At 35.3% G+C, this 61,337-nt stretch overlaps 3 protein-coding genes and 1 long non-coding RNA gene across 4 annotated transcripts; 1 reads left to right on the top strand and 3 right to left on the bottom strand.

Annotated features, from left to right (window-relative positions):
- Positions 1 to 6,408: 6,408 nt before the first annotated feature.
- LOC125680360 (uncharacterized) lies at positions 6,409 to 7,791 on the bottom strand. The gene has a single exon (XM_056161438.1). It carries the CDS (start codon positions 7,789 to 7,791, stop codon positions 6,436 to 6,438), a length of 1,356 nt encoding a protein of 451 aa, XP_056017413.1. The 3' UTR covers positions 6,409 to 6,435.
- A 12,188-nt stretch (positions 7,792 to 19,979) lies between these two features.
- LOC130053830 (uncharacterized) lies at positions 19,980 to 20,899 on the top strand. Its single transcript, XR_008802118.1, has 2 exons — positions 19,980 to 20,228; positions 20,348 to 20,899. It is a non-coding gene; the product is annotated as an uncharacterized LOC130053830 (long non-coding RNA).
- A 12,290-nt stretch (positions 20,900 to 33,189) lies between these two features.
- LOC125680400 (chitin-binding domain protein cbd-1-like) lies at positions 33,190 to 38,472 on the bottom strand. Its single transcript, XM_048919964.2, has 4 exons — positions 38,186 to 38,472; positions 36,351 to 36,501; positions 36,085 to 36,230; positions 33,190 to 33,780 (listed from the first exon to the last, which is right to left on the bottom strand). Exons 1-4 carry the CDS (start codon positions 38,226 to 38,228, stop codon positions 33,701 to 33,703), a joined length of 420 nt encoding a protein of 139 aa, XP_048775921.1. The 5' UTR covers positions 38,229 to 38,472; the 3' UTR covers positions 33,190 to 33,700.
- Positions 38,473 to 51,602: 13,130 nt separating this feature from the next.
- LOC125680391 (uncharacterized) lies at positions 51,603 to 58,391 on the bottom strand. The gene is made up of 4 exons (XM_048919951.2): positions 58,187 to 58,391; positions 53,614 to 53,764; positions 52,815 to 52,960; positions 51,603 to 51,781 (listed from the first exon to the last, which is right to left on the bottom strand). The coding sequence occupies exons 1-4, from the start codon at positions 58,245 to 58,247 to the stop codon at positions 51,708 to 51,710; spliced, it is 432 nt and encodes a 143-aa protein (XP_048775908.1). The 5' UTR covers positions 58,248 to 58,391; the 3' UTR covers positions 51,603 to 51,707.
- Between the last annotated feature and the right edge of the window lie 2,946 nt (positions 58,392 to 61,337).

Below are 61,337 nucleotides of genomic sequence, written 5' to 3'. Positions count from 1 at the left end.
AGTTCTACCCTTTTTATTTTTTATAACTACACAGAAATTCGTGTCTGCGTCTGTAAAACATGCCTTCGGTATATCAACTGCATTCTATGTCAGTCGTTTTGCTTCATGTTTGCCTGCTATTATAAATTCGGCCGCCATTTTGAAACTAATGGGGGAGAACTCCTGGAAAGAATGCATATCGGACGGTATTGATCGTATAATTATGGTATATATTTACGTGTGTGTGTGTGTGTGTGTGTGTGTGTGTGTGGTTTTCACGTGATCGATGTAAACCAATCCCGTGGGAATCCGGGTTAGAATAGGTCCTCGGTACCCATTGCTTGTCGTAAAAGGCGACTAAATGGGGTGGTCCTTCGGATGAGACCACACAAACCGGTGTCACAGCACGTGTGGCACGATAAAGATCCCTCCCTGCTCAATGGCCGTAAGTGCCGAACATAAGCCTAAATTTTGCAGCCCTTCACCGGCAGTGATTATGTCTCCATATGAGTGAAATATTCCCGAATGGGGTGTAAAAAAAAGTGTAGGCTGTAGACTACTAGTACTGTAAAATCAATTTAGTTTTTGTTAAATGTTGTGTCAAATACCAGAACGTCTTCACCAGTAGTCGGGACTGGCAGTGAAATCGGAGTACGGAATAATAGTCAATGCTGAGCCGAGTCTTGTTTAGGGAAGGGTGTAATCTAGCAAGAGCGATAGAAGCCCTACTGTTAGCGTACATGTACATTGTACGTCACAGATACTGCGATATTTATAAGTTCATATATAGCCCCCTAAAAATTAACTTTGAGATAGCAAATTATGCTATTTTTGATAAAATGATCATACTTCTTTTGCATCAATATATTGATTTTATTCAAAAGTTAGCCATTTCATGGATAGTATCAGTTGAACCCCCTCCTTTCATGGGTGGAGGATTTCATATTAACAGGTTACACGAGTGCAAACAATAAAGCGTAGAGGTTGAATGTACATTGATCTAAACAGCGGGTAGCAGTGGTGGATTCAAGGGGGCGCAACCCCCCCCCCCCCTAAAATTTTCAAATATAAGGTTAATTGTGGTCTCTTGTTTAGAAAAATGTAAAAGATAAAAGTAGCAATAATTTCTTCCACTCTCTGAGAAAAAAAATGACAAAACCTGCTGATTTATGGAATTGCTTCTATTGGGAGAACTTGCATTTTTTACAAAAACCCTTAAGATTTAAGATTTGCGTCATTTTATTAATTTCAACTTCTTAAAAATGACAGAAAATAGTAAAAATGACTACATAGGAGACATATTTCAAGCCCTATAAAATCTGTAAAATCCAGGAGGTTCCGGGGCCCCCACCAGGGCTTCGCTCTGGACCCACTGGTGGCCTCAAGGCAGCCTCCAACCCCCCTGCCTCATAAAGTTGCGCCCCCTGACCGCAATTCCTGGATCCGCCCCTGTGTAGAATAGGTTATACATAAGTATGCGATATTACATGTACATGTAGGCTAATCAATTTCATTGTTCGTGGTTTTTAAAATATACTCTGGAAACTGACAGCACCCCCTCAAAAGGGAAGAAAAATATCCCAAACTTCCTTGAATATTAAAATATCTCAATCAAAATAGCAGGTGCACAACTTCATTAGTTATATCAGATATACATGAAGTTTAAATTGGTGTTAAAAATATCCTCTGGACAAATGATGTCTACGGACAAACGGGGGTTATAATGAAGTATGCCTTCGTTGCGAGGAAACCTTCAATTGTAATAGAATTAGTTATAAAAAGCCTTTTACCTGGGTTACTTGTCTGCAGAAGCTTCATCAATGTTTTGGGGAATGAATAGAACATTTGATGTAAATTTGCTATTGCATATCTCGTTCTACCAGATGCATGAAGGAAATTCTACAAGCTAAAGAGGCCTAACAGAAATCACGAGCAGGTGCAGGGACAGCTGCACGTATTTCACAAACCATCATGTGACTTGCTATTGTGATGATTCTTCATAACGGCACTTGGACGCAAATATATCAAAACACATGAATTTTATTTCTGTAAAGCTATCCCAAATATCGTTCAGACTGATATTGATTGAGAACATTTATTGAAGAAATGTAAATTAAGAAAGGATTTTCGTGGTTTTGATATTGTAAACTTATTAATATATACATGTACATGTAGTACATATGTAATATGAACCAAGAAATGGAAAAAACGATGCAACACACACTCTATCGATTGAGGGTAAAATTCACTTTATATCTATATGCCCTTTACATATGTCATATTTGTTTTAAAACATTTTTATATTTTGACTATCGTTTCAAATGAAGTTGCTAATACTCGTTAAATAAATAACGAAGAGTGTTTTCGACTATTTAAATGAATATTTCAAAGTACTTTGTACAATAATGGTATCTTGTACATGAAAGGTTAAGATAACGAACAGTGATCAATCTCATAACTCCTTTAAGGAATACAAAATAGAGAGTTGAGCATACATGGACCCCTGGATATACCAGAGTTAGGATCAGGTGGCTAGGAGGAGTAAGTATCCCCTGTCGACCTGTCACACCCACCGTGAGCCCTACATGTATATCTCGATCTGGTGAACAGATTTAAAACTGAGAAGAAGCTCTTGTATATCGAATCAGTTGAGAGATATAACACCATATGCAGGTGATAATGGAATATTGCTAGATAAATTTGGGAAGTTGACGATGGAGAAGCTGAAATCATCCCATTTGTCATAAAGTTGAGTTATTAGTATGCCGTTAACATCTATGCTCAATAAAATATCGAAGTACGAAGCAGATGTGAAAGACTCTATGGTGTCTTTTATTTCAAGTTCTCTGGGATATATTGAATCGACATGTGAATGAAAATGATTTTGATTTTTAATAGATAAAACGTCGATATATCTAAATTTCAAGTTGAAGACTAAAGCAAGAGTTTTTGTACTTCACATTCTATGAATAGGTACTCTGAAGATGCTATTTGAAAGATGTTGGAGTTCCTTACTGACAATATCTGTGTAGTCTTTGGTAATTACATGTAGGACTTCCAACAGTTTGCTGGGAGTTTCCATGGGCACGAATTGTGCTCCTTTATTAGCTGACTTATTTATATATTCTATCGAAGCAGAATTGATTCAACAGCTTCTACATGAGAAAAACTCTTGTTGTGGCCTTCAATTAATTAATCATTCATGAAAAATCAAGGATATTTTCTTGATTGCATGACTCTTAACTGTACTTGTACTATAAACAATTCAATCAACAATCGTTCATTTTACGTACATGTAATCATGTTTTTGGGGGTGGTATGGGTGCACTATGTCCCCATCCCCACTGGCCTCGATCTACTTTACACGAATTTCCTCACACCACCCAAGTGTAAAAGGGGTACCTGGCTATAGACAGTAAAAGATATTGCTAGAATGTTAGTGTTCTAGCTGTAACTGCAGCTTTTACAGTATGTTTCGCAGGAAGCTGAGAAAGTCCTAGATTGATATAAGGTCTGCCGGGGTAATAATGTATTGTAAAGCGCTTTGAGCAGCATACGCTGGAAAAGCGCTATATAAAAACCAATCATCATTATTATATTTCAAGCCCTATAAAATCTGTAAAATCCAGGAACTTCGCCCTGGACCCACTGGTGGCCTCAAGGCAGCCCCCAGACCCCCTGCCTTATAAAGTTGCGCCCCCCTAACCGCAGTTCCTGGATCCGCCCCGGGTAGCTTCAGTTCCATCCAATCATATATGCATACTTGCACCTTTCTTATCATTATCAATTTTCATCACTTAATGATTTCTTTAAAGCTGTATGACCCGATGTTCATGGATTATTTTTGTACATAATTACTTTAAAGCAGATTAATTACTTTATAAAGTTATTAACTTTCCCTTAATTACATGCTTGAAAACATCTGCATGTAAAAGAAAACAGTGCGAATATTATTTAGAAAGTAAATATAGTGGCTACATATATAAATCATCCCATAATAGACGTCTATAAATAGACCCACGCGCGTCAGGAGAATTCCAACATGATGTATTAACTCATACGCAAATGTCTAGTTTTAAGGCTGAAAGAGCGTAAAACAACGAATTACTGAGAGGTATTTAATATTTTTATTAAACTTATGTTATAACAAAATACACAGCTTTACACAGACAAGACCACCGATGATCTGAAAGTTTGAACTGGTCACGTGATTGTCACTTGAAATGGCAGAGTGACGCGGTTATTTGTAAACATCGATTTAAAATCAAATTATTTGGGTTAAAACAGGTGAAATAATTTATGATATGTCGTACAGTCTCATAACTACATACGTGTGATGATTTAATAGTGTTTTTACGAGATGGAAAAAAATATTGTAATTCGGACCATACAGCTTTAATGTTGCTTTTAATCATGAATGTTATATAAAAGAGGCGATTTTTCTGTGAGTAATACGAGACAAACCAGAAAACGATCGTTTAATTATACGATCACATTTATGGTATACATGTACCATGCAGTGCCTCCTCACGGAGCATGATGTTTTACCTTCATACACAATTAAGATTTCTATTGATCATATCGTTAATGGAAAGTAATAGTAATTAATAAACCCGCCATAATCACTATGAAAAAAGCATTCCCTGGTTGTATCGACCTTGCTTCGCTTATCCTGATCCGTAACAGATTGAGGATTACGATATCTACAGGGCTATGAGTTTGGTGAAAAATGAAATTTACATTCTTTTATTCTTGCATTCAGGTCAAAAGTTTGGCTGTCAACATGAAATGAGTTATATCTTTAATGTTTGACATCAAAAATGAAAAATGTGTTGTTGTTTTTAAAATCGTGAACCAGTCCCTTTAATACATGTATCAAAATGGGGGGGAGATTGATTGATTGTACCTTGTTAACGTTTCTCTTGAGAATTTTTCACTCATATCGATGGGGGAGGGGGTATGCAGGACTCCAAATAATTATATGTGTATTTATTTACATTTCCAATGCGTTTGCCTTGAAAATTTTAAGGGAGGTCAAATACATTCTTACAAATTTAGAATATATTTTCTGTTATTTTTAAACTGCATTAGAGCTTGTACACGGTCTTACCGTTTCGTCCATTAGAGGCAACGTGTACATTTGTATGCACCGGTAGTGGTATCTCTGTGGATGCACCGGTAGTGGTATCTCTGTGACGTGGGGGTCGTGAATAGGATCCCCGCTCGATCCTTGACCGCGTCAAATCTAAGACGCATAAATACGCAGTGACCATTTCAGCTAGAATTTGAAGAGTTGCAAGTTTTTCTGATGATGCCTTATAAACCAAGGTTCCGTGTGACGACAGGAGTTGGCACGAAAAGAGCCCTCACTGATACGACCATGAGCGCTAAACACAGACGTCAGCTACAGCTGCTTAAGTACATGTACGTCTCGATATTAGTGAACGATTCTCAAGGAGGACGTACAAATTACATACAAAAAATTGGTATGTTCCTTCCGATGTAATTTAACAACACACATGGTTTTCTTATCCTACCCTATTTTGTCGGGTTCAACCCGATTTTTCGACCCATAATCGGATTACTTTTATGGCCCGGCAGGTCATGCTTTTCACCTACTTTCAATGAACCCAAGATTCAGCCGCTTTCTGGATTGTATCGACGAAAAAAATGTCGATAGCCTTGTACGATAGAGTCAAGTTATCACAGCCGACGGTATCTGTCAGTTGTTTTAACAGGGAGCTGAAGTCCTTATATTCAATACCTTTTCAGATAGGACAAGATCATTATGGAGACCACAGGGGTCAACACCGAGAAAGAGAATCGGAGAATTTTGAAGAACGGCTATCGGCATTTTCTAAAGCCAAGGCTTTTCAGTCCACTCCGCTTCAGAGAGAGAGAGAGAGAGAGAGAGAGAGGGAGAGAGAGAGAGAGAGAGAGAGAGATGTAAGAATATATCACAAAAACGCTTTGTTAAAAAGAATTTATCATGTCTTATTACAAAAGATTGAAAGTAAAATTGACCATCCATTAAATTTCATCATTTTGCTTCGCTTCTTTATTTGATTGTCTGGACACATTTTAAAGAGAAAAAAACCCACATTTGACAAAATGATAAGATCATACCGATGAGATAAAATAATGTTCGAAGACCACTACATAAAAGCAATATATTACATGTATATAGAAAGTAAAGTTAACAAAGGGATACATAACTGTACAACAGACCACTCTATCTAATGAAAGGTGAAGATAACGAACAGTGATGAATCTCATAACTCCTATAAGCAATACAAAATAGAGAGTTGGGCAAACACGGACCCCTGGACACACCAGGGGTGGGATCAGGTGCCTAGAAGGAGTAAGCATTCCCTGTCGACTGGACAGACCCGCCGTTAGCCCCACATTCATATCTATATCTTAAAAAACTGTCGCATGAATTATAGAAAAAAAATGCTATCTCCTAACTTGCAGTCTTATCAAAATATTTTCTAAAAGTCTGAAAAGACACTGTCGAACACGTTTACTAAATAGCAAATACCACATTGGATAGAAACAAGCATTGATGTAAAAGAGAAGATGACACATAACGATTGTGTTGATCCGGGCATCTGTAGACATGAAATCAAGAACTCCTGGGATGCATAGAATCAGTAGGGGAAAAGAGCATACCAAGTATGCAATAAACATTATAAAACTGTTCTTTGTAGCGCTACTTAGGCTTACTCTGTCTCTCCTCAAAGACTGGTTCCGTAATGCGGAGGCATTTTTTATGTTCTGAATTCTCTGCAAGTTAGCAACGGGCGATATGTCTGTAAAAGTACAAATTTTAGACTTTGTTGATTGTGTACTTGTGTTTGAGAGAGTTGGCTTCAATGGTTTCTTTTGAGAATTGTTCTGTTTCAGCTTTGCGGCAAGGATTGGATTTTCAAGTGCAAATATGTCTTCAAATGTGAGAGCGTGTTCACTGCGTTGGTAGTGCACAATGATGTCATCAGATTTACCAGATGATATCGTGTAAGGTTTCACAAAGTCACTATCGCCATTCATCTGCTGTGTTTGATCAAGTGTATCTGGCCCTGCTTCAGACGACATACTTGAATTCCTATTCCAAGGAGAAACGCGGCTCTTCCTGAATGTTCCAGTCAAATTAAGAGATTTACAAATACTGTAATATGAAGAGAAAATAATGAAAAGTCCTGCAACATATGAACCAACGTAAACAATCAAGATCACCAGTTGTTCTGAAGTAAGGCGTTTCCGACTGTCACAAACGCGAAACTCCCTTTGAAAAGGATTTAATGTATCACAAGCCCGATCATTATTTGGCATAAATGACAAACAGAAGACGACAGACAACAGAACTGAAGCTATCCATCCACATAAAATTGAACGTGTAACCATTCTTTTACGCATGCGTAAACATAAAGAAGGTCTTTTGATAGTCGTTTTTCGGTAAATACATATAGACGTAAATGCACATAGATACTGCAGAGAGCAATTGGAGACTATGAACAACTGAAAACCAGTGACAGATTGAACATAGACGAGATCTTCTCTCTTTGTTCCGACACTCACAAGTGAGAGTATCATACAAAGACATAGAATTACGTTATTCATTCCGATATTCAACAAGTGATTATTTGGTGGAGTGCGCAAACTCGGTGCATTTATGATTGTCAACATCAGCAAAATGTTTGTCAGGAGGCTGAAGACTATGTCTATTCCCATAAACACAATACTGAATGTCACGACATGTAGACTCAATGGGATGTAATCTTCCTCTGAACTATTATCAGAACTGTTTAACATCTTTGAAAGTATGTCAAATAATTTCCATTTTCAATCTGAAATAGAAATCACATTTGAATAATTATATGCAAACATCCTATGACATATCGATTTGAATAATCAGCAACCAGAGGAGAATGTGGTTAAGAAAAGAATAACTCGAAACATAGGTAATGAACGATGAAATTATAAGTTAACTATGGTTTTCTTTCATATATCTATTGATCATGTTATCCCAAGAACATATAGGTACGGTGTTGTCACCAGACGCTGTAGACCTGCATCAGTAGTGTCAGGCCATTTATAGTTGTAGTTATCTTATTGGCATTTCATCAAACCTGTATGGCAAATTACTATCAGTTTTCAAGCATGGTCGCAGAGACATTTCCTCGAAATATTCATTACCAAGTAAAAACATACTGGCAGCAATTTTAAAGCAAAGACTTGAAAATCAGTTTCCACAAGAAATGTTATCAAATTGTAATAAATCTTCAATGGGAATTATATACACTGTGTTTACAAATGGATGTTTTAATTGTCAATGTTATCTAAATTCTTCTTTGTCTTTATATAAGATTCGAACTATTGCTAGATTTAGAACTTCTAATCATAAATTACCAATAGAAACTGGTCGATGGAATAATGTTGATAGGGAAAATAGAAAATGTTGGTTATGTAACGTAGACATAGGTGACGAATAATATTACATTATGCATTGTGAAAAGTTTAAAGATGAAAGAAAAATGTGTGTTCCAAACTATTATCGATTAAGACCAAATGTTTTCAAAGTTTACAAATTTTTCTCTACACACAATGATTCGCTGTTAAACAACATATTCATAAACGAGAGGGTCTACAGGGTAACTCTCCTGGTTTAATACATGTATATATAAACACTGTCTTCTCTGCTCTGTTTGCGCATACTCTTTATATAATTGTTCCTCTTTTATATGTTCTCTATGTTGTAATTTTCAACCGAGAGTAATAGAATGCATTCCAATTCATAGCTTAATGAAGGATAGCATTCCCTAAAAGTGATCTGAAATCAGACAGTTGCAAGGAATTTTGGAAATTGCATTTCAGATGTACATGTCAGAACGTGTTTTGGAACTAAGGTTTGTATATATGTGCAAAGTAACAATACTTCAAGACAACCCATAAAGAATTTAGCTTGTAATTGCAAACCACTGTGCTATACAGGAAAATATTAATAACTAGGTATGCCCTGTGTATATGCGTTCTAAGCATATCAAGTTTCTGAACAGGAGGATTATTAGATATACTTTTACGTCAAATCTTTCATCTCTTGTATCAATATAAACTCATCAGAGTGGTGCATTATCCGGTGTTGAAAATAATTAGTTCTTTTTGTAAAAATTTTAGGATAGTAACGGATTGTAACCAAGTAAATCAAAGGTTAGCCACTGCAGAATTCATATTTACGTCAAAACTTCTTGCTGAAATGTTCCTTATTCACGAGCAATTCCTTTTCTGGAATTTACTCAGAGGGTAGCATAGATATTAAAAGTTTTAATAAACAAAGTACTAAATGTTAATCTGATTAGAACCACATCTTTGATCCGCTCCGATATTCTGATGTTGCTAATGCAAAGTATTGGTACTAGCAACATCAGAATATCAGAGCGGATCAAAGATTTGGTTTTTATCAGATTGAATAAAAGACGAAGCAGATCTCGAATATCGTTACAGGTGTTCAATTTCTTGCACTTTGGACAAAATGGTGTTTGCCTTTGAGGTACCCTCTGGCGTATCTATGAAATTTAAGTGGCTTCGAAGCATTCGTATTATGGTAGCATTAAGTTTTCCATACCAGTAAACTATCATCTTTAGATTTCCTTGTAGAAATGGTAAACCAGCAATATACTTCATCACTGGTTTCAATCAGAGAAAGCGCGGGGAACTTTGAGATTTAGATACAAATTCGGGCTGTGAGGTGCGCCGAACATTTCGGTGTCTACGTTAAGTGGTCTTGGGAGAAGCTGTCACAATAGGGGACCAGTTAAGTTGTGATTTAAACCCGGGACAGGAGACATGTTAAAAATGGAATTTAAAAGCAAGTAAGTGTTGATTTCCTTGGGATAGTTTTGTGCATTACTGTTAAATGTTTGAAAACAACTTGTCTATTGCGCAAATCCAGGCACATCTGAGTCTAAAGGTCGGTCGAAGCATAAAACGTCACCGACTCCGGCATTTGTACACGTTTTCCAGAATCAAAACATGAATGCTTGCGAAGAGAAGTCGATGAAGGCTATGCCTCTCGACTTCTCTAAAGAGAAGAGAGCAAATAGAGTTTAACCCTTGTTTGCTTGAGCTACATCCAGCATCTAACTACATACATGTACTGTAAGACAGTTACCCCGCCCCTTCCTTCTCAACCCATGGAGTTTTAGGTGAAAAGGCGTTTTAACTTTTGAAATTTAACATTTATGGAAAAGTAAGTCTTAGAATGATCTTCTCTGGAAACATTTAGAGAAAAATTCGTTTTCATGTCCCAGTTCCACTACTGAGTAAGTGCATCCACATAAGCATCCATTTTCATGGGGGTGGATTTGAACCTCAGGTGATACTTTTTCGGGATTGAAACCCCAGTATGGGACAGTGTAATAAGATTTTCTCTTATAAAACAAAACAAAATACAAGGTCTTCTGAAATGAATTTATCTCTTGATGATACTGTTATTGAATAATGCTTATACTGGGCCTGAGAATCGAATATCGTGCAGGTGCTTTATTAGCTCCACACCAAAACGGGGATGATGATCCAAAACCGGTGATTACTTTCATCAATTAATGATGTAATACTTTAGTTTTCTATGTTCATTTGAACCATTTTGCATGTATAAGATCACGACAAGACCATAAGTTTTGTTGACAGTGAACATCAGTGCCACAAGATCGTAGTCTGTAACAGATCGATGACCTTTATAAAACGTGGATCCGTCGGTCCGATTTAAGGTCATTACGTGACGTTTCTCATTATATAATTTTCGTGACATGCCAGGTACAATTTCTTTGCATCCTATCTTGTTTCTACAAAACAAAACAAAACTTGGGGTATGTTATACTAGCTCCGTTTTAGAGTTAGCATATATTGGATAGTTCTTGGCTGTGGCAAGCATTAAATGTAAAATCAACTTCTATGGTAGCAGTGGACAGTTGCACACTATATGCCCAGTCAACGTTTTAAAATTTTTTAGAAATACCCAATATTTGAAGTGATATTACATGTGTAAAAATGTATAGAATAATTTTAGGATACATGTCAAATGTAGCTGAGTGCATAATAAAAATGTTGATATACAGCATGTAGGTGTCACCGTGTTTCCTAGCGTATAGATGGGTGCAAATACGAAACTAAGACACGTGGTCAGATGCTGAAGAAATTTCGGTGAAAACATGCATGGCCCAGCAAAAGGTCTGTAACTGAGAGGGAAGGTGGATGGCCCCATATGAAAGGTAAATTTTAAGCAGACAGGGTTCTTGATTGTGCACAGTGTCTAAATCCCCCCGCTTGGTACTGTGATAGTGTGGGGGTGGTGCGGAGTAACCCAAATGAGAGAAAAGCAAAGCAAACAAGAAACATTGGTGCACGCACCAAAGTTATGGGCCGAACAAATTTCCAAGAGAGTATCATTGTTTCCATAAACTAAAACTGTCTCGTAAACATATTGATTGGACAAGTGTCCAAATTCGACCCATTAACATACAAAATGAACAGTAATCTGTTACTCCTTAAAGATCTGTGAACTACGTGTATGTCCAGTAGGCAAAGGTTCTCCAGTGAACTTTTTTAAAGAGCAGTCTGAACCTTAACCTTAAACCATTGTGACCTCAGAATAATGTGTTTATATGCTGCTTTACGTCTCATTCTCGAATTTTTCACTCTTATAGAGACGTCACCTTCGGGCGAATTGAGCAGTGAGGGTTCTTTATCGTGCTAACGCCTATCGTGACACAGGACCATGGCTTACAAGCCTCATCTGAATGACCTAAAAATAATAGATATGGGTTATTCTGCTCCTTGGATGTTATAAGTTTGATGAATATTTACAATGTTCATTATTGGAAAATATTGAGCTTTTATCACTTGAATATATTAAGCAAACATTTTCTAATGTGCAAAATAATTCAACCAATGACTGTTGCATGAATACTGCATTAATTTAATTTCACACTTTCCATATTAAAACTGACATTTAATTTGGGTTATCCAAATATCATAACCTTTCGCTATGAAATAAATCAGATTTATTCAAGATTGAAAATTTTATTGGCACAACCTGTGACAATATTTAACAAAATAGTATAATGCAATAATCAAAACATTCTTTAGCACCCTTGGAATTATGCATTTTTCAAAACAAAACAAAAATGACGCCACCTATATAAATAGGTCAGCAGATAAGCGCACGTGACCTGTGTGTTACACAAAAAAAAAAAAAAAAAAAAACAAACAAAAAAACAAAAAACAAATGTTTAAAAAACACCACCGAATTACTTTACATACAAAATGAAAACGTATCATGATAATCAGTAATCCAACTTAAAAAAAAAATACACACTCATCCCGCAGAAACTCATACACTTCTCAAATTCTTATTTCATAGAATGGGCCGGCTCGTGCCGGCCCATAATAAGGGGCACCTGCTCAGAGCATGTGTTGTGTACTAGCAGCAGTATTTATAGATTACATGTAATTTAGGATCATAATTTATTAAGTACACCAATATGAAATACAAGTATTGACATAAAAGGGAAATATGATTTTTCATTAGTCTGTCATAATCTGACTTTGATGTATACCCTACCCACATGTTTCCGAACCAAAAGAACTGTCCCCTGCCACCTATATAATGTAGAAGGTTGTATAAGTGGACATTATTGAGTTTTTGTAGCCACAGGCAATTGCATCGTTTGGGGTCGAATCTACTGTTTAAGAGTACTCTTTAATAGGAAATTCGACCCCAAGTGATGCAATTGCCTGTATTTGTAGCAAAGAAGGGGAGAAAAATCTTTGGATCTTCAGGAAATCGAACGTGCGACCATTGCATTACTATTTATGTGAGTTAACCACTAAGATCTAGGAAATAAAGTAATGTTACTAACAATACCAATCAAAGTACTGAAAGTACTGATGGGAGTTGATTTTATGTAGATTTGCACCAGATGCTTCTGATATGGGGGTTTGGGATTGGAAGATGTTAGTCGTTTTTAATAATAATTATTATTATCATTATGCACACCACGTATGTGTGCGATACATGTACATGTGCTTCTTGATGGCATGCTATTTGTTTAATCTTATAACATAAAGTTTTGATTCTTTTTATCAACTACCCACAGAAATAATACCATTTGATTTTTATGATCGAATTTGGATCTGAACACATGGAAGGGGCTTGATGAAAATTTTTGTTTATATAGAGTCATACCTTTTGAAAAACAAATGTATTGTGAAGCGTTGTCAATTGCAATCTGGCTAAAGTACAGACCTATATTATATTGAAAATATATAAGTATATCAATCTGACTAAAGTACAGACCTATATTATATATAAAAAAATATATAGGTATATTAATCTGACTAAAGTATAGACTTATATTATATTAAAAATATATAGGATGGTATATCAATATGACTAAAGTGCATACCTATATTATATGTAAAATTATACGGTACCCATTTTGATGCACCAGATGCGCATTTCGACAAATAATGTCTCTTCAGTGATGCTCAACCGAAATGTTTGAAATCCGAAATAACAATGAAGTTTTAGAGCTATTATAGGCAAAAACAGTGTGCCAAAAAAGTGGAGTCAAATTCGTTCAAGGATAAGAGCTATGCGTGAGGGAGATAATCCTTAATTTTGAAATGAATTTCTAAATTTTATAACAGCAATTAAATATACATCCGTATTTTCAAGCTAGTAACGAAGTACTTAGCTACTGGGCTGTAGAGACCCTCGGGGACTAACAGTCCACCAGCAGAGGCCTCGACCCAGGGGTCATAATGTAAAACTGATACGGTACCAATTTTGATGCACCAGATGCGCATTTCGACAAATTATGTATCTTCAGTGATGCTCAACCAAAATGTTTGAAATCCGAAATAAAAATGAAGTTGTAGAGCTAGTATAGGCAAAAACAATGTGCCAAAAAATTATATATATAATATAGGTCTGTACTTTAGTCAGATTGTGTCAATTGTGCTTTCATGGTTCTTTCGGATTTCCATGAAAAATTACAAACCAAACCGTGAAACGCTCTGAAGGTTTTCATCATATTTGTCTTTCCACAACCAGCCAGCTTGGCCAGTTATAATGAAATTATTGTCTCTTTGGCCAGGTTAAACGCCTTTACTTGGTCTTCGTCCAGGTGTATGATTTAACGATATTCTTGTACCTTTTTTCATGAAGCAAATTGTTGATGGTATTTGCATGAAAGACCTCGTCTTGGGATAAATTGTTGACTGCGACAATATATTTTCATCTATTTCATTGGTAAAAAGAATCCAATTTGTATTTTAAGATGTGATAAGTGAATGACTTTATAGTAAAACAAAACTTTCAGTAAATGCTACATACAGATATAAAACTTTTTCATATCATTCAACATGATGAACAGAATATCAAAAAATTCATTTTTTTCATTCCCTCTTTTTTTTATTGAGCGTTTTAACTTTTAAAAATAATGTGTTCAACTTTGTGTATAAATAATGAAGATTACGTGAATCGACAGAGAAGTGCATATAGAATGTAAGTTTGATTGATTCTACAGAATTAGTAATGTAAAAGTCTAATTGAATATTAATTAATCAGATATTATGGAAAGTTATTTCACCATTATGACTCTAAGAGGCAACACAATCATTTAAGAACTTGGCCGCGGCCCACAGGGAAATATGTATTGTTTTTAGCTCACCCGAGCCGAAGACTCAAGTGAACTTTTCTTATCAAAATTTGTCCGTTGTCTGTCGTTGGCGGGGGCGTCGTAAACTTTTCACATTTTCATCTTCTTTTCAAGAACCCAAGAACCACTGGGCCAATTATAACCAAACTTGGCCAAAAGCATCCTTGGGTAAATGGCTTTTAAGTTTGTTCAAATAAAGGGCCAAGTCCCTTTCAAAGGGGAGATAATCACAAAAATGCAAAAATAGGGTGGGGTCATTTAAAAATCTTCTTCTCAAGAACCAATGAGCCAGAAGAGCTGAGAATTACATGAAGCTTCCTGACATAGTGAAAATTCAAGTTTGTAAAAATCATGGCCTCCGGAGGTAGGTTGGGGCCACAATACGGACTAAGGTTTTACATGCAAATATATATGGAAAGTCTTCAGATAAAGGCCAAGGTAACTCAGGTGAGCGATGTGGCCCATGGGCCTCTTGTATAAAAAATGGAAAGGTTTTTCACCATGATTATGAATCTAAATGGCAATAAAATAATTTAATCTCTCTATTTAAAAAAGGAAAACTAAATTGACATTTTATTCATTGCATGTACCGATTTTCTAATTTCTATTGTTACACACGAGGTACACGTGTTCTATCTGTCAATCAGCTGACGCTTGCTGCTAAAGAACTCAGTCGTGGTCCACGAGGAAGTGTGTATAAAAACATTTATTAAAACCCCTGAAATTCTATGGCGTGTGGTTTGATTTTCAAACATATGACAAAATTTTCTTGAAAACAACAAAATATTTCGATTTTTCATCAATATTTGATTTGATTCAGCATTAAATGTGACGATTCGCGATATTTTCGGTTCGCATCAATTTGACGCTAACACAAATCAGTTGACGCTACTATTACTGCCGATTGTTTGTTTTCTCGAATGTGGAAATGTGTGCACATGTACTGTATGTATCTTTGGATTTAAAAGGTCCACACAAATGCTATAGAATACGCAGAAACCACAATTTCAAAGACATCGACTTTTTGTAGGCTCACTTTCAGTCCCCGGGGCCCATGTTTTTGACCTGTACTATATATTATGATCGGTGATATTCTGTCCGCGTTTAGGAATTTTTGAATAGCGTGAAATATCACTGTTGACATTAGATTGTATTTCTAGTGATAGTTTGGTCGTTTTTCAACGTACATACTCAGTTGACCGACGGTGGAAAAGTAAATTTTACAGAAACTATGCATTTAAACGTGTAATATGTAGTTTACGAACTATTTGTTGCTAGCGCTGAACATTACATCTGTTTCTAAATAAGTGATCAGGTCCACACCACCTTGAGCCAAGTGACTGCATAGAGGAGTTGATAGAACCAACTCCCACAAATCATACAATAAATCTTCATATCGAGAAGATCTTAGAAATAGTTTGATCTTAGAAGCTCAGAGTAAATCATAATTGAGAATGTTAATGTTTATTTATCAACCGAATGAATAACAGATTTCATAAAAACCCTTTATACGAAGCGTAACAACTCTAACTAGAAACACTAACGAGTAAATTCAGTGTACATTGTATTTACCCCCCCCCCCCCCCCTCCCCACTTACAGTAAGATATACTTCATTTGTGCTTTTAAAATGGTTGGTTTGTCATTTGGAGTTTAATATCCCTTCAAAAACCATCCATGACCAGCTATACCTACATGTACGTTGGGACAGAGAGTTTTATCTCGTGCCAGCGCCAACTCTGACGCGGTCTTACCCGCGACTCTCATTTCTAATACTGAGCACTTGCTGATGGATCAGTCGCTACAATTTTTAACGCCTCGGGTTTGACATTTTTAACGCCTCGGGTATAACATTTTGTAACATCTCGGGTATGGTAGTCTGACTAAAGCCAGCACCTACTAATTCACTTCGTTGTGAATTAGTAGGGATTGGCTTTAGTTAGACTGTCGAGTATGGCATTTTTTAACACCTCGGGTATGACATTTTTTAACATCTCGGGTATGGCATTTTTATTGCCTCGGCTATGGCATTTTTACATTAATATCTCGTCTATGACATTTTTTAGCATCTCGAGTATGGCATATTTTAACGCCTCGGGTATGACATTTTTTAACATTTCGCATATGACTTTTTTTTTAAACGTCTCGGCTGTGGCATTTTTAAAGCCTCAGTTATGGCATTTTTAGCGCCTCGGGTATGGCATTTCTAACGCCTCGACTTTGGCATACCCGATTTTATGACCCACTTCTTGCTCCCTCTGAAAATTAGGGTACTGAGACGATTTTATGACCCACTTTTTGAACCCTCTGATGATTAGGGTACTGTGACTATTATTTATTTGGTTTATTACTGACTATTGTCTCTCCTTCTATCGCCTTCTTATAACAACCCGACAGTCACTATCAATCTTAAAAAGTGTTTTGTCTTTTTAAGGACCGAATTGATGTGTTTGATTTGTATAGAATAGAATAGTATTTATTACCAAATTACGGCCCAAATGGGCATGTAACATATGTAATTGTTGATACAAGTAAAGACAATACACAGTGAAGAGTAATCCTTGGAGTATTACTCTCATTAGTGGTATTTCAAGTTTCATATGTAAGCATTAGTACCCAGTTGATACATTTGTGTTATCCCTAATGCAATATATGATATGCCTGATACATCAACAAAAGGCAGCAAGAGTCGGTGATTAAGGATATAAAACAGAAATCCACTTCAGCCTCATGTAGAATAAGCAGATACATGATATTTACATTAAATATTGAATCGCATGTGTAAGATATATTAAACTGCAACGGACAGCAAGGATAGTATAATATTCTTAATTGTGTTAATTATGTGTAACAAATACATACAATTGAAAACACATTTTAGATGCCATGTCCTCTGCGACAATCACGTTTTGTTTAACATCTCATTCGTGATTTTTTTATTCTGTAGATATGTTACCAGCTCTAGGTAAAAAGCTGGAAATTTTGGCCTATATGTGGCGCTTACGACCGTAGCAATAAGGGTTCCTTACCGGAACCTCCGATCCGAAAGTCCGGTAAACATTTTGTAATAAATCTGATAGTATTGATACCATAGTCATTATTGTCCAATAAATGTGTTTATGAATACATTGTTCATGGTACATGTATCCTTTAATAGTACCACGCATCCACTTTCGCTAAAGGAACGAGGTTAACTAAATCTGTATAATATAGCTGCTGTACTTTTAAATAATCGGGTGTTTTCTGCAAATAATCCTAAGGTGGCGTAAATTCAATTGTCGTTGGATTTTATGGCAAAATTTTAAGGTGTCACCTTAATTTTCTATTTTATGATGTATTTATTAACAAGATTATAAAAAAAAATTAGGAAGATTGCAATGTCATTCTTGTTCAGGTTGTCTGAGTTGTGGTTTTGATTCTCGGGGATCTCCCTATTATAGGGTTGTAAATAAGTTGTCAACTTCTTCAATCGTCATTAATAAATTACAATTTTCAACCAACAATATGTATTATGTTAATTGCTGCTACGAAAAATACAAAGCTGCGGGACTGAGAAACCCGGTTTTTCCGAATAGTATTTTATATTATTATAAAAATGGAGAACATAAAAATAATTAATGTTTCAAAATTCACTACCCATGATGTATTGTATTCAGCAATGAATGGCGAATTGTGAAGGGGTAGAATATGATTATTTATCATTCCACAGAAATATCACAAGTATTGTCACCAATCACATTTTATTAACCAAATAAACTACTATAACCAGAATAGTTCTATTTTAAACTCATACGAGGTATCAAAATATCGATTAGAACTATATAGCTGCAAAAATTTGCTTTTAATAATCTGGCGTTTTGGTTTGGACGTATTTTTATTGTAAAACAAAAATCATGAAAAAGAGATTAAGCACACGTTCTAATAATCTAGAGCCTCTCCCCTATAGACATACGTATATAGTAATAAAATGCATGATGGCGTTAAAATTTATATTTATACTAGTATTCTAGGAAATATTCAATATTAGACAATGATACCTAGCGTATGTTATTAGATATTGGCAGAAGATTGATGCCGAATTTAGATCAAAGATGAAAAAGACTACTTGGTTTAATAAATATGTGAATGACAGAAAAGGATATTAATTTTCCTAATTACTGAGAGAAGCATTAACCCACATTAGAACATGCAATATGATCATAAGTTAATCAATTCTACATACCTTGTTTAATATTGTTTGGAATCTCTATCCTCAATCCAACAAAAATTATCAATGCCATCTTCTACTATTCTACATGTACTTAAAGGATTGTCAATGCAGCGGATTAGCCCGATATTTTGAATTTCTGGAGCAAAACTATATGAACTAAATGCGGACCGAGATTTCGAAAGAAAAAAATCACCTGGATATCTCTTCCTTCAGTCAGTTGAACTTTTTTTTCCACATGACATGTTTTACGTTGTTAACTTAAATTTTTAAAGAATTTTTTAAGCCAAAACTTGTGTACATATCAGTCACGTACATAATGTATAAATGAATGCTGTTTTCTCGATGATGGACTAATTACATCCACCTGATGGACTAATTATATCCATTAGTTCTTCACGTCCAGTCATTCCTTCACTTTCCTCGTCAAGAATATTACGTGTATGGGTATCGAATGATAAGATTATTAAACATATCTCCAATTTCCAATATTATCTCTTCGATGCTAATAATTCCGAAGCAGATGTGGTTTTGTTTGTTGACCGAATTAGATACGTCAAACCAGGGATAAAGAAAACTAAGAGTGCAGTAAAGCATGGTTAGCAAGAACATGAACGTCGTCACTCAATTATCAACTAACGTAGGAAACTAAACTCCAAAACTACATGTACGTAAGGGATACAAGACGAAGATGGTCTATTATGTCAGATACGGGACTGGCACGAGCCGCGTAGCGGCGAGTGATCAGTCCCGTATCTGACACAATAGATCATCGAGTCTTGTATCTTACTTAAAACATTGTTATATCTAAAAACAAATGCATTTAAACGCACCCAAAAAAAACCACGTACAAATAATCATTGGTATAGACAAATATATTTACACCTTTCGTTTCTGATTTGTTTTTAATAATTTTGATATATTAGGAATTCATAAACTTTAATGGCACACAAGGTCAAATCTTGTCCTTAATTCACAAAAAACTGTTAGCTCATCATTTCAATTGTCATAATACGGTACTCCTCAAAACAGGGTTTTGTTCTTCATAGAAAACGATTCGAACGCTTCTATTGTCTGAAGACTGTACTCAACAAAACTGGTTTTCTTTTTTGGGTGAATGAGGCTACGTAAAGGGTGTTCGGAAAGAATCTTTTAGAAAAAACAAAACATTGGTTTCCCACATTCCTTTCTGGGAACCCTGATATGATACTGACACGTAGGCCTATAACTGGTATAAAAACAGAAGCCGCAACCCTCTTTTAGCATTTAGTCCGGGTGCCTTGAAGAAATGGATTCAGATGATTGAAAAGTACATGAGTTTGCGGTAAGATTATTCATTATTTTTACAGATTCTCCTAAATATATTAACAATTTTTTTGCACATTATTTATTTTGCTTGTTTCATTTTTGTTGTATACAATTATTTTTTTTAATCATTTGTAGCCCCAGAAGTGGAAAATGCAATGCATTTTATCTCAGATCAAAAATCGCTCCTAAGGGGAATGTATGGTACGACGTCCCAGTCGGGGTACATCAACTGCAATAGATTGTGGCCAAAATGTTAAAGAGGCAGGATTACAAATCTCTCTTCGGGCTACTGCCGCTACACGCCTATATGCTGCGGGTGTTGATGAGCAACTTATAGCGGGAAAAAGTGGTTACATGTCATCTGTGATTCGCAACTACAAACGCACCTCCGAGGAACAATTACAGTCAGAAACCGCCCAGTGTCCCCGCCGGAGCCGAAGAAAGTGAAGCTCAATGAAAGTGTTTCCTATGGATCAGAAAAGGAAATAAACATCACTGCCGGGGATGTAACAGTGAATTTGCGATTTTAATGTGCATGTGTTTAAATGAATGATTGTGACATGGATTTATAACTGTGGTGCCTGAACGATTTCATACACGGTAAAATCGGATTATACATGAAATACTCATTTCGTATAATTTACTGGAATATTGTATTTGTATAATAAATGTTTTCTCGTACAACGAAGAGTGGTCTTTGTTCCTGGTTTTTACTGTCAGTCCCGTATTTCTCATAATATTGGCCTGCTCTTAATAATACTGGACTGCTCTTAATAATACTGGACTATGTTCAGTACAGTATGAAAAATAAAGTACTGTCAAGACAAAGAACTGACGTCACAACAATGTTTTAAATTGTATGAAACACAACAAAATACATGTAGAGGGTCGTTTCGAGAAGCTCTAGTTTAACGCGCTTCCTCAAGTATACCGGCGGGAAGCGTCGCGGTTCAAACCCTCATGTACATGTATTTTCAGAACTGAAATTCATTTTTTTTTTTAAATATTTTGATTTACGTTTGACCTACGCATGGCGCTTAGAGCCGTAACGGTGAGAGTTCTTTATCCGGATAAAGCCTACCGGGACACGGGACGACCATTTGAAAATGACTCATGACTTTCACTTCTAATACCGGGTGCTCCGAGAAAGAACAGGTAATATCTGTATATAAATGTGGCGCTGGGATCGAGAATGGGACCTTGACCTTTGAATCGAGAGTCAGAACCAATACTCTTCCACAGCCTGTCACTGATAATTTGATATTTAATGTAGACTTCTAAAATCACATTCAAAAGAGAAAAGCTAATAGAATGGTCATTTTATTTTGACAAGTTATGGAATATATAAAGGATAGTATTGTGTACGAGTATGCACAGACACCGACACAAGAAACTTGGTATTGACCCACCTGTTCCGTTAACAATAATTACTAGCGAAAGCATGTTGACTTCTGGGCATTGTCATCAAAAGAGATTTTATGACAATGGAATATTGATAATTGTAGCAGTTCATAATTGGAGTCTACGGGCAATAGATGAATATAAAATGCGGTGCAATTCTTTTCAACTGTTCCATTACTTCATTGAAATCTGATAGACTAAGTGTACACTGTTTGTTTCTATGTGAAAGGGGAAGATAACGAACAGTGATCAATCTCATAACTCCTATAAAGGTGAAAATAGCAAACAGTGAGAACAGTGATCAATCTCATAACTCCTATAAAGGTGAATATAACGAACAGTGATCAATCTCATAACTCCTATAAGCAATACAAAATAAATAGTTGGACAACCATGGACCTCTGGATATACCAGAGGTGGGATCAGGTGCCTACGATCTATATGCATAGAAACATTGGCCTATTATCCGTAGACTGCTCGTGAGACTGAAGCCTGCATTGCGCAACAGGGACATAATACTGACAATATAATTATGTTTTCAATTGATAATTGATTATTTCTTTACGTTTAGGACCCATCAAAGACTTCTTCACATCCTTTTAGTTTACGAAACCACAATAATTTATTGGGGGAAGTTCCGCTAAGTTGTATTAAAAAGCAGTTTTGCAATGTCATGAAACAAAGCACGTCAATGAAAGGCAGCACGTGCTATTTAAATCAGACGACAGGGAATTTTGGAATTTCCAATCACGTGACCGTATTCTATTACCAGTATACCTAAACATCTTGTTGTAAGATACATGTAGCATCATTGCACGTGCATTTGAAATCGAAATTCAATACAAAACACACCACAAAAGGAATGAAGACGATTACATGAATTTTAGTGACCTGGTCATTTTACATTGAAGAACCGAAAGAGACGACGATTTCTGTGTAACGTTTCATTCCTGAAAGTGAGGTGAAAATTGTTTATATATGCTTGCATGTTGTTTTACGTCTTATTCAATTATTATTTTTCATTCATATAAAAACGCCACAAACTGTTCTGAAAAAGAAATGAAAAATTATTTTAAATTTCGGTAAACTTGATATCATCTATTTATCATGAACAAATATGAAAAGTGAAGATAACGAACAGCTATCAATCCCATAAAGAATATATAATTGAGATTAGGGCACACACGGACCCCTGAACACACCAGAGGTGGGATCAGGTGCGTAGGAGGAGTAAGCATCTCCTGTTGACCGGTCTCAGTATCTTTCTGCAAAGTACCTTCCTGAATTTTGACACAAGTAGAACTAGTTCTAATTGTAACGGGGACCGTTACATATGTTCCCCAAACCTCCCCCAATTAAAAAGTGATGTCCTTGTGAATCTATAGGAAAAAATCATTTTATTTTAGCCTTTAATTACATGTAGTACGTTCAATATGGTCATTTCAGTACCAAGAAATGAAAGAAAGCGTTGCACGTGCATACACGCGCACGCGTGTATGATTCCGAATTTTTGTTGATGTCGTTCAACAGGCATTTGTATCATATACCCACAGTATGAATTTCATAACGTTTCCACCAAATATAAGGAAGTTATAGCGATTTTAAAATCGTCCAATCAGAAATCAGCACACGTGCATGCACGTGCTGAGCAGTAATTCTAACCACAGCAATTTGTAAGGAGTACCAAGATACATCTAAACCCCTAATATGAATAGAATTTGATGAAAAACAAAAATGTTATCGTCCTTTAAAAATTGAACATTTAAAAAACGTTGCACGCGCATGCGCGTGTGCGTTGGCATTTTTTGTTACACCAACATATAGATACACATATTGTCTACATATGCTGTGAATATCATCTCATTCGCTTCATAAATAAGATAGTTACAAACGTTTTAGTACTATCCAATCAAAATGAAGCGCACGTGCATGCGCGTGCAAATTGGTAATTTTGACCATGCAAATCAGTTAAGGGTCTCAATATCTACCTATGATATGAATATTAAGTAATTTCAATGAACAACAAAAAAGTTAGACTGATTCCAAAGTTAGTGTACAAATTTTGTAATGCATGTGCACGCGCATGCGTGCGCGTGCAGACAAAATTACTATCATTTTTCATATCTACAAATGATATACTACCATTCTATTTAGGTTTCATATCGATCCCCTTAGCATTCCGATTTTCCAATTTTTGTACCAAAATTGCAATGCACGTGCGCGCGCGTTCATGCATATGCAGACAAAATGACTATCACCATGCACATCTACAAACGCTATACTATCATCCTGGAAAGTTTCATATCGATCCCTTTTGTAGTTTCTGAGAACACTACCGGACAAAAAAGTACCGGAGAAAAAGAATAATAACTAGTTCTAATTGTAACGGGGACCGTTACATATGTTCCCCAAACCTCCCCCAATTAAAAAGCGATGTCCTTGTGAATCTATAGCAAAAAATCATTTTATTTTAGCCTTTAATTACATGTAGTACGTTCAGTATGGTCATTTCAGTACCAAAAAAATGAAAGAAAGCGTTGCACGCGCATACACGCGCACACGTGTATGATTCAGAATTTTTGTTGATGTCGTTCAACAAGCATGTGTATCATATACCCACAGTGTGAATTTCATAACGTTTCCACCAAATATAAGGAAGTTATATCGATTTTAAAATCGTCCAATCAGAATTCAGCACACGTGCATGCACGTGCTGAGCAGCAATTCTAACCACAGCAATTTGTAAGGAGTACCAAGACACATCTAAACCATTAATATGAATAGAATTTGATGAAAAACAAAAACGTTATCGTCCTTTAAAAATTGAACATTTAAAAAACGTTGCACGCGCATGCGCGTGTGCGTTGGCATTTTTTTGTTACACCAATATATAGATACACATATTGTCTACGTATGCTGTGAATATCATCTCATTCGCTTCATAAATAAGATAGTTACAAACGTTTTAGTATTATCCAATCAAAATGAAGTTCACGTGCATGCGCGTGCAAATTGGTAATTTTGACCATGCAAATCAGTTAAGGGTCTCAATATCTATCTATGATATGAATTTCAAGCCATTTCAATGAACAACAAAAAAGTTAGACTGATTCCAAAGTTAGCGTACAAATTTTGTAATGCGCGTGCACGCGCATACGTGCACGTGCTGACAAAATAAATATTATTTTTCATATGTACAAATGATATACTATCATCCTATTTAGGTTTTATATCGCTTCCTTCAATATTCTGATTTTGCATTTTTTGTACCAAAATTGCAATGCACGTGCGCGCGCGTGCATGCACGTGCAGACAAAATGACTATCACTATGCACATCTACAAACGCTATACTATCATCCTGGAAAGTTTCATATCGATCCCTTTTGTAGTTTCTGAGAACACTACCGGACAAAAAAGTACCGGAGAAAAAGAATAATAATAATAATAATAATAATAAGAAACAGAGTAAAAACAATATGTTCCCAAACTTTGTTTGGGGAACATAACTAGTTTTAATTGTAACGGGGACCGTTACAGATGTTCCCCAAACCTCCCCCAATTAAAAAGTGATGTCCTTGTGAATCTATAGGAAAAAATCATTTTATTTTAGCCTTTAATTACATAAGTACGTTCAATATGGTCATTTCAGTACCAAGAAATGAAAGAAAGCGTTGCACGTGCATACACGCGCACGCGTGTATGATTCCGAATTTTTGTTGATGTCGTTCAACAGGCATTTGTATCATATACCCACAGAATGAATTTCATAACGTTTCCACCAAATATAAGGAAGTTATAGCGATTTTAAAATCGTCCAATCAGAAATCAGGACACGTGCATGCACGTGCTGAGCAGTAATTCTAACCACAGCAATTTGTAAGGAGTACCAAGATACATCTAAACCCCTAATATGAATAGAATTTGATGAAAAACAAAAACGTTATCGTGCTTTAAAAATTGAACATTTAAAAAACGTTGCACGCGCATGCGCGTGTGCGTTGAAATTTTTTGTTACACCAACATATAGATACACATATTGTCTACGTATGCTGTGAATATCATCTCATTCACTTCATAAATAAGATAGTTACAAACGTTTTAGCATTATCCAATCAAAATGAAGCGCACGTGCATGCGCGTGCAAATTGGTAATTTTGACCATGTAAATCAGTTAAGGGTCTCAATATCTACCTATGATATGAATTTCAAGCCATTTCAATGAACAACAAAAAAGTTAGACTGATTCCAAAGTTAGCGTACAAATTTTGTAATGCGCGTGCACGCGCATGCGTGCGCGTACAGAAAAAAGAACTATTATTTTTCATATCTACAAATGATATCCTACCATCCTAATTAGGTTTCATATCGCTTCCTTCAATATTCTGATTTTCCATTTTTTGTACCAAAATTGCAATGCACGTGCGCGCGCGTGCATGCACGTGCAAACAAAATGACTATCACTATGCACATCTACAAACGCTATACTATCATCCTGGAAAGTTTCATATCGATCCCTTTTGTAGTTTCTGAGAACACTACCGGACAAAAAAGTACCGGAGAAAAAGAATAATAATAATAATAATAAGAAACAGAGTAAAAACAATATGTTCCCAAACTTTGTTTGGGGAACATAATAATAACATATCGACAGCAATTTTCCGAATTTCGCTGTCGGTGACTTTGACCTAGCAACGAATAGAAAACCAAATCTTTATAGTAAGTATTTGTCCTGCAATTCTGACAAAAAATGAATGAAAAATAGTTTGAATGTATTATAAGAAATTTTGAATGTCCCTTTCAGTGATCGTAACATTCGTTTGTAAACTTCAAAATCAATCAGAACCAAGCCCTTCATAATGAAGGAGTGTTCTAGCCCTTTATAAAAAAAAAGTATTCTAGTCTTTTATAATGAAACAGTATTATAACCCTTTATAATGAAGTATTATAGCTAGTTAAACAAAATATTTGTGGAAGACTTATTAATGATTATGATTTTCCCTTCGAGATATAAGACATTGGTCACCCCTGCAAGTTTGACGAATTAGGGTTAAAGCTACATCATATGCATGGCTTACTCCTTGGACATTTGATTGAACCAACAAATTCATACAAACCAACTGGGAAGGGACATGTACATGTGCGATATTTATGAGAGGAATTAACAAGTTTCTCTCGTGTCCCCTGCCACTGTGTTTGCGAAGAGATCAGTTCAGCGTGATTAGTGAATTATCATAAGTTCAAATTACTTTGTCGTGTTTGTCAAAATAAATATATATACATGTATAAAGAAACATTATGTAGTACTACATAGCAATGTACGCCCTCTACCGGTCCCTAGTCAAGACATGCGTGTTGTCTCTTTGAAATTTCAGTGGTATCGATTTTTGCACATTATTTCATTTTCAAAACTCGTCAACGATCATCTGAAAACAAAAGATGTCCTTATCGTAGCATCAATCAACTCTTCATTTGTATATCCTATTGCTGTTAGGAACAACCTCGCCTCTAGTATTTTGTACAATGAAGCATGTAAACAATGGTTTTCAATATTCACAACTGGTTTTTTTTATCCGCATTGCTATCGCTATGTGAAGTCTAGATGAGTATTAAAATCGGAAAATTATCAGTGGGATATTTTTGGACGATCTGGCGAATATTATTTTTTTTAAACTAGAAAGTATCATAATGTCGATCTCTTGTAAATAGATTCGGTGAATCAGACGACATTGATTGCAAATTGGTACATTTGTATACCTTAAATGTAGACCTTACCGAATAAAACAAATACAGAGAAATAGACAGAGTCCAAGAAATAATTCAGTCATCTATGAGACTAAGTTTTACAATATTTGTAAGAATAATTAAAAAATCAAAACAAAGTTATTTTCTTCCGGAATATCAGATTTTATAAAAAAAAATTACGGTAGAAAAGATTTTAATGATGAATAAATTGTTGTTTACATTCCTTGTATCGTAATATTATCTGAAAGTTAACAATCATGGCCATGCAAGTAGGCGTTGGCTCTGAGCGTCATGTTAGTGGCACTTCGCCTAAAGCTGGCGACGTTCCTACATGAATGAAAAATTCTCAAATGGGACGGAAAATAACACCCATCCCCCTAAAAAAACCAACCCGAAACATACATGCATTGTAGCATTCTACATCTCTGGGATATCAATTCGGAACAAAGATACAGTAACTGACAAAGTGTAAAACAGTTGTCATTTACAAAAATGTCACCAAATTTTTGCGGTAATTGACATACATGTACGTATCTTTTAACCTTATTTTGTATAGACAATAATTATTTCAGTACAAGAGGTTATTTATTTGAAATTCTAATTCATGTTTCACAAACAACACGTTCACTACCAATAAATAACAAATGGATTAATTTCTTTTGTTCGTTAAAAAAAACCTCATGAATATATGTTGGGTTTTTTATCTGGATGAACATAGAATTAGATTTAAGAGCTCACCTAATGGGTTTCTTATTAGCAAAGGGTTGACACATCCATGCGGTTCCACGACAAAGACTACATGCCAAAGTATGTCATCTCAATATGATCTCAGGTACGCGAAGAATCGATATCTAGGATTAAATAAAAACCATTACGTATGTCCCCTCGCACCAAAACATGTAACTGAAGATTAATCCGAAATTACTCACAACAGAAAAATCGTTTTTATTTCTGAGATCTGGAAAGGTATGCATGTTTGCTTTATACCTGAAAATTCTGCTGCCATGGATTCAAAAGGAAGCGAGAAAAAAAATCAATAACCTTTCTGAGTCCTTTGGCGATCGAGATAAAATTGATCTGATACCAGAGTGACTCTGAAGTGACACCCGTTAGTCATTTGGGACCAGTGAAGTAGGGTCCATTATGGTATATATTGTTGGCTAGGGTATATATGTTCTATCATCACGCCATAAAATCTGTCACTACCTATATTGAGGACAAAACTCGGTGAATGATGCAACATATTGGCGAATTGTACTACAAACAGATGAAGTTACCACTTTAAAGAAATTACAAGATACACATGCCGAGTGATGATGAAGCCTAAAGGCGGTTGATGGGGAAGAGAGTTAGTTGTGTACATTTATTAAAAATGTGGAGTAATCGTTAGAAGACAGAATATACATCATGATTAAACATATATAATGTTAAAATCTTGAAAGGTTTTGAATATATATTTGTAGTTTCCATGGTCACTGTGTAATATGTTCCTGTGTAATTACACGCGGTGCTATATTGTAATCACATGTACTTGCGCTGTTTTCTCCTTTATTATATTGTAATCACATGTACTTGCGCTGTTTTCTCCTTTATTATATTGTAATCACATGTACTTGCGCTGTTTTCTCCTTTATTATATTGTAATCACATGTACTTGCGCTGTTTTCTCCTTTATTATATTGTAATCACATGTACTTGCGCTGTTTTCTCCTTTATTATATTGTAATCACATGTACTTGCGCTGTTTTCTCCTTTATTATATTGTAATCACATGTACTTGCGCTGTTTTCTCCTTTATTATATTGTAATCACATGTACTTGCGCTGTTTTCTCCTTTATTATATTGTAATCACATGTACTTGCGCTGTTTTCTCCTTTATTCAGAGGTGTCATACTCTAGTTACCGTTCATAGTAGCCTAGTAGAAGATTAAAGAGACAAGAGGACAAAATACTTATAGAAATTACATACATACATGTATGACGCGCCGTAAAGGCATTTCCTATGAGACAATTTCTTTTTGTAATGTATAATTCCTGACATTTTTCTCCCTCTAAAATATCGTACATGTACATGCATTTATATACATATTTCAAAATATCATCAAAAGGAATATTTTCACCTTTTTTCTACAAAGTTCGAATATGTATCTCCTAACTAAAAGGAGAATCAAATTAATAGCCATGTTTTCCATTTCTGGAAAACCAAATATAACAATTTCAAATCAAATTCCATTGTTTTACCATATATTTGGGAATAATGGACGAAACTTCGCTGTTTTCTACTTGTATCTGTGAAACGTAAAATATTTTGTAAAGCATTATGGAACATATATAGATCAGTCGGAATGTGACTCTAAACAATATTCCATCTTCACATTTTGGCTTACACCCCTTTTTAAGGAATTGAGGGTTTCACCCCTTAAATTAAATACCTTATATACATGTATGTTGAAAACTGAAACATTTTTAACGTTGTTGAACAAAATTTGTAGATAGTCAGAAAACGTATTTGACCACATCTACTATATAGTAGTTTTAGGGTTCAGTTCCTTAAATAAAGGGCCGTGAGGGGTCAAAAGTATTTTCTGAATATTTCAAACACTGAAAATAATTTGTTCAGCAATATCGAAGCAAGATTGTTTGTTGTAACGTTGTGTTACTGCTGACATCAGCAACATTATCATTGATTACGTACATGTACGTTACGTAGTGAGAGATAAACCGGGAATAATGCAAGAAATTTTACTGCTTTATAACTTTGAAACCAAACATATTTTGTAAAGCATTATAGAACATACTTACATACAACCTAGCATTGGGTCAAATGCTGTCTGACGTGTTTCATACCAATTGTTAGGCCGTTCTTGGAACACTGATTTTGACTCCGGATAACTCCGTGTACCTGATCAGTATATAGAGCTCACGGCGGGTGTGACCGGTCAACAGGGGGTGCTTACTCCTCCTAGGCACATGATCCCACCTCTGGTGTGTCCAGGGGTCCGTGTTTGCCCAACTATCTATTTTGTATTGCTTATAGGGGTTATGAGATTGATCACTGTTCGTTATCTTCACCTTTTATAAATGTAAATTGGTCAGATTGTGACTCTAAACAATATGCCATCTTTAAATTTTGACTTACGGGACGTGTCAAGGAATTAAGGAACCGCTACTTGGAGATTGTCACCTATCAATTAGAACATCCACATCGGCCCAATACGCGATGAAGTATTAATGGGAAAGGATTTGTTGACAAAGCGATCCATCGGTTGATGAAAGGGAACTGGTGATAGGAATGGGGCACATCTCCATCAATATCATAAATGTAGCATAATTTGACATATACAGCGATCCCATTCACATCCCATTAATGTAACATTGGTTGAGGGTCGTCTTAGCTAACCTGTTTCCTCTACATCACTAGAGAATGCTGCTCATACAACTGACGAACATACTGAGAACATTCCTGTACGAATGCTTAACCTAATACCCCAGAGGTTGAAATTGATAGCTGTCTCATACAAGCCGAAACAGAACATTTGTCCAAGTAAGAGACTCAGCAGTGTCACTAGGCAAAACATCAACAATCTGATGGTTACCGATCATCTGATCAAATTAGTCAAGGTAAAAATCTAAAGGATACTCAGAACAGAAAGCTGGGGCGATATAGAATTTACTGTTAAATACTTCTTTCTTTCTTGAACGTCGCAGCTTCACTGACCACAGAACACCGTTACATTAGCTGCACCAATGAATACAGGTCAAATTTTGTAAATTTAGCATCCCATCTCTCTCTGCAAAAGAATTGGGACAGTGGTCCTCACATGTCGCTTCAGATCTGCCCCAACATCTTTGCCCCCACATAAAATATACTGTAAATATTTTTATCACGCCTCAGACAAAATTGTTGAAATCTAATTGGTCAGATCTTGGTCACATGACGTCGTGAAAAAACCCCATACCGTATCATGCGAGAAAAACCCGTATTGAGCAAGTAATCTATTGTCGGGTTCGACTTGCAGCCGTGACAAAATTGGCGAAGCGATAAGTTGTATGATATAGACCACCACATATACAGTTAGAGGTCTTCTACGTGATAAATGCGTTACACAGTTAGTTAGTGACCTGATATGGAAAAATATATGGTGTGAAAAGAAAACCCGTTTTTCGCTCGTCCGATACGGGTTTTCTTTTCACACCATGCATTTTTCCATATCAGGTCACTAACTAACTATGTAACTAATAATACATGTACTATCTTTACTGGAAGTATTGAGGGCTATTAAAACTTCGAAATCAAGTGACTGAAGTGTGTAAATTCAGAATAAAGCGGTGTTCGCACAGTAACACGAAATTCTCCAATTTTCATTATTTCTCCATTCGCCATTGGGTTATATTTATGAGTGTGCATATACATGTATCTGTGAAACTTGCCAGCATAGCATTTACATGATATTATCTAAAGAAAAACAATTATTTATAACTAAAATGCATATAGCATAACACTGATTATAACAGTTGTCTTTCTTTGTCTATAGAAATTCAATGACAACAGAAGAAACAATAAAACATTAATGAACTAAATAGAACTTATGTACATGTAAATAATGCCATAAGCGTCATGAAAGAAGAATTAAATTTAAATTCTTTTAGGTTGGTTGGTTGTATATTGTTTAACGTCCCGCTCGGGAATTTTTCACTCATATCGAGACGTCGCAATTCCCGGTGAAGGGCTGCAAAACATATGCTCGGCGCTTACGGCCTTTGAGCAGGGATGGGATCTTTATCGTGCCACACCTGCTGTGACACGGGTCTCGAATTTTTCGGTCTCATCCGAAGAACCGCCCCAATTAGTTGCCTCTTACGACAAGCAAGGGGTATAGAGGACCTATTCTAACCCAGATCCCCACGGGATTTGATTTGATTTAAAATTTTGAATAAGAATAACAACCTGAATAGTGAAATATTCAGCAAAGCTTTCCACATTTTCTGAAATATTTACGCCAATAATGTTCGCATTATAAAAGATACGGGGGAATCATGATTTATCTTTTAGTGTTGCTAAGTGATTATGATTTAAACAAATCCGAGTTATTACCAGCACAATACATAACCTACTAATTTTCAGACAATCTTGAGAATTTGTTTTAGACTTTCATCGTCTTCTTTTGGAGGGGACTTGTCCCTTCGATTGAAAATATTGAAATATTTCTTGGTAGAAGTTTTTCTGTGCTTTATAGAAGTTAATAGACGATAAACATCTTTCAGCTAAAATGAGTTAACAAGAAGAATTAACAAGGTGGATTTGGAGTAGGCGTGGTGGATATGATATACGTTGAGTTCAGTGAACTCGAAATAAAATAAAATACACCTCAGAGTCTTCCACATCTGTTTTACATTTAGATATTTTATTGAACATAGATGTTATCGGTAAACTAACAACTCAGCTTCATCACATATTGATGACTTCAGCTTTTCCATTGTCAACTTCCCATATTGATGTAGCAATATTCCATTATAATTTGCATATGGTGCTTATGTCTCTCAACTCATTCGATACACAAGAGCTTGTTCTGCGTATGATCAATTTTTAAGTGGAGATAGGCTACTGACAAATAAATTGATGTTACAGGGGGTTCAACAGTCTCGTTTAAAGTAAGCATTTCGCAAATCATATCAAAGTTGCCGTTATAGCGATCTCATTTACCAATACAACCTGTCATTGGGTCAGATGTTGTGTGACGTTTTTCATACCAATTTGTTAGGCCATTCTTTACACACTGATTTTGACTACGGATTACTCCGTTTACTTTATTAAGATGTAGGGTTCACGACGGGTGTGACCAGTAGATGCTTTCTCTCCCTAGGCACCTGATCCCACCTCTGGTGTGTCTAGATGTCTGTGTTTGCCCTACTCTTAATTTTGTACTCTTTATAAAAAGGTGAAGATTACGAACAGGGATCAATATCATAACTCATATAAGCAGTACAAAATAGAGAGTTGGGCAAACACGGACCCCTGGATACACCAGAGGTGGAGAAGTTATGAGATTGATCACTGTTCATTACCTTGAGTATGATGGTAAATTTGATGATCAAGTATATTGCTATATCAAAAGCAACAAAAAAAAAAAAAAAGGAAGATACATATTTTATTGACAATAATTTATCATGTATATATTATTAATAGTTTTATTAAATTAATAAATATTTTACATAATTAAAAACACGAAAGAGAAGTTGAAATGAGAACGAAGTCCAACCATTCCTATAAGCAGCCTGCCCATTAGCTGACGCGAATAATATATAAACCAATGTCGTGAAGAAAAGAATCCTACAGCTTGAATCATGGTGATTTTGATCCACAAGGAGGCTTAACGCTTTCGGGCCAATCACATGTTTGTAAGTCCTCGTTGAAGACCAAGTCTGCATTAGAACAATGGAATATATAGATAAATAAATTAACTGTGTGCATATAATTTAATCATTACATGATATTCATATTGTACAATGATTGAATATTGCAAATAAAGCATTATTTGCAGCATGATTGATTGATTGTATCTTGCTTAACGTCTCGCTGGAGAATTTTTCACTCATATGAAGACGTCACCAAGACCGGTGAAGGGCTTCAAATATAGGCCTATGCTCGGCGCTTACGGCCATTGAGCAGTGAGGGTTCTTTAGTGTGCCTTGCAGCATGGCGTTATTCTGTTTTACTACCCCTTACCAAATAGTAACTTACAAAAATGTTTGACACCATTTTCAAAATCTATCATTTACATCACTTAGCATGAACGTTTTAAAAAATAGATATTCTTGTAATTATAGTAAATGATACTGATGTATGTGCTAAATCTGATAAAAGCAAAATTGACAGGTATTGTGGAACCATCATTGTTCGTGGGGATCAGTGTTCCTCGGTAAGAGGACTTTACTGATTCAAAGGAGGGGGCGTAGTGTCGTGGGTAACTTCAACTCTAAAACTAATATTCGCCATCTGGAAAATTAGCTCAGAAAACTGACGCAATCACTGACATGTGCGGTCGGAATAGAACGCTTCTTATATATTACATTTTCCGGGAATAGATAAATCATATTGTCTATATGAAATAAGCAAATAACGTTGTATACAGATACCAAATTTGATCGGGATAAAAAAAATTCTAGCTTCAAAAGGATGATATGGATTTGCTCGAGGAATCGACCCACTGCGAGATTCAGAATTCCGGAAAAAAATTTATTTTGAGGTCACCTTTTTGTCTATATGGACTTAAATATCTTCAAATTATAAAGTTTCTGAATTTCACTAACAACAGGGTTATAGTTTTTTTTTAATGAGATGATCTATTGTTTTCTTATTTTGTGGTAAATTTTGACAGTACTTTCCCTTCAAAGAGCATGATTTCATGGACAAATTAAACATTTTCAGATTTGTTGTGAATTGCCGATTCATTATCACAGTGAAATGTTCATGGGCACCACTACCGTGAGGGTGAAAATGTCGAAAAAAGCCACCACCACCACCACCCCTGGTAGGTCAAAATGTCGAAAAAAGCCCCCCCCCCCCCCCCAGTCCCCGAAAATTATTGTTGTAACGTATGTTCCAAATTTAACACTAAAAGTATCGTGTCTCCAGTGGCGCAATAGGTAGCGCGGAAGTGTTTTAACTGACGTAGGACCTTTTTGCGTGTGCGGGCCCCATCGTCGGTGATAGGTTTTTAATAAAAATTATTATTATTATTTTTCGTTTTATTAACAGTAATTATTATACTTAACGACAATTGTTTTCCATTATCAAATTAAAGATTAGTACAAAAACATATATATAATCAATAAATGAAACGAGAAATCTAATAACAGATTCACTCAGATGAAACGGGTTTCTATTCATTGTAGAGCACGAGGCCAAGTATCATTTTAACTGTGTTTTTCGACACAGACGGCACGTTTTGATAACGATGCCATACAAGATTTGTTGTGCTTTGTTGTCGAAAAACTCCACCTGCAAAAGGTTCGTGTGATGGTGGGGTTCTTCAAAAGAGGATAAATTATGTCATTGGGAAAAGGTGTGGGGTAGGTGATTTTACATGTATCTGCGATAAATGCAGGAAAAAACTATTCCGAGATAGGGGGGGGGGGGGGTAATGAACCAATAGATGGTTCTCAAGTTTGAGAAATGGGAATATCTTCAGATATTGCAAAGAGGGGACCGGTTTATAGATACCTAAATGTAGGTACGTACACGGCCGACTGTACCTCAAACGTAGATGAGATAACATCGGCGCACGTCTTTGAAAGGAGATCGAATAACGTTCCTGAAGGGTCTTCAAATGTATATTTTCGTAGAATATTAAAGTTCATTAATTTTAAAGTTAAGATTTCCAACAAATCTATTTTCCAACGATAAGATTTTCACAAATAATTATTCATTTGTTGTTTTGTTTCATTCCTGTATGAACTACCTATTTGATAAACGCATATATAAATTTAGATGGCCTTTAAAATGTTCAATCAAATCCGGAACCAGTTTCGACTTTTATTTCATACATCGTGCATAAGATTTAAAACCCCTTTGGATCTTTACTTTTACTCTTTCCATATGATCCTTTGCATCAATTTTCATGGGGATGTGAATTCGAAGATAATTGTGACACACGAGCATATTTATTCCCCACATTCAATGATGATGCAATAGTAATTCAAAATATCTCGATATGGAATACTCACTTGCAGGACATTTATTGTGACCAAGGAAAGCCCCCTTAAAGCACGTGTAATAACTCCTACAATGCTCGTCCATATCTGCGTATTTTCCATCCTTTTTGTTAGAACAATCTCTAAAAACTCCACAAGGCGGGGGAACATTGTGGGGACTGAAAAAATGTCATTGGTTAAGGTAATTAAGATTGTTTGTACCCGTGAAGAAATGGGCATTTGTTATTATCTAAAATTGCACACTCGTTGAAATAAAGAAAGAAAATGAAAATACGGACTCATCACAACTTCCGGTGGCGTTGTTGTAGACATTTCCTTTATCACAGTCAACAATGGTGACTTCGGCACCTGTACACCTGGCGAAGGATCTGCATCCTGCTTCATAGACACCATCTGGCATTGTACTGCAGTCCACAGCCAAGGCAGAGACTGTCAAATAAAATGAAAAATATAATTTTTGCGCAGGATACTTAAAGCAGTTACAAAGCTAATAACAACAACAATTTATTCTCAAATAAATACATGTGTATTGTAGAGAAGTAATTCGTAATATATTTATAGGTTATAGACTTTGTATGGGAAAATATGACGACCGAGTTTTTTGGCGCGTAGACGGACCGAGCTTGCGAGGTCCGTTCGCGACAAAAAACGAGGTCGTCATATTTCCCATACAAAGTCTATAACCTTTTTATTATATACTTTCAATTTCATTTAGAAACTAACAATAATTTTATTTTTAACAATAACTTTATCGGTTTAACTTAGTAAAAGATGAAAAACACGAAAAATTTGAAAATTAACGGCGTAGAAATTTGATTGTGACGTAATGTTTGCGGGCCGGAATGTTTCCGGGCATATATCGTGTGATATATGCCCGCAAACTTTTAAAGAAAAAAGAAGAGATGAAATTGAAAGTATATAATAAAATACAATATTGTACATAGCATGCAGTCTAGACTTAGGGACACCCAAACTGTGACGTCACAATTATCAATTTTTTAATCAATAATTTTTTTAATTGATTTTAAGATTTAAAAAAAAATCATCAAGCTAATAGAAACAATGAATTCAATGTACCATCTAAATACAAAGCAACGCTACATAACCTATTTCACTATTTCATCATTATGAAACGTTCAGCTAGTGTATGGCGTCTAAATAAAAACAAACTGTGCATATGTGTGACGGAGTGAAAGTATAAAGGGTCAACCGATTCCCGTCTATCACTCGAATTACTCTTTAAAACATTTACAGATTTATTCTAAAGTGCATTTTAAGGATTACTGATTACACAGTTAATGTTACGTTAGCAGGATATAATTGTCACTAAATATGATCAATTAATATGATAATTTTTCGTCCAATTGTTTGACATTAGACTCTATATTCTTTTCACCGATCTCAGTATTTCAGTGCTTATAGCACACGCTTTGTGACCAGGGGGCGTGAGTTTCAGCTCAGGAAGCCGGGGGGGTCCAACCAAGCTCATATCTTGACCGCGTCAAACCTATGTACATGTATGACACTCAGGGTCGAAGTAGTGAGGGTTCTTTATCCTGCCAACACCTGTATCGGCGCGGGAACTCGGTTCGTAAGGTCTCATTCGAAAGAGCCGTGACTCTCACTTCTAAATACTGAGCGTTTGGCGAAGGAACAGCCTATCTATTCTTACGCAATGAAGACAGGAGTCGGGCCACAAAGCAAGCTGTCTACCCACAGTAGGATGATCCGCTTTGTGGCGCTTCTGTTAAAGAATTTACAATAAAATCCCCCCATCTAAAATTTCAATAATTATAAATGCATGCTCTAAATGCAACCCGATTGATTTCTCTTCGACTTCTGATTCATAGCGATGATGAATTTCTAGAACTTTTGAGCAGTTCTTTAATTGTTTCAATTGAATGATTGAAGCACATGAAAATGAGTCTGCATGTACCGAGTGTGTATTTTCTACATTATTCATATTACTACCAAAGACATAATTGTCGAGACTTAAATATTTGTACAGGCACTAGTAGTATTAAAGTTGATTTAACACACACGTTTAGTGTCTTCGGTTAAATCAATTATATATTTTATTACTTGGCAATGCTAATGATAATGGAATACTTACCAACAACCGCAGCAAAAACCAAAACTCGTAAGCCGTGTTCCATATTGAAGTGCTTGTTGACCAGGACAGGAGGGATGAAAGGATGAGAGATAATGATGTTAGGTATATATACAATACCCAAATTTGTGTGGAGCGCCCTCTTTGAACTATCGGAAACTAGACACCCCGCCTAATGCTATCTTTGTCTTAGATAACATGAAATGGGTGTAAATTGTCCTGTGCCACGTAGTCTATATTTCGGACGATGGATGTATGGATTGTCAATGATGTCAAAATTTTTTGTCTAAAACAAAAAAAACCTGGTATGAATTTGATAGACGTGTTTGATAATTTATTTCACATGAAATGATACTTTTACGATAGAACTATGTACACGTCAACTAGTTGTATCTCTTCCAATAAATGGAAAGAAAAATGTTTCAAACAAACTTAGCTTACTCTTGACTTAAGCAATCTAATAATTCCTACTAAAGAAATCTGTAGTCATTGCTTCATACATGTAATACCGCGCACTATGAGATTATATTACTTAAAACTGTCGGAATAATGTTTATAAAAACATTTCCAACTTTATTGATTCTATTACTAACAATTTCTCATCAGAAATATACAATAATACTACATGTATATTGCATTTCTGACATACTTTTTTTAATCATTCCAAATTCTAATTATTAAGGATGTACTCTACATCGTCATAATGGCTGTCTTCCTTTTCAAACATGGATACATTTTAAATTTCAGCAATATTAGTATCTTCCTTTGAGATTAAATTGAAAAAAAAATAGGAGTAGCTCAGTAGTTTAACACGTCAACTGCTAAAAGAAAGATAAAAAAAAACCCACGTCGACTGCTGAACTGTAGATCGCAAGTTCGAGTCCAGCAGGGGTTTTAAATTTTTTTTCAGATCGTTTTTTTTTTATTACTAAAACTGCATTTTTGGACAAAATAAAGTACATTTGAAGTTTTTAATTTCAAAATATTGTTGTATATGTCCTCCAGTTTTCATCCATATCAAATTTCTTTGTTGTGGCATTCCTCCTTAATTCAAGAGATTTCATGCTTGGAAAAATAGTTCTTATTCAAATATGATCCTCAAATGTTTTATCACCACCCTGGCGTATGTTTTTAATTGTTTATCATCAATGATAATGTAAAAACACATATTACATGTATGTATAATTTTCTATAGTGAACTTATCATAGCAGAGAGCATTTTTCAAGAATTGTAAAATAAAAAAAAAAAATTCTGATTACATTATGAGTAAAATTTTATGATTAATGGTATTTAATATTTTTAATTAATTTTTAACAAACATATACACTTGTTTTAATTCAAAGAATTTCAAATTATCATCTAAATAAGATCTGTTCTCCATGAGCCTGTACATCTTTGGATGTTGCTTTCCGAACTTCCTTTATGACTAGTATAGAAATTAAAAAAAAGAAAACAACCCCCCCCCCCCCAAAAAAAACACACCCGAAAACGTGTTAATCTACTAAATTCAATGATTTAATGTTAGTGGGGATGGGTAGGCTTTTACTTAAAAAATAGAGGTATGAAAAAGGCAGAATTGTCAGTCCGCGGTCTAATCTGATTACTTGTAACTACTGTTTACAAGAAATAATAATAATAATAATTTTGAAGATCAAAAGGAATGCGATGATTTCAAGGTCATCTTAATATGATGTTGATGTTGCGTAAGTCTTTTACAGAAACCCTAGCCTGAATGAAATGACTTGTTGTATGTATGAAATTGTGTTAAATTGTTCACAAATCGATCAAATCTTCCATTGATTGAATTGGATGATGCTAAACTTTACTTTAGTACATATGTATATTTCTTTGGAAATCTGCAATACAATAAACATTTTGGTTCACAGTGGATACCATAACTATTCAGAGGCTCTTTAGCGTAGACGGGGCGTCAAGTCTAGAGTTCCAACGTTGCGTGGACTGTAATGAAATGTGCGAAGGGCAGGACTATTTGTCCGAAAGATTAGGGTAAACAACCACGATAATACAACAAATGCTAGCCCTTGTCTTATAATAGCCGCGCATCCTGACACAGGTGGAAATCAATTCATGGCCTTTAGCTAGTACAGAGACACCTAAGAGAGAAAGATTTATGGAGAACATTTTTTGGTCTGATTTAGGTTATTTGACTTAAATCTATCAATTTACTTATTATTTTTATTAAATTGAAAACACTTTTTAATAAATGAGAGTGTGTATGATATACTATAAAATACCATTTCCCTCAGTTTCATGTAAGGTCACTGTATATATTTTGTGTACAAGTTACAACCAGTACGAATTATTTGTAAAGTTGCATGACTGAAATACACTAGTACCAATTTCTCTGTATAATTTGTACATGAATTGGTTATGAATCATTTTGTACTTGTACAAATCCTGCCTTGACTTCTGGATGTTCTACTCCGCAATCCCATTCCTCCGCAACTCTCCGCAACCCCATCCCTCCGCAACATGTTAGCATCATTTGTAATACATGGGATTATTTAATTGTCTTCATTTCGTGAACCCATCCCTCCGCAACCCCATCCCTTCGCAACATGTTAGTATCATTTGTAATACATGGGATTATTTAATTGTCTTCATTTCGTGAACCCATCCCTCCGCAACCCCATCCCTTCGCAACATGTTAGTATCATTTGTAATACATGGGATTATTTAATTGTCTTCATTTCGTGAACCCATCCCTCCACAACCCCATCCCTTCGCAACATGTTAGTATCATTTGTAATACATGGGATTATTTGTCTTCGTGAACAATATATGTCACTTGGCTTTACTTTAACGTATCTTCTAATCAATGGAAATATTATCCGAACAATGCTCAAAAAAGAATATAAAAAGGATTATTCTATCTATTTTAGGTCCAAACGATATCTTGAAATATCGATGGAGGGCATGTCAGGCTGGTGTATTTTTATAAAGCGTTAAACAAAATTATTACAATTACTGTAACAAAATATAACGTAACTACTTTCAGTCAGCATTTTAACTTCAATATACATGTATAACAATAATCAGTGTCTCGTGAAAACATGATGTCTGGATGTCCCCCTTGATGTTAAAAAAGAGATTTGAAATTAGGTATCATCTTACAATCTTGAGGTTTGATAATGTGGACTTGTCACATATGTTTATTTCATGTAGATAATCATGTACTATTATACCACCACAAGAAAGGGCACCCCCCCCCCCCCCCCCCCCCCCCCCCCCGAACAGCTTCAGGCGCCTGTTACATCTGTAATCAGCGTAACATGCAAATAAAAAGAAATAGGTTAACTTTTATTAGGCCTATGCATAAAAATGACAATTGATTTCCAAAATAAGTTTCAATATCCGTTTAATTGTCCCTAACTTTAAGCATGAAAATAAAATAGACACTTCTTTTATCTATTTAACTCGAATATTTTTAAAGTTCATTTCATTCAAACGAGTTCGGTGTGCCCATACGTTCAGAAAATACTTTGACTTGTATCAACGACATGTATACTGCTGTTTTTGGTGTTGGCGAAATTTGTTCCTCTCTTTCAGGAACGACAATAGAACTTTTGGATATCTATCTCTCTCTCTCTCTCTCTCTCTCTCTCTCTCTCTCCTTGGACATCTAGAATGAGTATGATAAATTTCCGTTTCCTTCATTCAACACACCTGAGACTCCAGACGTACGATGTATGTTGCAGTTGACCGACTTACCTGCCGTTGATATGCAAACGCACTTACATATTTTTAATGTTTACAAACATGCACAGTGTTCGGATTTTTATTCACTGGGAACAATTCTTGAAAAGGGAAAGAAGCCAACAGAAAGTTAAAAAGATGTGTGTGTAAAATTCTATACCCGCGGTGGCAACTAAGAAACGTTTCAAGGCCAAGGTCACAAGGTTTAAAACTTCGGTACCAAAAGCAAGGGCTTGTCACAGGGAATGTACAGATGAAATATTAAAACCTTATCATTCATCATGCAAAGTTATGAGCAACAGACAGACGGGACAAAAACAGTATGTATCTTCGATGCTGGGGTATAAACACTGATAAAAAAAGAATAAAAGACACAAATAAAACGGTGCAAAAGGTAAGGTGTTGCTAAATCGCGGAAAGGAAAACGGAATTGAATTTAAGATTTAGAATGGTTAATGTAGCTAAATTAACACCAAAAATCAAGAAAATGTGTTGTTGTTTTTTGTTTGTTTTTTTTTTTATTAAAATCAAAATTTTAGGATTGTTTTCAACAGAGGTAAAACAATCTTATCTTACAATTCTGCATCATAAAATGATTGAAAGCGAAGTCAAACGTTTGTATAAGAATTTACAAAGCGTTTTACGAGAATTTTGAAATGTCGGCATTGACAGAGGTGTGGCATTCTTTCACCAGAGAGCGGGTTACGCGAAGATCTCACGGAACTCTGAAACTACCTCTAAGACCAAATGAAAGTAATAAACGAGATGTTTTAACAAAGTTGTTTATTGACTGGCTGGATGAGTTAGAGCTAGGATTACTATTTTGTATTCACTTTATTTGCATAAAGATCTACAATATAAAAGCATGACATACATATAAAACAAGACAAGAAACAGAATGAAAAGAAGTTATACGGTGTTGAATACCATTTGTAAAACTCTAACTTTCTTCACAACACACACACACAAAAAAAAAAAACCACGGACAAAAAATCCCTACCCATTTGTGACATGGAGATAAACTGAAAAACTAAACCCCCTACCTACCTACCCATTTTTTGAAAAACAATTGTCTGAGAACCAGAGAATCGGTTTGATGTGGCCTTAGAGAAAATGTTTAAATAAGGGCCAAGGCGACTCAGGTGAGAGATGTGGCCCATGGACCTCTCGTTTTTCAGTAGTTTTGTCTTTCCTAATATACTGAACACTTTTATTTCAGTCAGACAATTGGCAGAAAAGAAAGAAAATAATCTTGAAAGTAAACCTATTCCTGAAACAATAGATGTTCCACCAGGTCGCCTCACTGCTTTACAGTCCGTGATGAAATGGCCTTTCCGATGTATTAAAAGCTTTTATCAGTCTATAACTGGATTCGTCCGAAGAGATAGAGTACATGAGAACAACGATTAACATTTATAAGGAAATTCTGTAATATGCTTGTGGTATTGACCACATGTAAATTACGATATGATGACAATACCTGCTTAAATTACATGTTTTATTTTCTATTCAAACGGATGAAATAATATCAAGCTCCGTCGAGCTACCATCGTATTTATGAAATCAAATATGTTACATCATCAAATTTACTTTTTAAGTATACAAAATTATGAACCAAACTGTATTCAAATTCACTGAATTTTTTCATTAAACAATGTTGTAAACTTAGTTGTTTTCCTCAAACAAACATTAGAGTATTTTTCTCCCGGTCCTCCTTAAGAGAAACCCGAGATTACATGTGTAGCTGCCAATCGGAACTCGGCAATGCATCAAATTCACTCATGGATGCTATCGTATTACATCCGAGATCTATGTCGAGTGCGCGAGACATTCGAGGAGTTCCGATTGGTGTAGCTGCAAGAGATCACATACAACGTGCTTGCGGACAGGACCTTTGAATGTTCCTGAGTATTTCGGGCGCATTTTAATGAAATTTGTAATTTCAGAATGTTTATATTTCAATGAAATACACAAATTTCGCATAAAAACCGTTTTTAAAAATGCCATATCGCTGATCACAATGGATGAACAAAGTGTGCAACTCAGCCGGCAATACTTTGAAAAATTCTGTACCTCGCTGAGAAATCCTATAGAAAAAACACCAATAATGCACCTTACAACGGTCGTTTTAGGCCTTGTAAAGTAGTATAAAAGGGATGAAGTTTAAGGCCTTTTTCAGACGGTGGCTATTTATAGCCACTGTCTTATGCCGCCGCTTTTGTTGGCATTCCTGTACATGTGTATACGCGGGGATCCAAGCGGCGGAAATTCGAAGGCAGAAAATCAATAAATTTGAATTGCTTTTAGTATCAAAATTAAATGCGTATGATTGTAAACAATTTTTTAAGACTTTTCAATAATATTTTGTGCTATACACGCGAAGATAATCCCTAATTACTGATATGTTAAATTCCTCGATTCATAGATATTCATAAGATAACGGCGTTGTAATCAACAAGCATTGGATTTGAGAGGAAAGAGATTCATCGAGGTTGATGTTTCTGCCGATGATGAATGCGATAAGTCAACATGGTTTCGTTAGTGAAACCACATGAAAAGTCTCTCTGGAGACATATCAGTGTATTGCGCGACTTCTTGTAAGATAGGGACCCGTTTGTCTTACATGACAAGACTTTGCGTAACATTGAAACCAGAATGATTGCAGACGATGACGCAAATGCAGATGCTGCAAAGAGTATAGGGCGATAAAATTATACAGTCTATAGCTGGACAGATGCCCTCAGAAATTTCATTCAAAAAGAAAGATCAAATGGTTCCTCTCGATATAAAACGAACATCGAACACTAATGTCATACAGTTCTCACAGATTGATCCTCAGCTCATGTTTCAGAGGTTGACAGCTGTTGGATCAGAAACACTGAACACAACAGCTGAGTTGTTTCAATATGAACTTTTAAGCTTTCCGTCATCAATGTTTTGAGTCAAATAGTCTTTTAAAGCAGACAGCAAAAGCCACGCTTGGTGAAGCTATATGGAGTACAGGTGACTGTCATGCTGAAGAACTTCCCACAACAAATGTGGCGAATGTTATCGATGGGGGATCTCTACTGCATCGAATACCAAGGTTCAAAGACCAGACATTTTCCCACATTTGCTCAAAAAATGTTGATCATACCAAAAGGCGTTTTCAAAATCCCAGCATTGTTATGGATGGTTACATCGGTACGTCAACTAGAGATGTGACTCGCATAAGATGCAGCAAAGGAATTCAAACAAGCACAATAACATTTACTGAGAACATGCCACTGAGAATAAAGAAGGAAACATTTCTTTTGAATGAATCAAATAAGCAACGCTATGTTGAACTTGTACGAAAACTACAGGAAAGCAATATTGAAGACATACAAAGTGATGGTGATGCAGATTTGTTGATATGTCAGACAGCTGTTGATAAGACAGACAATTACACAGTGGTAGTATATGGAGAATACACTGATTTGCTGGTTCTGCTGTACCATTATATAAAAGAAGGCAGACACAACATTTTTTTCCACCTCTGACAAACAATTGGCAATGACAAACCACAGAATTTGGGATATATCTAAAGCACAGTCAGGTCTGGGAATTGATGGTTGTCGACTCCTTTTTATTCATGCTTTAACAGGGTGTGGCACAACTAGTCGTCTGCATGGCATTGGAAAACCTGCCTTGAAAAAGATAATGAATGATATTTATCTAATATCGCAAGGAGTTGCATTTCTGCAAGAAAATGCAAGCAAGAAGATATAATCAAGGCGGGTGAGGAAGCATTAGCAAGCTTGTATGGCGGGACATCTCTAGAGGGTTTAGACATTCTCAGGTGGAGAGGCATGCTGTGGTCCAAGTACAGTCACTTCCACCTATTTCTAATGCTGCCATGTTTCACTCAATGCGAGTTTACTTACAGTGTCAGTACTATAAAGGCAAAACAGTTGCAGATCTCGATCCTACTGAATGGGGTTGGACCCTGAAAACTGGCAAACTCCTACAATATCTATTGAAATGTCTAAACAACCCGCACCCGACTTCCTATTGAAAATCATCCACTGCAATTGTAAAACTGATTGCGACAAGAAATGTAGCTGTCGAAAGAATGGCATAATATGTTCAGGTGGATGAGGAGAATGTAGAGGAATCAACTGTCCCAATTCAAGAAAAACTCCAGAATATGATGATGAGAGTGAAAACGAAACCTAGATTTGAAAATCTGTAATATCTGTAATCTGTAATATTCCTAGTCTTTTACAATAAAAAGGACGTTAATTCCATACCTATTATAATTTTTTCATGTTCATGTTTATGTTGTAAACTATTTGCATCAATTGTACAAATCCAATCCTGTTATCAACTTACATGTACAAAATAAGTTGATACCAATTGATTCCTTGACATGGGTATTAAATATTTCCAGATTCCCGTGATTTAAAACAAATTCACCCCAAATTCGTTCAATGTTGGATGTAAAGTTATTATTTCAAATGTACAAATACTATTCTGTAATTTGGGGTTAGAAAAAGTTGTTACCAATTGATTTGATATCGTTATTATGTTCCCCCACATTTCCACAATTTTTAATGACAATAGTAATTTGAAACAAAATCAAAAACAAACAAAAAACAAAAAAACACACAAAAAAAACCCCAGAAAAAACAACAAAAAATAAAAAACCACAATATTTAACCCAAAGAAATTCTTTAATATTTCTTGTGAAATTGTTATATAACTCGGACAAATACAATTCTGAAATTCGAGTTTAGAATAAGTTGACACCAATTTATTTGATATACATGTACTAGTAGTTATTAAACATTTCTAGATTTCCGCGATTTTTCAATAAAAAAAAATCCCTTTTCTTACCCCAAAATTCCTTCAATATTCGTTGTCAAAGTTTTTAAATCAGTTGTACATATTCAATTCATTTTAGTTCAGCATAACTTGATACCCATTGATTCTATTTAGTTATTAAAATTTTCCAGATTTCCGCGATTTTTCAATGAAAATCCAGTATTTACCCCCCCCCCCCCCAAACAAAACAAAACAAACAAACCTATTTTCCACAAATTATAGAAATGTATATTTTTAATATGTTATTTGTACATATAGACATCTTTGTTTTCAGTCGTAATTAGCTTTGTAGCAATTTTCGTGAGGTTGATAGATTGACTAGACTAAAATGTCAACATTGACAGATTTGTTCGCGAGCAGCGACATCTATGGGAAGAGAATGGAAAGAACGTACTTTAAATCCCCCCCCCCCCCCCCCCCCCCCGTGTTGACTTACATATACAACAGGAAATGTGGTATCGCAGATCTCGAGTTCAAATCCGCCAGTCTTGTTCATATGTGTTGAAACAAATTTTAGAAAATCATGTTTTTATCCAAATTTGCATATTGTCTGCCTTTTTGACGTATACATACTTATAATATATCATCATATCTTTTATGATTAAATCAATTTGTACCGATTTGAGAAACTATTTCTAGGTGTAGTGAGCCACCTTAAATGGCAGCTACACAATAAAAAGTATAAATATGAAGGAAGGTCAGTTCTACGTCACGAGTGCTGGCACGGAGCTCCGATTAGGGGAAGTTCCCGCTTCGGTGCAACACCGTCTTGTTAAAGCAACATATAAAATCAGAATATAAACAGGTACTGAAATGTTACTTTTAAAGATGAAATGGTTTTAAAAATACAGAATGAAAATTACATGTATCATAAGGATAGCAAATACAGGTATTGAATTGGATTAAAAACAGAAACAAAAGTGTTAAGATAAAATTGTTAAAACAAAAATATAGAATTGAAATACAGGTAACAAGAACTGATGGATGCTCCCCGAACTTCATCTAACTAATGAACTACTTCATATTATGACGAATGACTCGCACAATGATCAATAAATGTAGAAATACTGTTTAACTGAAGGTTTCTCATATATAAGGTATATGTTGAGTGACATTGACCTTTATAAAAAGCATTAACTATTGTGAACGAGAAACGTATTGTGCCGTGAAAAATGTCAAAAGTTGTGTAAGTCAAATGTGGTTTTTAAAAAATTCTTAACAACTTTTAGTAAACTAGAAAACGCAAAGATTTTATCAAATCAACAACATCAAAACATTACTTTTCAACACTTTACATGGCCATTCCTCACGATAGATAAAAGACTAGACTTCCTGACATGGTCCATGTTTGCCCAAATATCTATTTTATATTGCTTATAGGAGTTGTGAGATTGATCACTGTTCGTTATCTTCGACTTTCGTCATAGAAAGTTGCTTCTTAGTTAAAATTGGAAAAAGCAAATATTCATATCTTGTAATCAGCCATCCAAAACATTACTTTGTTAAACACCACTCTGATTATATACACAGATACTCTGAATTGATTCTGGAATATCTTCGTAGTCTTTGGTGACAGTCAATTGGAATTCCCATGGGGATGAATTGTGCTCCTTTATTAGCTGATCTGTTAATGTATTCTTATGAGGCAGATTTATTCTAAAGCTTCTATACGAAAAGAAATAAATATCTTGCTGTGGCCTTCAACTTGACAATTAGATATATCTACGACGTTTTATTTATTAACAATTATGATATACATTGATTGGATATATCTCAGAGAACTCGAAATAAAAGAGTCTTCGGCATCTGCTTCATATTAAGATATTTTATTGAACATAGATGTTAACATGAAACTAACAACTCAACTTTATGACAAACGGGATGATTTCAGCTTCGCCATTGTCAACTTCGCATAATTATGTAGCAATATTCCATTATCACCTGCATATGGAGTTTATATCTCTCAACTGCTAAAATAAATAAAAGACCATACGCAGAACAACCTTGCACAATTAATATATTTTTGTAAAATTTCACACGTAACACGGAATTCCAAGCTTTATATTGAAAAAAAAACCCATTAAGTTATCAGTATAGATAACAAGGTGATAAAATGGCTTTTCGTATTCACCTTTGAATTAGAAAGCTTTACCCGGTATAGTATTGCGTTGTGTGACGGCACAATTGAATGCAAGGTGAAGATAACGAACAGTGATCAATCTCATAACTCCTACAAGCAATACAAAATAGATAGTTGGGCAAACACGGACCCCTGGACACACCAGAGGTGGGATCAGGTGCCTAGGAGGAGTAAGCATCCCCTGTTGACCGGTCACACCCGCCGTGAGCCCCATATCCTGATCAGGTAAACGAAGTTATCCGCAGTCAAAATCAGTTTGCCAAGAACGGCTTAACAATCGTTATGAAACACATCAGACAGCATTTGACCCAATGCGAGGTTGTATTGACGAACTAGATCGTTATAACGACCATAGAATTTGCGAAATGCTGACTTCAATCGAGACTGTTGAAATCCCTGAGACGATTGAATAGTTTGAATGACATGTTTGATGTAATACAACAAGAGTTTTCATTGGCCTATTACAGCCCGCCCACTTTCACGAGCGGATTCAGGAGATCAGATAAGATGGACGGACTAGAAAATTACTAGGCCTAGCTAGAGAACTGTAGCTCTCTGGAAAAAATATTGTGACGGAACAGAGAGCCACAGATCCACCTCTAATGAAAACCTTCGATTTACGGGGTACAAAAAGCTGCGCATGGTTGAGGCCTGATATCGGTGTATTCTTGTGTTGCTGTCTCATTAATTTAATATAAAAAATCTTAACATGTTTTCCTACTATATTTGTGTCCAAACATACCTTCAAATATTCATTAAAGCCAAACACGACCCGAAAACTCGCAGCTTCAGATGATTTTGTTTGTTGACGTAGCCATGTTAGGTAGCCGGTCAATTCGAATTTTGTTGCTATTGGTATCTATTCATAAAATTGGTTGTAAGTTATGTATTCGCTCTTCATTTATTATCAACATGAATAATTAATAGAAATTAAAAACTGTAGTTTTTGTAAAGGTAAAATAAGCTCTTGATTAACGAAAATGCTACATAAGCCAATTATGGTCCTAACACTCGTGTGGCAGAGATGGAGACCGGCCTAGACTAATGAAAGCCGCATTTACGTGAGTTTAGCTATTTGAATAATTATCATTTAATGGCACTGGGATGATATATTATTTAAAATATTTAGCTAAAATATTTGTGGGGTATTAGTTCACATCTAGACGTTATTGCGCCAATATGGAAATGAACCGCGATTCGAATTGACTGGCTACCTAACATGGCTACGTCAACGAATGAAATCATCAAAACTGTGAGGTTTTGGGTCGTATGGGGCTTTAGTAAATATTTGAAGGTATGTTTGGACACAAGTATAGTAGGAAAATATGTAAGGATCTTTTTAATATTAAATTATAAGACAGCAACACAAGAATACAACTTTTTCTCGTCCTTCCTTTGAAGTTTGTTTTCATCTGACCGTCATGTTATCAAATGCCGACTACTCCCGTATAAGGGAATTTGGGCGGTCTTATACATATGGACCAACGAGAGTGTCTGTTGCATTTCGCAATTGTATTTCAAACAGATTCAATTGTGTCGTCACACAACACAATGCTATATCGGCCAAAGCGTTCTAATTCAAAGGGGAATTGCGTTAACTTTGGTTGATTGCTACCCATTTTTTTTTTTAGGGCAGGCAGGTATTTTTTGTTGTTGTTATTCTACATGTTTGGATTCCTATTATTGCCTTTCATCAATATTTTGTATCTTCCGAGGGGTTTAGCTTGCATAATATGATGCCTAATTGATATGTCCAATGTTTACCAGTCTCCTGACACCCTATTCATATCTTTTCAGTATTTTGTACAACTGTATATATTCTGATTGCATCATTTACATAATAAATGACAAGTTTCAATGCATTTGGTGTCGGGTTTTACCTGCCTCAAACAAAGACAAAGCAAAGTTTCCTTGATAATGTTTCTAATGTCGGAATAAAAAATAAATTAAAGAAATATAATTACACTTTTAGTGTGATATCTAGTATAAGCCTATTAAAATATCAAGTTTTATGAGAAATCATAATTATTATGTGTTTGTTCTGTAATTTTCGGTCAGCAATATTTTTTTGCATAATCTGCAAAACAGACAGGTGCAAATTCGTAGAATGTTGGCAAATATTAATTAAACTATAAAAACAATATGCTTATTACAAAGGCGAATGCTTTATATATATAACTAAGCTTTCATATCTGTCACTTAAAATTCGAAACAGTGATGTAGAAAAGAACATTTGTGACAGATAATAGTTTCACAAGACATGGAATTTTACAACCTTCACGGTTGATCGTGTCCGTTTCGATTGTGTTCAATCAGATATTCTAAAGGCACTCATATCATTATATCAATAACTAGATAATAGATTTGATTAGATATTAATCACAAGTACCTATTGATTCCTCGTAACGTCCAATTCAACATTTTTTTATGCGAGTCCGTTAAACTAGTTTCGGACGCCAGTGTATATATATATATATATATATATATATATATATAATCATATAATAATCAACTATCAGTTCCTGTGAGTACTTTCGCCACACGGCTCTTCAGGCAGTTAGTCTTGAACGTGTCATAGGTGCATAGTGAACTGATTATTATGTGATCATTTTGGATTCTATTCCTTTATCTATCTATCTATCTATCTACCGTTGATAGATAGATAGATAATAGATAGATAGATAGGGAAGAGCAAGATGTACAAAACAATTCTAGGAGATTTTTATAGATACTAAGGAGTTTATTGAGGTGTAGAAATACAAGGTGAAGGTGAGAGGTAGCTGTGTTGCAGAAGAAGGTAGCAAGGTTTTCCTCTAGGTGTGTCACCTGATTCCGCATGGTGGCATTACGTTGAATGGCCAATCACAGACTTGTTTTCTGACATTGAATACTAGACCTGCAAACAAAGGACAAAGTTGCTAAGATTAAAATAAAATAGTTTTTGAAAATGAATTCAGGATAAATATTAGTACATATATTGCCTGCAACAATAATACATTTGAAGAGCTAGAGAAACTTAATATGGAACGCTTGAGCCAATTTGTAAAATGACGAGAGAATTAGCCTAATACAAGACAATAAGAAAAATAATTTTGTCTTCACTTAATTATCAACAGAAATACGTCCTTGGAAAGTTTCATTAATTTAATCATACGTATAACTGACAGTTTTGCCTATAGAATGAAACACAAACACATGTACAATAGTTTGCATACTGTATTCGTATGAGCTTAATGTAATATTATTTACTTCATATACGAATATGTCATTGCGCTATCTTTTTGACAATTGATAAAGTATTTTCTAAAACATACGTTAGTTAACAACAAGATTGAACCAAGGTCATTAGCACAATGGTTTTCGAGTTACTCAGGCCTAAAACAACGCCAGTAAGCATATTTGTAATCGTGAATTTTGTGTTGATGAAACACTAACGAATCGTTATTCCAACGTTAACATATCATAAACTAAAACTTTTCATTCATTATATGTCAATTAATGTCCTTTTCATGACAAACTTGTTGAAATGTTTTAAAAATCAGAGTTTTAAATCACTGCAATATCATATTTCATGCTGTTTTCGTTATATTTCACTTCCACTAATACTGCATTATTTCATGAGTGATTTCTATATCCCCTCTGGAACGGTATGCGAATCCAAAATACAAGAAAGCTGTGATTTTTTTTTAAAGCTTGTTGATATCTTTAATGACTTCTTACATTTCGTGCAATAACACACTTACTCTGAGATTCACCTTAGTTTTGAACTCTATACATGTAATTATGCATATTAAAACAGAATGGAGGTCTGTTCGTATACCTATTCGTAAACCTTAGAAAAATATGTAGGTAGCAATCTTGTTTCAAAATAATTGTATGCTTATATCTAATGTTCGTTAGTCGGTACGACTTGTTCAGGGTTTGCTTACCCATAGCACAGGCGTTGAATCCAAGAAAAGACCCCTTCCAGCAGGTGTAGAACCGCATACACTTTTGTTCTGTGTCCGGGTAGTGACCATCGGGAAGTTTCGAACAATCCCGGAAAACTCCGCAAGGAGAATGAACGTTAAAAGCACTGAAAAAGGAATTGATTCAATTCAACGATAGAATATAACGGACTGCCATACTAGTATCCCTGTAATGAATCAGAATTGAAATAAGGAGGATACATGCATGTGTCAGTGAATTTTTACACTGTCAGGAAGTCGTGTAAAATACAATGGTTTCCACAAAGTTGTTTAACATTTTCCCACAGTGTGAATCATTTATTTCAAAACATCCAATAACAGTTTGGAAATTTCACTAGGAAGCTATGGGCTGCATGGATTGCATTATTTGAAAGTCGTTTCCTTTTAACTTGTGACAAATCAAAGTACAGGAATCCAGATTTGATAGAAATCAACACTCCAGTGGATATAAATCAACACTCCAGTGGATAGAAATCAACACTCCAGTGGAAAATCATTTAGCTGACAGATAGAATCATCTATAAAAACGATGTTCACACTCAAAACGCCATAATTTTTGTTGGATATTTTTTAGTTAGTATTTATCTTTTGCTGATCACATTCCGTAAAACATTTACATGATACCAATACTCGATGATTAAGACATATATCTTATAAGATGTAGGCTATTTATTGATATTCATAGTCATAAAGGTCCATAAAGTTTTCAAATTATCATACCAAACTTTGTGCTAGAATACATCAGAAATTCACGACTTACTATTCGCAATGTCCATTCTCCGTGTTAAACACCATGTACTTATCGCAGTGTACGGCTACTGTCGTTCCGTTCACACATTTAATATAAGTTTTGCAACTTCTGGCATATATTATATCCTGTCTCCCGAAGCAAATGTCATCGCTCCCCGACTCTAAAAAATAGAAAGAAAGAGGACATCAGTTTCATTGATATAACTTTTATGTTTACAAGCTTCTATTACCCAACTCTCTGCACACCGAACTTCATTTTTGCTGTCATCTGATATCTGAGATTGAAAACAGTCATTATGACAAAAGAAATCTTTAACAGAATATTCTGGGGGAACTCAGCTAATGCAATTCTAAAGTACCTGCAAAGCTAAATGACGCAAAGCCTGATTTCCCCCAAAGAAGACAAAATAAAGAAAAGAAAGCTACGTTACAAGATGACAAATAAAAAAGTATCAAAACAAACCCAGAACAAAATGATGGCGAACAAATTAGGCTGTTTCATTAATATAACTTTCTCGATTACGATTGGGGTACATGCTGGTGAGTGTATCCGGAATGAGAATACGACAATGTACAAATCTTTTAATAACTTGCAATAATGAAAACATGAAAAGAATTCTGATAAAATTTTAAAAGTTTGAAACTAATTATACGTGAAGAGATTTAACAATGACATCCATTGCCAAATTACAACTTGTTGTAGGTTATGCAGTACTCCGGTAAAAAAAAAACTATACACGAAAACAAAGTATGATTCATGCATAAAATGAATTTGAAGACTATGTATGAAAACCTAAGCACTACATTCCTACATCAAGTATCTAATTTGTATGTGTACATTTAATTTACTATTCCCATGTTAATGAGATACTCTGGTTGAAACAACTCGTTTCAAACATGTCCAATGACTAACCTACTAGATTCAATTTAAATATGCTACTCGCAGACGTGAACAAATACCTCCTCCACTTCGAGAAATCATTTATAATCGTAGTTTTCCGGGATTGACACGTGACTTGCATATGAAGGAGGATACGGTAAGAAAAACACAACCACGAACAGGACAAAAAATTTCATTTAAGAATCAGAGGATATGAAAGGTAACAGAATATTCATGCAAATACATTAATAGACAGCCATAGATCAGCATATGAACTTAAAACATCAATAGTTAGCTATTTTGTTTTGATAGCTTTTTTTGTATTTCAACATAGACTAAAGTACAATTTAATCATAATGGACTTCCTTGTATTGATAGAAACCATCAATTGCATGCCCGTGGGTCTAAATTTGTTGCATGCTTAGTTTGTCACTTTCGATAAGTAAACTGTTTCCGCGTGTTACTCTATTAATTTACAGCCTATTACTGTCTTCTCATCACTTCATGTACAACGAGATATATATGTTATCCTTCAGTGGGAACAACCAATTGCAAATTTGCTATTGTGTTATACTAAGACATTAAATTACACGCGACGGTTTTATTAGAGCATGTCCTAATATTTGCAGGTGTAATCATCAATACATTAGTACTAGTATTATTTTCAATTATATTATCACAAATCTTTAAAAATACCAACTCATTTTCTATAGTGAGTTTTAAATAACTGCAGTTAACATTTCCTCTTCACAATAATACACATGGTCCCGTGGGGATCTGGGTTAGAATAGGTCCTCAGTACTCCTTGCTTGTGTTAGAAGAGAATAAATAGAGCGGCTATTTGGATGAGAGCGTAAAAGTGGAGGTCCCGTGTCCCAGCAGGTGTGGCACGATAAAGATTCCTCCCTACTTAAAGACAGCCCTTTACCGGCAATGGTGACGTCTCCATATGAGTGATAAATTCTAAACAATATACAACTAACCAACAAAGCACATGTATACTGAATATTTTCTTTTATACTCATTTCATGAAAATTGTTTACCAAAAGTTATTTTTACATTAAATCGAATATATCATAGGTATGGAAGAATGGTTGCTTTAACAATTGAAAATTGTTTCTCTAAAATCTGCATTTTTGTAAGAAGAGAAAACATCTGAAGAATGTTAATGTTCTTTCAGGTACCACTGAAGCACAGACCTGTTTTGTTCTGATGTGAATGTTTCATTCAAATCAATTTAAAGTAAGCATTTTCTAATTTGTTCTTAATTATTGTTGCAGGTATTGCTATGATAAGGTACGGCTGATGGTAACTCAATTGGCTTATTTGCACAGAGCCATCGTTCAACACTAATTTGTCGATACGATATCGTATAGACGCAGAACATACCAGCTTACGTAAACAAAACAAATTCATACACGTTATACATGTAGCCTGGCAACGGGGAGGTCCAGGGTCCGATTATGGATTCTGGCGTCAAATTTAAGACGTCTAACAAAGAGACTTGTGTAATGACTGTTCCTTCGCCAAGCAAGCGAAAGCATCCAAGGCGAAAATCACGGGGTCCAATATAACCTTATAATCAGACGCCTCGCGTCACCGTAGGTGTTGGCCGTGGTGGCGACGAATACATGTACATGCTGGTCAAACTTCACGACATTTCACCTGCAGATAATGACGCGAAAATATATTGAATGGGGAGTAAACCAACAAAGAAAATAAATGCGCTGAAGAACTGCACTGAACCTGTACAGTATATCGATGTAGGTGTTAATCTAATTTACAATGTAAGGAAATGTATTTTGATTTATTCATTTAATCGATGCATAATTAATAACAAACCGTTGAATGACAATTGAAATGTCTTTGATAAAGAACTGCAGTATCTTTAAACAATGCGCAGCAATCAACATTGAATATTGAATTAACTGCGGGTTATAATGCATGCACATGATCACAATATTATGCATACCCATACAAGGTAGGTTTACATATTGATAAGCAATAGAATGCATCAACTGGATTGTTTTAATGAACAATTTATATACGTCAAGGTTTTAAGACGATAGCCTTAGGGTTACTTTCTTAATTTCTAAACCAACTTCATAATGAAAATTAGAAATAAAATTACTTTTGTTGTAAGAGATTAGGTAAACATGTTTTTAAAGACCTTCTCACGTTACTTTCACTCTATGTGTTTGTTTACAAAAATATGTACTCATTAATTAGATCTCAACGTTTGATTAGATAATGTTCACATACTATAAATGTACATAGACATTAAATCTATTTCAATACTGCATACCAATTTAAGTCGATATTTAGCAAATATTGTACTCTGTTTAAGTCAGACAGATTTGTTTTGTACAGGCTATAACTTGTACACAATGGAAACTTGTACACAATATATACAGAGTACATATACATTATAAACTAATAACATTTAATTATGCAACATATTAGTATGAAAGGTGAATATAACGAACAGTGATCAATCTCATAAATCCCATAAGCAATACAAAATAGATAGTTGGGCAAACACGGACCCCTGGACACATCAGAGGTGGGATCAGGTGCCTAGGAGGAGTAAGCATCCCCTGTCGACCGGTCACACCCGCCGTGATCCCTATATCTTTCTTCTTCATTACTTTATTTACTAATGTAGATGAAATCAAAGCGACGAAAATTAACGTTTACAGAAACTATAAGTACAGACAAATGCTACGAAGACCTCTTTAGCAGTCCCAATCCAACTTTGAACTAATTTCATTCCGTTTGTAAATTTTCAGAATTAAACTTCACGCAGTTCTACATAATTGTTTCAATTTTTCAAAATTTGATGAAGAATATGGCAATTGATATTACTGGACATTTGTTGGCTAATCGTCACAGAGCCAAATGTTATCTCCCGAAATTCATTGTCGTCGTGAATGATACTTTATCAAACTTGAGGACAATTTTAAGTTCAACTTTCAGAAACTACAATGTAAAAGAAATAAGTCATTCTTTCGCGAATAAAGTATCACTTTTAAAATAGAGCATTTTTATTTGGAGAATGAAGATTTTATTTAAATTCGAGATCATTCATAAGATTGTTGATTTTCGATGGATAGCTACTAAAAGACTTCTGTACTGCTGAATCGGATAATAATTAGCGATTGATCTTTCTGAACATGAGAAGCTAAACATAACGTTTAACCTTTTCTAATTGGATCTGATACCTTTTTATCAGAAATTAAAGAATTTGAGGGTTATATTCAGTTGCATATAACAATAAAATTCCACTTTCTTTTACTTATTGCATGCAAAAGTGTCTGACAATTGATCAGGTATACAGTATTAACATCAAATATAACAAATTAGATAAAAACTAACATTAGAAATAAAATAAAGGTTATGCCAGTGTTGTACTTCTATCAAGTAGTATGTTCGACTGAACAGGCGTGTTGATTAAGTTTAATCAACAATCGTGTAGTGTATTGTAGACACTAGCTGATAGTTTAACTTTAACATCGAGCTGTTTTTTGTTTATTTGTTCCTAAAAAGGGACGGGTTGTCGTGAAAATTTCACAATTTTCATTATATATATTTAGAACTGTTTCAAGGACAAAATTGTTTATAAACATTTCATTTACGTTACTCATTATACGCCTCTTGGCAATAATTATTAGATAAAGTAAACGTTGAGGTTAAAGGTACTCACCGTATACGGCAGCAGCTATTGTCAATCCACACACCGTGCTGAACAGAATGTAAGTAAACATCGCTAACGGAGGAGGAGGACAGAGCTGAAGATGCAACGCAAACGTGCAAGTTAAGCAAAAGTTCAACTCAAATTCAGATCAAGAATTTGTAAACTCACACTTCTAATGATCCAAGTACAAAAAGTTGCAATATGTAATTGGTTTGGGCAAGCAGGGCATTTATATATATAAACTATTTTGCATAATCAAAAGATAAAAACTTTCCAGTATTTATCAAATTATGTTAAACAGGGGCATTCATAGTAGACCCGTATGACAGATGTCACTCAACCATTTGTCTCGTGAATTGGCAATTTGCTGTTGTTATCAACTGGAACAGTGTAATGGAAAGGTGCAATGTGCTCTTTGTTAAGCGATATTCATATATCCTACTAACCTTTAATTAGCAATCATCGTTTTATTGGTCCGCCGGGATTCATTAGCATTTTAAATTTCCAAATAATCTTTGTGATTTCTCGATGATCGGTATAGACCTTGATTTACCTTCACTTCGTCGAATTTGGCGAATGGTTTCAGAGTTTTATGGATAATCATACCTGATATTTATTATCATAATTGTGGGGTTGTTTAGAGGCTTGATATTTGTCTAGTGGGTGTTGACTTGTGAACATTGAATGAACATCATGTTATATAGTTATAACATCAGTTATATAGAATTGTACAAAGACGCCCCCCCCCCTTTTTTTTTTTGCTAATGTGAACATTTGTGAATTTATGAATTTTGAGGATATCGCCTCGCATGGTGAACTAAACGAATACATCGAAATACTTCCTAGTTTTAAACGTTGGTACGTTTCTTTGAAGCAAGGTCTTATAATTTTCATCAAACTAAACATGTAAGAGATAAAAATATGCACACTGTATATTTATCTGACGAAGATAAAACTATAAATGGTGATGAGATTAGGGAAGCTATACGCAATTTAAAGCGCGGGACATCTTAAAAAATATGTTATTGAATTTCATATGTATTTTTACTACCTGTGACACATAATGAAAAGATGAAGATAACGAACGTTGATCGATCTCATAACTCCTATAAGGAATACAAAGTAAAGAGTTGGACAAACACGCACCCCTGGATATACCAGAGGTGGAGTTAGATGCCTACGAGGAATATGCATCATCTATCTAACGGTCACATCCGCCGTGAGCCATGTATCTTGGATCAGGTAAATGAAGTAATCCGTAGTCAGAATCAGTGTGCCATGAACGGCCTAAAAATTGTTATGAGACACGTCAGACAGATTGTAAATTGCAAACTAGATCATTATGACGACCATAGATTTTGCGAAATGCTGACTGGTTAAACCCCTGTAACATCAACTTGTTTCTCAGTAACTTACGTCGATTTAAAAACTGATCATACGCAGAACAAGCTCTTGCGTATCGATTCAGTTGAGATATATAAACACCATATGCAGGTGATAATGGAATATTGCTACATATATTTAGGAAGTTGACGATATAGAAGTTGAAATCATTGCGTTTGTCATAAGGTTGATTCGTTAGTTTGCCGTTGATATCTATTTTCAACAAGATATCTAAGTACGAAGCAGATGTAGAAGGTTTTCTGGTGTCTTATTTCGAGTTCACTGGGATGAAAGGTGAAGATAACGAACAGTGATCAATCTCATAACTCCTATAAAGGTGAAGATAACGAACAGTGATAAATCTCATAACTCCTATAAGCAATACAAAATAGGGTTGGGTAAACACGGCCCCCTGGATATACCAGAGGTGGGGTCTGGTGCCTAGGAGGAATAAGCATCCCCTGTCGGCCGGTCACACCCATCACACTGTGGCACACATCAATGTTGTGGTTCAAACTGTTTAAAATCGAGCATTCATGGGAAACTAAGTGTATATAAAGCTTTGTATAATCAGGCGGAGTCTTGTATTGTTATAGACGGCCACCTCAATGACTATTTCTGCAATAATCTGCGGCTAATGCAAGGGAATGTTTCGTCGTCACTTTTATTCAATTCATATGTAAACGATTTGGAAATGTGTTTCTTTTTAAATTTCTAAATGTTTGTCATACGAGTTATTTTTTCAGAATTAATTCCTACACATGTATGCGGATGACATGGTACTTTTTCAGTGTTGGCCGAGGGACTACAGAGTTAACCCCGTTTAATTGAGCAAGATCATAGGACTCACGACGAGTGTGACCGGTCGACAGGGGATGCTTACTTCCCCTAGGCACCTGATCCTACCTCTGGTATATCCAGGGGCCCTAGTTTACATGAAGCGCTAACTCGCATAAAAAGTTTGCCTGCGTGAAGCGTCGCAGTTATACCCTCATGCATTTTCAAAACACGGAATCTGTTTCTTAGAAATAACAATAATAACCGAGGGGAAAAAACGATCAATTGAAAAGTTTGATAAAAGGTATCCATAACCTCACAAGCTTATCTACTCAATCATACCTCAACAGATTTAGACACCGAAGAAAAGAAAAAATCAATATATATACTTCAACAGATTTGGATTACCATACATGAATAAGATTAACGTGACCCTAGAATGACAGACTCGTATTTAGTGTCATATTACTCCTACAATCAGACAATGTAATATTTAGTTTTCAAAAGTCTAGCTTTGGATCAGATTCGTGTTACACTGATTTTGACTACGGATAACTCCGTTTACCTGATATAGATATAGGGCTCACGGCGGGTGTGACCGGTCGACAGGGGATGCTTACTCCTCCTAGGCACCTGATCCCACCTCTGGTATATCCAGGGGTTCGTGTTTGCCCAACTCTCTATTTTGTATTGCTTCCCAGTAGCTAAGTACTTCGTTACTAGCTTGAAAATACGGATGTATATTTAATTGCTGTTATAAAATTTAGAAATTCATTTCAAAATTAAGGATTATCTCCCTCACGCATAGCTCTTATCCTTAAACGAATTTGACTCCACTTTTTTAGCACACTGTTTTTGCCTATAATAGCTCTAAAACGTCATTGTTATTTCGGATTTCAAACATTTCGGTTGAGCATCACTGAAGAGACATAATTTGTCGAAATGCGCATCTGGTGCATCAAAATTGGTACCGTATAAGTTTTACATTATAGGAGTTAAT

This window comes from Ostrea edulis, chromosome 1 (assembly GCF_947568905.1).
Source record: "Ostrea edulis chromosome 1, xbOstEdul1.1, whole genome shotgun sequence".
In the NCBI taxonomy this organism is placed as follows: Eukaryota; Metazoa; Mollusca; class Bivalvia; order Ostreida; family Ostreidae; genus Ostrea; species Ostrea edulis.
This window is presented reverse-complemented; position numbering and strand designations above follow the sequence as displayed.

Excerpts from the sequence above, each read along its gene's own strand:
- LOC125680360 (XM_056161438.1), bottom strand. The coding sequence starts at position 7,791 with ATGTTAAACAGTTCTGATAATAGTTCAGAGGAAGATTACATCCCATTG.
- LOC125680400 (XM_048919964.2), bottom strand. The coding sequence starts at position 38,228 with ATGGAACACGGCTTACGAGTTTTGGTTTTTGCTGCGGTTGTTG. Across the intron at positions 36,502-38,185 it reads GGTTTTTGCTGCGGTTGTTG|TCTCTGCCTTGGCTGTGGAC; the intron begins GTAAGTATTCCA and ends TTTATTTGACAG. Across the intron at positions 33,781-36,084 it reads TCACAATAAATGTCCTGCAA|ACTTGGTCTTCAACGAGGAC; the intron begins GTGAGTATTCCA and ends GTTCTAATGCAG.
- LOC125680391 (XM_048919951.2), bottom strand. The coding sequence starts at position 58,247 with ATGTTTACTTACATTCTGTTCAGCACGGTGTGTGGATTGACAATAGCT. Across the intron at positions 52,961-53,613 it reads GAGAATGGACATTGCGAATA|TGCTTTTAACGTTCATTCTC; the intron begins GTAAGTCGTGAA and ends TTCCTTTTTCAG. Across the intron at positions 51,782-52,814 it reads ATTCAACGCCTGTGCTATGG|GTCTAGTATTCAATGTCAGA; the intron begins GTAAGCAAACCC and ends CTTTGTTTGCAG.